The sequence below is a fragment of the Haemaphysalis longicornis genome, unplaced genomic scaffold (genome assembly GCF_048455015.1).
Source record: "Haemaphysalis longicornis isolate Haplotype H1 unplaced genomic scaffold, Haemaphysalis longicornis Haplotype H1 scaffold_6, whole genome shotgun sequence".
NCBI classification, from domain to species: Eukaryota; Metazoa; Arthropoda; class Arachnida; order Ixodida; family Ixodidae; genus Haemaphysalis; species Haemaphysalis longicornis.
The window spans coordinates 63,252,403-63,313,198 of NW_027526407.1; the positions used below are offsets into that span (position 1 = coordinate 63,252,403).

The following is a 60,796-nucleotide window of genomic DNA, read 5'->3' on the forward strand; positions in this document are numbered from 1 at the left end:
GGGAGAATTGATGACGTACAGGTGTTTAAATGGCGGTGTCCAAAAACACGCAGGAGAGGGTGGGAAAGGGGCGACAAACTCCTCAAGGAAAGTGTGTTTCCGCTGCACGTAAAAAAGCTATAGTTCGCACACACCACGTTGGCCACCCAAACTAACGTCTTCGATTGTTCATTCAGTGTGCTCAAAACTTTGTTCAGGACTTCTTTAAATGCTTTGAGAAATTTCAAACACGTTTTATGTAAACGTGCGTGTAATAACGCCATGCTTTCCAATAAGTTGCTAACTTAACCTTACTTGCAATATCTTGAAAGTTGTTTCATTATGGCTGGTCTTTATTTTCAACGCACGGGTGCACGAAAAAAGAAATGCTCGACAGGTAAACCCGCCCACCAGCACTTCGGTTTAGTAAAGTTTATCTTTTTCCGCGACAATCCACCTCTATAGCACTACCCCGCTTTTCCAGCCGGTGCTCGGGTTCCGGACCAAAAAAGGTAATTACAAACTGACCAAGACCCAAGACCCACATCTATTAATACGGCAGACGTGGCGGGCATCGCTCACACCATTGCACACCGAGCGCTACGCACATCACCATCCTGACTGACTTTTGATCCCCTACGGTTGCTACGCCTTGGCTCGTTTCACCCACTTCCTCCCTTCCATGCTCATCCAACGACCATGCCACATCGTATGGATCCTAAGGCATTCATATCGTTCCTTCAATGAAGTGGCTCATGCCACTGCCCGCGCCTTAACCTACCGGGCATTCCCGCAGGATACGAACTACCCACCACCCGCAGGATCCTATACCCTCCAAACATTACCCCCAACTTACACCGATGTACTCTTCCACTACCGGCCGCCCCGATGGTTCTACCCATCACCTCACCCCTCCCTTCCCATCGTGGAGGAACGGGTCTAGCGCCTCCCACAGACCTACACTTTCTGCAAACCAAACATCTATACCACATATCTTCGACAACCTGCTCCCTAAACTGCAAGCGCGGCCACTATTTATTAACATTCACTTATTATTGCAGTGCCCAGCTAACCCCTCTCTTACCTAGTATCCCACTCCCCCAATTTTGGAATTATATGATTATTATTATTTTTCTCTCCTTCCTCGACAGGTTACATATCCATTAGCATGTACCAAGAAGCTTGAATCGCAAATCGGACAAGCAAAACACTCACCGTTAACTACCATAGCCCAAAACAAGCATAATCGAAGGAATCTGGGTGATGGCACTAGGCGGTCTATTGAGCGAGGCGACATCGTTAGGACCACACGCTTGATGTTAAGCCTATTTCGAAAGCTCGCTTGTCTTATAAGCACGTGTGCTGGGATTCATTAGTTGACGGTCTAGGCTGTCCATATGTCTCACGAGACAAGGTCATGTTTTTGTTTACGGATCGCTTGTAACCTTCTATCTACGCGGTTTGAGTTTAGTTTGAAACGACAGCTGTTGACAGGACTTTTTTTATTGTGAAATGCTGCTGAAAACTAGGAATTCCTCTAACTACTATGTGCTCGCTCTCAAGATCACATAATGTCTTCTAAGTATAGCCTGTTGGTCGTTCTTACGGTTTATCTTCTGGCATCAGTCGGAGAAATTCAGGGAAAAGTAAACAAGTGCCATCAACAAAAGAACTTGAAGACATTTGAAGGCACAAATGTGGTGAAAGGTTCTCAGGTAAATAAATAAAGGCCTATTTATTTTTCACTAGTATTGGCAAACAAGTGAAAATGGCCAGGGGTGAAGAGAAAGCTGCAAACAGGCTGCAAATTGGACGTCAACTGTAAAAAAAGAATTGTTTACCACCATGCCATAAATACCACCGAACAGCACACCACGTGCCGTATGACGCGGAATTTTAAAGGTGCTGCAGCCTCAGCGTTGTGTTATACATGTCACTCAAAGTAATAACATCAATCTGTATTGGTAAAAATAGCTAACCGTTGTGGGCAGTGTGCTGAAATAGCTTGCTCCATTTCCTGTTCTCACGGAAGGTACTTCCTACAGCACTCCCTGTAAGTGTTCATGCACATTCTGGTTTTCTATGAACCGTGGTAGGTTCAACGCTGTGTATGTTCGTAGATGTACAGCTTTTTATGAGTACATTGAGGAAATCTTTGTAGCTCTGATCTTTTTAATAGTTAAAAAATTTTCATCAGTGTGGCCAAATAAGGATCATATTCGATGGGGCTGGGTTTTATTTTTACGGTATAAGCATTGTATGAAGACGAAACGTTTATAGCGGTCTGCCACGTAAGGCTCAGATTTTATAATAAGGTGCTTCAAAAAGAAAAGAAGGAAGAAGGTAAAAATAAGGCAGTACTGTTAGTCATACTACAGGATAACTATACTGCACGTGGAAAATGAAAAGTTGGTAAAAAAGAGACAGCAGAAAAAGAAAGGGGGGGTGAACATAGCAGAGAGATGAGTGCCCAGTGTTAGGGCACTAGACGTTAGAGTGCTGTGATTGCCACTCAATATCTTTCGTACTGAAGTTTCTGGTAAAGGTCCGTAGTTCACAGTTAGCGTAGGAGCACTTTTTCCCTCTTATGAGCAGATCACGGAGAACGCGTGCGACGTAATATCTCCTCAGTGGATTACACCGAGGGCCTAGGTGCCACAATGTTAACTAGAGGTGCTCCATTTTCCATGAAACACGTGAGCACTTTCATGAAAGGTGCCGGAAAGTCTTTATCGTGTGGCAAACTTCACACGCGTAACTTGAAATTACGTCGAAGTGGGAGCAAGGGTTTTAGATGCAGAGCGTCTGATTCACTCGCCTTGTCCCTCCGGCGTAGTTGTCGTCGTCGTCGTCGTCGGCGTTGTCCACCCCTCCCCCATTCTCCTCGCCGCGCCACCTGCGCTCTCCGCCGCTCACCCCCTCTGCTCTCCGATAACGAACACTCTCTCGCGAGGGGCATTGGATTGGATTCGATTGGATTGGCTTGGATTGGATTGGATTGGCTTGGATTGGTTTGGATTGGCTTGGATTGGCTTGGCTTATTTGGATTGGATTGGATTAAAGTGGATTGTGTTGGATTGTGTTGCGTCATAGCCGCGGCACGTTGCGTCATAGCCGCGGCAGACGCGCTGGGGCCGGCGCATGTGCAGTACTCTCTCTTCCGCGGTTTCCTCTCCTTCGGGCGCGCTGCGCATATAACCGGTGTGGCGTTCTCCGGCGAAGCAACATCCACGCTTGGCTCAAACACCTAGAGTCCACGCCGCTTTGCAAGTAGTACGCCAACGTCGTCATCGACTGGGACCGGCTTACGCAGTCCCCTCAACGTTATGCGCGCTATAAAACGCGGTCCCTTCGCCGCTCCGCCTATGCGTCGCATCTACACAGGGGTTCCCGCGAGGGGAGGTGGGAGTTTTTTTTTTATGACACCCTGAGCCTGAGCCTGCGAGAAAGGGTTGCGAGAAGTGGCCGAATTAGTGGAATAGGATTGATGCTTCGCGTCAAACCACTAATGCATGCGTGAAGCGGTAACCACACGCACGCGCCAGCGCGCTCGGTTCCGCACGCGTTCTCGTGTCGACGCGCCCAAGCGCGTTACGACGGTGAAGGCAAGCGCTCACACGCAGGCGACGGAGGCGCGAGCGTGCGCTGCCTTGCGATTGACGGGACCGCCTTGTCGACATGGCCCAGCCGTACAGCGCCCAACACTACTGTCCTCGCAACACACATAGACGTCGGTTTTTCATCTTACACCAGAGCAACATCACCTTTAATGCCAGCCTCGAACTAAAACACAGCTGCATAGCCGCTTCGCTAGGCACACACAACGGCGGAGAGCCATGTTTGCCCCGGGCTGGCGGGCTGACGAAGTTTGATTGCCTGCGTTATTATTCGACGATAGCGTATTTTGCTGGTGTGACACGGAGGAAACGAATGCACCCGAACATCCTTTGCGGCTAACGAAGCAACTACGCCGATTTATCACAACGAGGAGACGGGCAGCGGCAGCGACGTTGTTGTTTGGGGCCACCGGAGGATTCCATAGAGTTTCTTACTAACTCTATGGCGGATTCACCCGCTGCCGCTGCCGCCGCCACCCACCCGGCCTGGGAAATGGAAGTGCGTCGAGCGGCGGCTCTGATTGGTCCCGGCCGGTAGGCGCGCAGGAGAGCGCACCAAAAAATTGTCCGCGTATCTGCTCCTTTCGTTGCAAATGTCGACAAAAGACGATAGTCTTTATCGACTTTTGCCAAGTAAATGCCTTTTGCTTCCTCCTCCTCCTTTTCCGCTCACCTCTCATATTGTTCCTCTTGCGTCGCGCTCCTCCCAAGGTAAAGACGCCAGAGGTCTGCTCAAATCATTTTAAATTGACCGCGTTCCACTGCTGCAGGCCGGGTGTCTCGAAGGCGCCCTACTTCAACGTTGGTAGAACCACGTTGCCCTACTACACGTGCGTTCGAAGCAGAACGAGGAACCTATCTAGTGGAACCTTTCGTAACTGTTCTGGGTTGATTTCTTAAAATGGCGGCAGAAGCTATAGTGGCGCGGGCGATAGCAAGCGACAGCGGAGTGAATTTTTTTCTGCAGTTGTTGAAGTATTTAATTTCGCAAAAATCAAGCATGTATGATTTTTTATAAAGAAACTCTGCAAATATCAATTATCTCGTATTTTTTGTCTTATATTTGCGTAAGGTCTTGTTCTTCTTAAAGAATGTTGACAAGTATGAACATTACACTGGACCTAGACGGGTAGATTTAGTTGTAACTATATAAGACTATTCCGCAGGACTTGTTTTACTTTGGCCGGGTGGCTGAATCGAGAAACAGACAGACAGACAAACAGATATACAGCCAGACCTAAATATCGGGACCAAGAAAGGCTATCGTCTTTATTATCTGCCTATGCCAGACCTTCGAGAATGCGACGCGCTTCGCCTCCCGCGCGGTGTCCCGCCGTCGCGAGCGGGTGCCTGAGAGCGTGGAATCAAGCGCGCAAGCGCGTGCGTGTGGTTACCGCTTTAGGGAATGCCTTGGTAGCTCATTTAGACAGTAGTGTCTACGGGAAAGTGCACGTAAAGCCCTAGGTGCGTTGGTTCGATATGAAAGAATGCGTGTAGTACCAGCCGTGAAATACGGCCGGAAGCTTCCACCTTTATGTTGCCGAGAATGCCACACGAACTCGGAAGCCACTGAAACACAATATCCCACCCCCTTGGTATCCGTTGTTTTAAATCATTCTCGTTTTTGTCAGGAGCTGTGTCATTGAAGTCCACAGCACGGAGTTGACTGAAAGAACTGAAGCGCAGGCTTGCAGTAAGACACAGTATTACCAATCTTCAGCTCCAGCTTTGTTTACTTCTGCAAAAGACACAACGAATTGCCTTAACTTTGGTGGGCGTGTAAGTTGCCGTATGTGAAATATTGAATTAAGAGGAAGCCAAAGCATAACGTACGATATAGTAATTGCAAAAGCATTTCCATCGAATTGCCGGAACTGTGCTTCTTTTCAATGACCATTTCCGCCAGATTCTTCGCCTTGCATCTATTTTTTCGTTTCTCGGTCCCTGTGAGCGGCAAATACCCGCCTTATCATCGCCAACCAAAGGAGATATTTGGCACTAAATAGCTTTGGCGCGGGTCCAGAAGGTACTTCGCTATGTTTCCTGCACACATTACTTAGATAGGCCTCCGTAAATGTCAGCAATATACATTTCAAGCAGAAGGCCACAGCAGATTCCCTAGGCCCACTTTTATTAGCTATATTCGCCGAGCTGTGTCTGTATTGGAATGAGTGCCAGTCACGTACCCTAGAGATTCCTGGTTTGAATCCTCATTTACACCTAAAGATACCTTAACTTCTTCTCGAGCATTCTGCTCATTTCTTGTTCTTGGAGCCGCCGACCATTTTTGTGCTGTCTGTGTGCAAGGGACGAGGGATATTCTACCAATTAGCCTACTATAAGTTTCACACTAAAAGGCAGTTGGAACTTCATATGTAACAGCTATCCCTCACCATCGATGTGAATCCGCTCCTAATGTCACTGCAGGAAACCTCGGCCAAAACACTCATCCTTCCATACCGGCCACCCTGGCTATCTCTACATTTCAATGGCACCTATTGGCGTGGAGAAACCGATTAAATCACTGACTGGGTCCTTTGCTCTACGTTGTGAAGCAATATGCACCATGGTTTTGAATAATACATGTTCCTACTCATCAATTCGGCTAAGAAAATGTTTTCAGCAAACGCTTGGCGAGTGCTCTTAGAGCTCAATTCAAAATAAAAAAGGTGGTTCCAATACATCAGTTTAGTACCAGGCGTTTCCCTTTCAATTGAAGGCCCTTTCATCTACCCGAATTTCAAGCAACGTCCTGGAGCACAACTTTTTTTCCGATCTGAGTAAATTAATGGAGCCAGTTTTTTTCAAAATCTCCTCATGGCTTCCGAAAGACGTACTAACGCAAAACACAGCGAGTTTCCTGCACACACAAATATGACATTATTCTCGACAGCCATACTCATTTCTTGATATTGTTCTGAAGCATTCGATAAAGCTCCCCCCCCCCCCCCAATTACTCCTACAAAAGCTGCGTTTGCTCCATTTGGATCACAAGCTTCTAACGTGGTTAGAACTTTTCCCTATTAACTGGCCCCAACTCGCTTCAGCTAACAATTAGGAATCTGAGCCAAGGGGCATTCGCTATGGTGTTTTACGTGGCTCCATGTTTGGTCCTTTTATCTTCCCAATTTATAGCACGATTTGCGGTTCTCACACAATACTTTATTCCCGTATGATTGTGTAATTTACCGAAAATCAATCCCTGACAACGATGCAACAATAACAAGCATATATAAACTCCACATCACGGTGCAAAATTTGGCGCATAGAAGTCAACCCTAATATGTGCGAATACATGCGTGCATCGCGAACTAATGGAGAGCTACCTTCTTACTCTACTATTAACTCCCATGTGGAAAATATGCCACGTTACAAATATCTTGGTGTTCACCTCTCACGTAATCTTACCTAGAACATTAACACAAATTATGTCATCAATAAGGCCAATTCCATATTCGGATACCTTCAAAGTAATGTTTTAAGAGCACCTTCGTCCCTAAAACTACTACTTTACAAGACACAGGTTCGACCGAAGCTTGAATGTGTAACATACATCTGGAACTCAAGCCTAATAAACTTCACCCACCCACTCAAATTATTGAAAAACAACGTGGCCCGTTACATGCTATCCAAACATAACCACACCACTACAGTCACGTACATACAATCGAGAATCGGGAGGCTCACCTGTTAATTCATGCCATATGACTTAAAACCATCTGGCACCAATTCGAAAAACTTCACAGATCCATGAAAGGGTTCCTAACGGCCTTGTTTGCTTATTTCACGATACATATATCACTTTTGTACTTAAATAAAAATAAACCATATACATATTTTAGTTAGGTGGTTTGCAAAATATGACACTCACACTGACTAGCAAGCGAGAACTTCATCTCTTAAAGGCCAACTGCACTCAAATTTTTCTTTGTTCACATTTGATCCATATAAGTGGTCTAGGCTCTTAAAATCACCATGGCGAAATCCTAAGCTTCCTAAGCACAGAGAACACGAGGTACCGTCATTCAAAGTAACTGCGAGCCGACGACATTTGCACCTGGCGGGGAGTCGCCGAAGAAGTTCCGAGCGGCCTGTGACGGAGGTAAATAAACCTGGCTCGTGGAGCTTGCGCTTCTCCGGCGACTGGCATGTGCATCTGGCATGTGCACATCGACTGTAGCCTATTGCAGACACAAATGTATTTAGTTTCAGCAAGTACTTGCTTCACATAAGCAATTTCTAACGTGCAAAAACGGAAATCAAGGCCGTGAACGTGCCCTGAATCAGCAGCGACAATGGGTAGTCGGCCGAATTGACCTGTGAAAGCTTCCAAAAGACGCCGCTGGCGGACTTCTAGTGGCATCCCCACAGGCAGGAATCATGGCCTAAAAAGGGTTTGTAACGCAAGCGTTGCTTTTGAGGTCACAGCAGCACACCATATGAAAACCGTGTTTAAGGGGCCGTTTAATACCTTGAGTGCGAATTTGAAGGAGTGCGTATGGCCACTCCGTGGACGCGCTGCGCGCGTTGAGCTCTCATGATTGATACGAAGCCACAACGGCTAGTAGCTTCATTCACTGGATGTAGCTACAGGAAGCTGCGGATTAAAAAAAATTTAAAATTGCGGTGAGTCGAGCCTAAGCAGCTACTGCTACAACTGGAGACTGCCCATCTAGACCATTGGAATTTTATGTTAGTGCATTGTTAGAAGTGTTTTCACATAATACCAGGAGTGTTCAACGAGAAGCAGTAGACGGCACTGTGTGTCTGCAGGAAGTGTCGCGCCTATTTTGTACAGATCGTGAAACGGAACGCTACCACCACCATAAACACCCACAAGCACACCCACCTATCGCCGTACCGCTGGTCAGGGTGCTCACTTGCTAACGTTTCAGCACGCCAGTGTGCCGGGGGAATGCAACGGTTTTTTACAATTCGCAACTGCCAACACGGGCTTGAAAGAATCTAGATAGAACCCTGAAGGTTGAACGAATTGTGTCGGAAACTAATGGCCGATCTACTCCTCAGGGGAGTAATCCCGTCTCTCAATAGGAAATGGGACACCAAGGGAAGTGTCGGGCTTCACGGCTCTACGCAACGGGCAACACAAGGCCCCCTGAAGAAGGGGACGCCATGATCAACGAATTGGATCTCCTCAAGGTATCAAAAATGTTTGAACAGGTTGCGAACAGGTGTTCGGTAGCTGTCGCCTTATTTGAATTATCGCAACCGTATTTTGCATTTTGCACATGTTTACCAACAGTGTGTTTTCTAGCCACGACATCATAATGGAGGACCTAAGTGATATTAACTTCCTGTAGTGAATACCCAGAAGTAGCAGACCAGCAGTATTGTATAAACAAAAACGAACATTGTTATTTCGGCTGGTGCCCTCTCTGTGATGTGTTAGAAGACCAGGAACTGAACCGGCCGGATTGGCTTGCAAAACTTTTTGGGCACCTTAATACACGGCTACAGGACACCATTCTTAGGTAAAGGCATAAAATAACCCCAGGGGCGGTTCGAGGATTTCTTCTAAGGGAGGTCGGCTTCTATCAGTGATGATGATGATGCTGTTGGTTATGATGATGAGGAGGAAGAGGAGGAGCAGGAGGAGGGTATGGTAGTATACTTTTTATTCACAGAAATTTCGGAAAACCAAAAAATACAGGAAATACAAAAAATACTCAACTAGAGTTTTTAACGACCTGAAGGCTTTCTGGGGTATAAATTCAAGAATTAAGGGTCAGGACATCCGGCTCCATCTGGATTCGCCAACGAGTACACGTCAACAGAGAAAGTTCATATTACACTTTATTCCCATCATTGGACTTTCATTGGACATGCAGTTTATATAATTTCCGAGCTGTCGGGCTTCTAGCGCAGTAAAATCACGTTATGGTCTTGATGTTGGCGATGCCTGCATTTTTAGTTAATAATAGACATCTTGTAAAATGTCAGAGCGAGGGAATTAACCTACTGAAACGAAGACAAATGCATAGGCTGTTCCACTTTCATGGTCAGCAGTCAGTCACGCAACACATCAATATTTTTCTGCTTCAATGTGCAAACATGCCTGGTGGTCAATTTCAGATGCAAGCACCATTGAAGCACCTCTGAAAAATAAAATTTTCGGTGACAGAAAAATTAGTTGGTGAATAATATGTACAAATTAGGGATAACTAAAGATCACCAGTTGATAAAAAGCCTGTTTAACACCCGGCGTGACACCAATGTTTGGAGAAAAGACGCAAGTAAGGGCAAATGAATTTGACGAAAATAATGATGCAGTTTTAGAAACAGGCAGATACCAGTAAAAATAGCGTCTTATTCAAAGGACAAATACTTGTAACACACTAAATACACGGGAAATTAATCTTCCAATTGTGTATGCCTGGAAAAATACCATCGAGACGTTTGCTCAGACCCACGTGGAACCAATAGATGATTTTACGGGCTTACAATTCTCGTTAAATCGAGTATATTTAATAGAAGTAACGCCATTTCAATTTAAATTTCAAAAACAAGCTGCTTAAGTCAACTTTTGCCAATTTTTATGGAAGCAAAACATTGTGTGACTTTATACACGGACAACCGTGGATTAGCACGTGGCCGTGGATTAGCATGTGGCCAAGAACAATACCCATGAACGCACCTTTGCAGGTGTATGGTGAGTTCTGTATTCATCATGACTACAACAGAAGCTTCGCTTTGAAAAAAAAAACAGTCATTTCCCGGTGTTCAAAAACATTAATAATTCAATCAGTAGAATACACGGGTACCTAAATTTGGCGAAACCCGATGTGTCTAATAAGAGTGAAAATTCCCAGCGAGAAGTACGGTTGGATTAGTAGTATTTGTGAACGTTACTCTGAAAAAAAGACGCTGACACCTAAGCGCCGCTTATTACACAGTGAATGCATAAGCAGTAGTCTTGGACTATGGAACGAGTATGCCGGTATTGTGCGTGCCGGCGTATTTCAGAGCTGCTGTTTATGTAGACGGTTCAAAGTATCGCCGTATAAACCACACCCGTTAATATTCTGAACGTTTTGCACGGAAGAAAGCATGTTCCTGCTATAAACATTAAAGGCCGCCAATCCGCCCTGCGATAGGGGATGTTCAGCGAACCGGTTCTACGCCACTGCAGATATTGATGAGGGGAGGGGGGCGGGTATGCAATGTTCCTCGTCGTCTTGACGGGCTTGTCGCTTGCGCTTGGCATCTCTGGCTGAAAATGCTAACGTTTACCTAGCCTGACGCATACGCTCGCCCATGAATAACCACTTCCGTTCTCGTCAGGAGCTGGAAACCTAACCTTTACCAGCAACACAGGGGGAGGAGGCGGGGTCTAGTTCACAGGCACTTTATTATCCATCAGGCGGTTTCGATGCTTGATCCACCGTGGTCGCTCAGTGGCTAAGGCATTGCGCTGCTGAGCACGAGGACGCGGGTTCGATTCCCGGCCGCAGCGGCCGGTTTTGTGATGGAGGCGAAAAGCGAAAATGCCCGTGTGCGCGAGACTTCGGAGCACGATAAAGATTCCCAGGGGGTCAAAATTAATCCGGAGCCCTCCACTGCGGCGTGCCTCATCGCCTGCGTTGCGTCGGTGAGTTAAACCCTAGAATCAATCAATCAATCAATCAATCAATCAATCAATCAATCAATCAATCAATCAATCAATCAATCAATCAATCAATCAATCAATCAATCAATCAAATCATCGATGCTTCTTCGGTGTTTCTTTTTTTCCAAAAAAACTGAGCTCTATGCTGTACGCGTGATTAGCCTGGCGCATGTGCTCGGCGTCTTCGGCGAGGACGGCTGGGTCATGCCTGGGTTTTTAGATGCGACCGCATCTCATTCACTCGCCTTGTCCCTGCATCCGGCGTCGTCGTCGGCGTCCGCCCATCCCCCATTCTTCTCGCCGCGCCAGCTGCGCTCTCCGCCGCTCACCCCCTCTCCTCTCCGATAGCGAACACTCTCTCGCTAGGGGCATTGGATTGGATTGGATTGGATTGGCTTGGCTTGGCTTGGCTTGGCTTGGATTTGGATTTGGATTGGATTGGATTAAAGTGGATTGTGTTGGATTGTGTTGCGTCATAGCCGCGGCAGACGCACTGGCGCCGGCGCGTCCCCTCACCGTTATGCGCGCTATAAAACGCGGTGCCTGCGCCGCTCCGCTCCATCGTTCCAGCGCCGTTCCTCCGCTGTCCAACGCTGCAACGTGAACCCCCTATGCGTCGCATCTACAGAGGGGTTCCCGCGAGGGGAGGTGGGAGTTTTTTGCTTATAACGACAAAAAAATTTCCGACCAACCAGAGGCTAACAGCTTGGCTTTAATATGGAGCCCGCAGTGGCAAGTGTCCAGATGTGCGGATGTGTTCCTTAGCATAATCATTCTTTCCTCTTTGCGAACTTTTCTTACTGTTTCGGACAGTGCGACTCAGAGGCAGCCGCCGCGGTGGCTCAGTGGCTAAGCGTTATGCTGCTGAGCACAAGGAGGCGGGTTCGATTTTTGACCGCGGCGGCCGCTTTTCTGATGGAGGCGAAAAGCGAAAACGCCCGTGTGTGCGAGATTTCGGCGCACGATAAAGATCCCCAGATGAGGCGAGCCCTCCATTATGGCTCGCCTCATCGCCTGCGTTGTGTAGGCGCTTTTAACCCTACAATCAATCAGTGACTCACAGGCTTAGTCAAGTGGCCTTATTAGCCACCATATACGCTATACACAGAACCGTAATTTCCTTCTCACCTAACGGCGACTTGTGTAATTACCATGCCCGAATTCCTTCTGTATAACTGAGTACATAAAAAGAAGTTTCCAGTCAAAACCTACAACCCATTTGCTAGGTTCACTTTTTGTCTCCTAGAGTCATAGACTGTAGTGGTCCAGGGGTTATGTTTTCGCTTGGCATTCTAAAGGACCCTGTTGGCATTCCTCCAGTACAAAAAAAATTATGCAACTCTCTGTCTAACGACATGGTTGAACGCGAAGCTTTCTTGTGAGTGATTTCTTTGTTATTGTCCCAGTTTAGACTTTTATTCACAGATGGTTTGGACTTTCACTCATTGAGCTTTGACTTTGACTAGCACGCATTCTGGACTTTTGATCGCAGCGGCTATGACTTTGACCCTTCGGCATTTTATTTCGCAGGAAGCAAGGTTCGCGTTCAACCATCGTCGTAGTTAGACGAAGCGGTGGATGATTTTTCTGTTTAATTTTTCCCGTCCATGCAATCTGTTCCATCAATCTCTTTATTTGACATCCACACACTTACAGATGTCCGAAGCACGGACAAAAAGACAATAAAGCGGCTTGACAGGGCCCGTGCCCCTTAATATACAGGTCACGTAAAAAGTATACATACAAACTGTAGTGCATACTGCGCATGCATAAAATTCGCATTTTTGCAGTAAAATGAACTATCAATACCGCAGCACCACCGTATTTAGGGGCATACAATAGGGGAATGCATCCCTCTCTAAATACAAACTGCTTCAACCCTGTCAGAATGGGACAATCGGATAGGTGTCAGCTTCTTAACGCGACGAATCCAGGTTTGATTCCGACGACGGTGAGATATTTTTAGATGCCACGCATCTCATTCACCCGCCTTGTCCCTCCATCCGGCGTCGGCGTCGTTGTTGTCGGCGTCCGCCCCTCCCCCATCCTCCTCGCCGCGCCAGCTTTGCTCTCCACCGCTCACCCCCTCTCCTCTCCGATAGCGAACTCTCCCTCGCGAGGGGCATTGGATTGGATTCGATTGGACTGGCTTGGATTAGATTGGCTTGGCTTGGCTTGGCTTGGCTTGGCTTGGATTGAATTGGATTAGATTGGATTTGGATTGGATTGGATTAAAGTGGATTGTGTTGGATTGTGTTGCGTCATAGCCGCGGCAGACGCACTGGCGCCGGCGCGTCCCCTCACCGTTATGCGCGCTATAAAACGCGGTGCCTGCGCCGCTCCGCTCCATCGTTCCAGCGCCGTTCCTCCGCTGTCCAACGCTGCAACGTGAACCCCCTTTGCGTCGCATCTACACAGGGGTTCCCGCGAGGGTAGGTGGGAGTTTTTCTTTCACTTCACGCACGCACAAATTCTCTCTGGAGGCCCTCAGCGCCGTCGCCTTTGGTATCAGAACACCCCTCGTCTTGAGCCGTGCAAGAAAGCCGCTGGGCACACGACACGCACCGGTACGGCTGGGCCGTGGCCGCGCTGCCTTCGCCTTTACGTGAGGCCTGATGCGGAGTACCGCGCGTAAAAATGCTGTGAGAAATGCAGCCGAAATCGTTTCACCGGCCTGTACCCATCGCATATAACGAGCTTTCGCCGCTAAATCCAAATTCTTCGGTTTGTCGATGACCGTGGCTCCGAAACGTGTGACGCAGACGAAACAAACACGAACCACGCCACATAGGTCCAGTTTGGAGATCCACAACAGATAACCGCTCAAACACGCATAAAAAATGCTAGACACCGAGCGCCCTCCAGAAACCGAGGTTTAACTTCCTCTTTTATTACCTTTCGCACCCAATCACTGCCCGCGTTCTCGCTGCCCTGCGTATATTGCTGCGTATATATCATCTTTGTTTTGCTCTCGCTTGACTTGCAAACACTTTACTCTGAAGTTGAAAAAACCACGCACTTGGCACACAAGTCCAAGAGCTATTGTTTTCTAGCAAACACTTTGTCTGCCCTGGATTGATTGATTGAATAAACTTTATTCAAGACAGCAAGCTCGATGTTAGGGCGACCGCCCGGTGAGATGTTAGGGCGACCGCCCTCAGTCCAGGATGCCTTGGAGGTGACCCGCTCGCGTTGCCCTCTCTACCAGCATGCGCTGGGTAGAGGGGTCGGAGCTGGACATTAACTCCACCCACTTCTCTGTGGTAATGCTGGGGAGTGGCGGTTGGGTAGGAGTGTTGGAGCGTTCTACGCTAATGTGGTAGATAGATCCCATGTTTGGACAAAACTGACATGTGGCTGGATATTGGGTAGGGAACATGGCGTGGTAGAGTGTATTGGGGGGGAAGGTGTTGGTCTCTGCCTTGCGCAGCGTAACTGCGTCGGTCCTGGAGACAGTGTGGTGAGGAGGTGGGTATTTCCGTCGCTGTAGCCTAAAGTGGGAGAGGATGTCGGCGTATGTCAAGAGAGGCGTGGGCAGGGTTGGGGGCGGGGTGAAGGGTAGGGAGTCACTAGGGCCGTCGGCAACGGCCCGGAGTACATGTTCGGGGGTTTTATACAAGTTCCAGGGTTTTATATTCTCAGAGAAAGCAGATTGCTTATGTCGCGTAACTGCTGCAATAATTTTGTACGCACAGAACGAATCTCTTTCTTGGAGCTACCACTTTTGCTGCGCATATATTTTTAATTCTGTACTGCAAGTACGTTTGCACATGGATGAAGTTATCGAAACTAGCACCGATAACTAGTAAGCCTTCTTTGCACGCTCAATTGCCAGGGAGTCCGCCTTTGTATTAACAACAAAAAGTTTATTTCAGATGCCTCGACGTCCTCATAAAAGACGATATTTTGGAATAAAATTTATTCATAAAAATCACCATGAAGTCGCGTGAGTATAACTCTGGGTTACATATTTTCATATTACATATTTTCACAAGCTTCGTATGAAGCTTGTTAATAGGCACCTGTTTTTTTATGAACGTTTATTTTGCCTGTTTGCTTATGCGGTATATTTGCTGCTCTTTGTACAAAACAGTAGGGCTTAGCTGTGACCTTATACCAGAATAGGAAGATTTGAAGAATTCCTACTTCACTTGTTGAACCCCTCTTAGGGCTTGCATAACTTGCAGTCGGTGACGGAGCACGTGGGCATTTGTACAGACAGAAATGTACGACCTTCTTTCATGCACGTTAGGTGTATTTTTACTCCAGCCTCACCAATTATTTCACCTAGAAGGGCCCATTGAATGATGAATGAAGCAGTAACTGTACGCCCCGTGAGAATACGCAACAAATGTCAAAACTGGCTTCTGGCCACTAGTTATATATGGGGGAAACATTTCAAAGTTCTTACTTTCCATGGACCACAGAGCATACCGTCTAACGCATCGTGTGAGATTGCATGTTTGTATGCACCGAAGTGGTATTCACACTTCAACTTGCAGTTTGTATCTGCTGTCATCTGTAATAAATGATGTTATGCTCTGCGTCAGGAGCGTCGTTCTCCCATTGAAGCCTCAGAGAAGGAAAGAGGGAAGAACTCACAGTGTAAGTGGAAGCCAGTCGTAGGTGTGGTTGCGATTTCAGGCAAAATTTGTAGGGAGACAACCAGTGCCCCGGTAGAAATGCGTTGTTTCGGACCCACTGCGTCACGTTGAAGGTATTCATGATGCACACATCAGATACAATGCTGCAAAGAGTTTCACAAGGCAAAATATTATTTGGAGCACACAGATTTTATGAGGGACTTTCTTTTTAGAAAGCGTGAATATTGCACAAAAAACATCAAAAACCTTATTATGTACAGTTCAGCGCAAAAATAGACTGGGTCTAGAAAAGACAACACAAGAGCGCTCAATTACGTTAAAAGGCAAGAGCACAATTACGTTACTGTATCAGAAACTTGGCCATGAAACGTATTTCCTCAGTACGAGTAGTTACGACTTTCGAGTAAACAACAACATTATGAGAAAAGCTGACGGTGTGGGAAGCAGAACAGGGTTATATAGACATGCGGTGTTAATAGACGTTTTGTTTGCTTGCTGCCCCAGCAGCTGTAGAGAAACCGGCCAAGGCGGAGGCCAGGCAAGCGCTACAGAAGAGGGTGCTAAGAATCTCTGGGTCCGGACAGGCCGGCTTTGGAACTCGACCATAGCAACGTTCAACGCACGAACTCTGTCTAGCGAGGGAAGCTTAGCTGTACCACTAGAGGAGCTCTCTGACGTTACGTGGGATTTAATAAGGTTAAGAGAGGTTAGAAGAACATCAGATGGCTTCATGGAGCTGACTAATGGGCATATTCTTTGCTACAGTGGACTCCAAAACTAGAAGAACGCGAACTGGGATTTTTAATCCACAGAGAAATAGTAGGGAACATGGAAGCAATTTCCCCCATTTAAGTAAGAGTCGGAGCCGTTGAGATCAAGCTAAATGAGCGATACAGGTTAAAGATAGTACAGCCTACGCACCAACAACTGACTACGATGAGAAAGCCGTAGACATTTCTACGAGGACCTGTAATCAGCTATGAAGAAGGGAATAATACAGTTCAGGATTGTGATGGGAGAGTTTAATGCAAAAGTCTGTGAAAAGCAAATGAGAGAATGGACATTGGGAAACATTGGAGTAGACAATCGCCACGGGCGAGGAGATACCCCGGTGGGATTTGCGGAGAGAAATACCCGTAGTGGGGGAACACATTCTTCAACAAAAGAAATAATTGGGCATGGACATGGAAAACTCGCGGTGGTATATCAAAGAACGAAATTGATTCCATTTTAAGTGACAACCCAGGTACTGTTAAAGATATAGAGGGGCTAAGTAAGCGATCATAGCAATAATGGGATGATTAGAAGAAATGTTAAGCTGGATCTCAAAAGAGAACGAATGAAACTCGTGAAAAGTAAGAAACTCCGCATGGAGTCAGTCAGAGCCAGGGCGCAGGAGTTTAAAATACTCTTCAAAACAAATTTGCGCTTCTAAACGAGGAGAACGAGGATAGTTCAGACATGGTAAATGACGATCTAACAACGTCAATCCCAGAATTTGCCACAGCTGTAGGAGAAGGAGAATGCGGAAACCAAACTGGAAAACTAACTAAAAACAGGAAGAAAGTAGTTGCGAAACGTAAGAACATGAAAGTGTCAAGTACGGTGGATCAAATTGAACTAGCAGAGCTGACTTAATTGGTTAACAGAAGCAGAAGCCCAAGAAACGACATCAGCGCATATAACGTGGCAGTCATCGAGAAAATGCCGCAAATAGAAAACAAAAGTTGCGAAGCAACTAAAAGGAAGGTAGCGGTCGGCACAGAAGGAATGTTCGCACTCAGGGACGAGCAGGGTAAGAGTACGCACAACATAGACAAAACAATAAAGGTAGCAGAACGGTTCTACACCAGACTTTGTGACAGCTACGCTAGATAAGGAGAAACTACCGAGAGTATAAGCTTAACTAACCATGTCCCACTAGTCACTAAAGAGATAGTAGAAAAAGGCTCTTAGGATGGAAAGAGATAAAGCTGCAGGTGGGGACGGTATAATCGTAAACATTTTGAGGGAGGGAGGATATATTGTACTGGAAAAGCTAGCTGTGCAATTTTAGGAATGTTTAGAGAGTCAAAAAGTGCCCATGTTCTGGAAAAACGTCGACATTATACTGTTTTATAAACAGGGAGATACCAAGGACCTTAAGAATCTGCAGACCCATCAGTCTACTCTCCGTTGTTCACAAACTGTTTACCAAAGTTATAGTTGGCCGCATAGTTGACAGCGTGGATTCACAATAACCCAGAGAGCAGGCTGGGTTGAGAAAATGGTACTCAACCATTGACAACATCATGTTGTCGATTAAGTAATATCAAAATCCGCGGAATACACTAAACTCTTTACATGGCATTTATAGACTATGAAAAAGCGTTTGACTCAGTACACACCACAGCCTTGCTAAAAGCATTACAAACCAGAGAATAGAAGATATAAGACTTCCAGACGGCATATATAAGGGATGTAAGGGCAGGATAACACTTCACAAGCAAAGCGGCAATTTTCCTATCTGAAAGGGAGGAAGACAGGGAGATCATATCTCGTCAAAACTGCTCACTGCATCATTGGAGGAGGGTATTGAGAAAGATAGACTGGGAAAACACAGCATTAAGTATTTACGGAGAACACGTGAGTCATCTGAAACTTGCAGACGAAATTATTCTAGCTGAGTGAGACTGCAGAACACCGGTAACAAAGGCTTGAGGAACTACAATGAGAAAGCGCGGCCATGGGGATAAAAATAAATATGAACAAACTTAAAGTATTAAGGAATAAGCATACCGAAAGCGCCCTCCTAAACTTAGGGAACCAAATGCTAAAGGAAGTAAAGTAGTATAAGTACCTCGGAGAGATGGTTACTGCTGACACCAACTACGAGAGAGACAAATTCGGCACAGAATAGGTATGGGCTGGGGAGCGCTCGTCGAGCATTCCCTAATAATGAAAAGTAAGCTACCTTTATCACTCAAACGAAAAATACATAGCTAGTGCATACTGCCGGTTATGACATTCGAAGCTGAAACTTGGCGCCTTACTAAATAACTGAAACTAAGCTTAGATCTCCTCAATAGGCCACCGAAGGAATAATGGTAGAAGTAACACTTAGGGACAGGAATCGAGCTTCCTGGATCAGGGAATGAAATTTAGTAGAAAATGTCATAGTTAAAGTAAGGTGAAACGGACTTGGGCTGGCCATGTAGTGAGACGAACGAGACAACCTTCGGGCAAGTAGCGTAACGAAAGGGATACCAAGAGATGCGTCTAGAAGAAAGGGAAGGCCAATTAGACGATGGAGGGATGAAATAGGTGAAGTCTGTGGCCAACGGTCGACTCAAGCGGCGCAGGACACGAGTGGTTGGAAGTCAGTGGGTGAGGCCTTCTCCCTGCAGTAGACTTAAGTAGGCTGTTGACGATGACGATATGTGTTTTTAATTGACGTAAAATTTAGGGTTACCTTTTGTTGGAGTAATTTTGGGTTCGCTTAAGGGCATCATTGGGTGACATGGCATTGCTTTCACCACTACATAATAAAAATACTTTGTGGTAAGGAAAATGTTTCTGCACATTTGATATGCAAAAAAGAAAACTGCGTGCCGTGTGCATAACCACTTTTAAAGGTTGTTCCTACTAAGTTTCCTCTACAGGAACATCATAATTCGTAACCCCAGGAAGCAACTTTCGAAGACAGAGTATACAAGAAATTTCACACCATTGTGCAGAATTGCGCGAACAAATGTTTGAAGTTTCGGCCGCTTCGGTGTTCCTCAAGTGCTGTTTTTCTCAATAATAGCCCTGCGCCTTTACAGCCAGACGCCCCTTTGCTCAAAACGTTGCCAAATCCTCCACATACTAGGCTGGGTCGTCTGTCATCTCCTGACATGCATGTTTACCTATCTTCATGAGAGCGGAGGCTTGTTTTTTCTGTTAACAAGTATGCATTGAAGCGCAAAAAGCACACTCACCGCAGAAAAAGCTTTATCTGAGCTTGACAGCAAGGGGAAAACTTGAAGCGGTTAGGCTTGTCTTCGTTGTGGTAGCTCATAATGTATCCGTGTCGCGCTGCACATTCATCGGTCATCGATCCCTTATGGCCCGGAATACTTGGTGGGGCTTTTTCTCCATCGTGCACACATCCCAGTCTAAAATACGCACGTGACCAGAAAACATTGCACACTCCATGAAATTCTCCCCGGCACATAAGAACTAAGCGCAACCTAAACCATGCACCTACTTGTGAGCCTAGTGTTTTTTGTTGCGTCTGATATAACACTTCACTGTTCTGTGTCGTAGTCACGAGCTCAGAAAGAAAGGAGAAAAACATTACCGTGGTTGGTGTAAAGCCACAGCACTATTTTATTCCTGAAGAAGTCAATAGAGTAAAACATTGCCGTTAAAATTTGGTGCTCATATTATTAAACAATATTTCGAAACGTTAAATGAAAATGGCTTGCTGGCATAGGCGGAACGTGTAAAAATTGAAATGGTTTCTTGCCAACGTTGTGACATTTTGCGAGCAAAGCTACCGCAATATTGCTGTTATAAAGTACAAGACTTTTTACCGCAACGTACCGTATCTACATGGTAAAAATTGGTGCTCACGGGGGTGTTTTTAATGCGGAAAATGATACGTATCAAAGTGTTAATTTGACTGCTTGATTTTAAATCGACGAAGTTTATCTGAAGTACGTGTCCGCCGTATATCAGTCCTCACTCATGGTCATGAATGCAGTAAACCCAGATCACCTGCGAATCTTTGGGGTACTGCAGCTTGCAATCAACGTCAGAAGCACTAGCCTTTTAGTATTTGAAATCTACATAAAATTTACTCGCTAGAAAAAAGTTCCTCCTATGGCAAAAGTTAAGCTGCCTTTACTTTGGTACTGTCACAAAGAGTATCCAGCGTTTGTATTTAAATCGATTTTCTTTCATTGTGATTAAATTTTCAGGATTTGTTTATCTTGAGATACTGTTTAAATACAAAATATTTTTTAAGTGATTCTTGTATCAGCTCAGTATCATCCTGATTAAATTTTTTTAACTAGAGGGTTGCGAGCACTTGTTTAGAATTCATTACAAAGGTCGCTGTGTGTACTGTATCTTTGGGATGTTGCGGTAGCCTGCAAGATTAATGAATTCCTTGTATCCATACCCACCATGGCTGGGTCGCACCCAAAGCGTACAAGTGTGCAAAAGAGACGGTACTGTGATTAGGAGGCTTTGAGACACGAGTTTGGGGTGACAGTTCAAAATATAATGGTGAATGAATACGGAGTTTTCTTCTTGCCAGTAAAAAGATAGATATTCCCACTGTTAATTATTGTCACATGGGGTTTCGCCTATGCTTAATTAGGGTCTGGTGATGGTGACGAATGTTGAAAAATGTTACTGCGCCACCGGGAGATTTTAAAATAGGGACAAATAATCGGGAAGGTTATCAACATCGTTGACAGCATTGATAGGATGCTGTTTGATGTTATGCCAAAATTTATGTACATTCCTGAGTCACAAACAGCGCAGGAACGAGACGATAGGAAGATCACACAAACACGGCGCCGTGTTTGTGTGATCTTCCTATCGTCTCATTCCTGCGCTGTTTGTGACTCAGTTATGTACCAACTGGCCCGCCTACAATCTGCGTTGTTTATGTACATTCCCACAGCAGTGTTAACACACCTAAGAACATTGATTACTGAGTCATCTAAGTGGGTGGTTAGAGGAAATGTTAGCGAGAGTGAGTGATTGGGTTGGTGAGTGAGTGGCTAAGTAAGTGTGCGATTGAGCGGTGGCTTTGGTGAATGGGACCTGTCGGTTAACTTTTCTTCCACGTTAGCTGGAGTAGGTTTAAGAAAATTCTCAGCGCTTTCTATCTTTGCCAGTGTCACAGACAATAAATACCACGTATGTACCTGAGCGCTTCGCCCACATTCCTCTGCCATACAACTTTGTTCAGCAACGTCAAGAACGCCTGTCATTTGCTACATGAGCAATTACATGCTAACGTGCTTTCAGAGATGAAAGAACATGTACCTCAGCACGAGTGCCTTCAGAACACTTGCAAAGCTGAAATAGCCATTACTGTTATAGAACCACGGTTCCGCACCACCATAAAATTGTGCGAATTATTTCAATACAAATGCTGCGTTGAAACAAAAACAAGTGTAACTCACTTCGTCGTGCACCATAAAACCTAACAGGAAACAGCAAGAATGAAGGTTTCGACTTGATGCTTCTTTTTGTTGTCCCTCGTCCAAAAACATGCACCCCTTCATCTAATAACAACGGTTGATCGCGAAGATTTCTCGGGATGGGTTTCTTGGTTGGCCAATCTCATTCTGCGAGTATGTGCTACTCTGGGGATATACATTAATTTTCTAGAATAACCGCAGAAACTGTCGTGGATGCACTCAGGAGGCCTAACGCTGGGGTTTGGGTGTGCGGCGTGAATCGGTAGCTGCTACATGGCGTACAGTGAGTACTTTTTTGAGTGGGTTCCGGTTCAACGTGTTAAACCTCAAAATGTGACATTCGGCCTAACGTCATAAACATCAAAATGTGACGTTAGGTCTCGCGTCTTGGGGTAACAGCCATGCAGAACAGCGACATTCTCATCGTACGTCGAGCTGTGGGTAACGGCTGTCGACGTTCACCTCAGAACGTGAAGTTAGGCCTATAATGCCGGCGCCTTCGGACGCCTACTTCCCCTTCTCTCTCTTCCGCACATCAACATTGATCGAAGGTGACATAACGGAGCCGTCGTCAAGCTTCTTAGGGGAGCGTTTTAAGTTTCCCTCACTTCACCCACGATCATCGTTATTGTCCGAGAAAGTTGGCTTTCCTGCAGCGCGTTTTCGCGAATGGACATCATCAGTGAGGGCTGACAGCTCCGCTTTAAAATAGCGTCATACCATGTCCCCATTTATCACACCTCTACATTTTTATATTTTCTGTTGAGAAAAGGCAATGAAAATATCTTACGAGTGAGCAAGTTCATGAGCCATAATGTTGACTCCAGCGTACATCCCGGGTCTGTCTTCTCCGATGGCGACGCCGTCAAGGGAGCAAAGACCTCCCACATAGGCGAGACCTGAATGGTAAAATTAACAATTCAGGCTGTAATAAATAGCACCATTGAAGATATGTAGTATATGGGCTTTCCCAAAATAATATAAATTGAAACGATATATAGAATTGTGTTTCGAGTTGAAAGTGTAATGTGTTAGCCTCAAAATAGGCGGGCATGGTATAGCTGTATCACCACGCTACAATGATCCGAGAGACTAGTCAGAGTTGTGGAATTTGGGTCTCATCACTGCCGTTGCCTTTACGGTCCCTACACAATGCGCCATGGTGCCGATATTCATATTGTGTAGACTACGGGTCACGCATCCCTGCCAAGGAACTAGGCAGCTAATGCGTCTGCCCGTGCGCTCTTTCTCCGGACATCATTGGGAGCTGCCGGCTCGGGCGACCATACAAAACGTCAGTGATCCAAGACATCTCGGTACCACCCCATCCTTGCTCAACATGCATTCTTCTCCACTCTAATCTAAAGCTACGAAATAATTAGGAAAGTGTGATTCGGAAAATTCAGACAAATACTTTTCCGTACGGGACTCGACTGCATGAGATTTATCCCTCCCTGCTCTACTCAATATACAAATTCTGTCCATGTTTGAGCATTCTATATCATGTGCTATGGAAGTGCTCTCACACCCTAACTTAGCTTTCTCTTCCTAACCTTTTTCAAGAGCAGTGTGAGGGCGAGCTGATCAGCTTCCACCTGGATTATCACCTACAGCTGATCTCCCAGGCGCAGATGCCTGCACGTGCCCAGGATATCATCGTCTGAGGACGTCCTGCGCACGAGTGAAGGGCTGCAACATCCTCCATTTTTCTCACAATAAACGTTCACTGCTCCCTCCCTCCTCCCAACATTTCTCAGAATACTACGCTCACGCTTGGCATCTGCTGAAAACAGCTCGTGACCTTGCTGTTTTAATGCATTTTTCCGAAAAAATGTTACTTTTTTGTTAGCACCTGATTTTTAAAACGTTCGGAGCAAGCGATTTACCTGCTATGAAACGGTCCATTCTTCCAGCGTAGGGCGCTGTTAAGTCACGGCTAGAAAAACACATGTTACGCAAATATTTTAGCAATGTAAAGAGTCCGTAAGTAGATAAGTACATGTTGCTCGGAAAAGCCTAAGTAAGTGTGGGACTCTGTGCCGAAGCCCCAGACGTACCCTGTTATCAGGTACCTGATATCGGCTCCCTGCAATCCCAAGTTGTAGGTGAACATCATCATCCTCAGAAGAGTAGGCTGACCATCCATGTAGTTCCCATGCATCATCATGAAGTCCTCTTCAAGCTGTGAAAATATTGACGCACAACCTGTCCTTGGTGCCAGTTGTTACGCGAAAATGATCATTTGGAGATGTACCAACCTTGGCGTCAAGCCGCAGAAGGCCCACAAATAGAAATTTTATTACGTATCCATGGATCGACTGAAACCGGAGGTTGACCTGGATAGAAAAAAAGGCCTTGATGAAACGCCTAAAACGAAGTCGATATTCCAGAAGTTTTAAGTGCGAATGCACTTCTTAAGCGAGACTGAATCGTCCGCCGCCGTCGTCCGCATAGCAACAACTGCGGGTGCGCGCGCTCCTTGTCTTCCCTAGCAACGGGGTGAGATGGGCGCGCGCTACTCTCCTCCTCCGCTCTCCGCTCTCTCCGCTCTCAGCGTAGCGGGCGCTCCGCATTCCGACGCGTGAGGGCGCTCGTGTAGCGGCCGCGTGGCGCGGGAGGGTATTAGTCGAGCGCGTGCCGTCGTGGAGAGCGGTCGCTGGTCCTGCATCTCGATAACGATGATGGCGGACCGGGCAACGGTACCAGCAATAACGAGGGAAATATCTTTCTTTGTAGTTGTGTGCGTGTGTGTAATCTCTCGACTACTCATTAAGATCACGATATCCACCGTATTCGCGCAATCAACAACCGTGCAGTCGCACTTACACGCTCTCCCCCTCGGGGAAGTGCGAGGGAATTTTTTCAACGTGGCAATGGTTGTTTATTTTCCAGTGCTTTACTTTGTTCGAAGTTATCAAATAGCGGTGTGAATGTGACGAGCGAAAGGATTCAGATAATACAAAGCACCATCAGAAAACAAGAAATATAACCTGAAACAAGATATTTTATCCGTAGGTAATGTATGGTTATCACGGGCTGCCTATGAGCTTCAGCCATATTCTGCATCTCCTCGTATTGGTTTACTGTCTCCCACTGCGACTTTACTTTTTAAGCCATAATGCTGAAATCTATTAACTGTGATCGAATTTTCAGACTTCATCATATATCACGTAGTTACGCACATTCAGCACTGTCCAAGTTACGTCTTGGCACTGCTCTGCGAAGGATTAAGGCGCCCTGTGTATTAGTGTCTTAGGCGCAGTGGTTGAGGTATATTTGAGGGCTGCTTTATATGAGAATGGGTTAGGATGCGTCAGGAGGACGCTTAAGAATGCGAGCCAAGGCTCCTGCTAGAAGCTGTGTGATCATGCTTCAGAAGGGTCGATATGCTAGACAGTGCAGTTGGGGGCAAAGGGTCATAATAGCCCTCTTTTAAGCTAAAGCACTCCTTGTTTAGCCAATTACGAACGTTTCGTCTCCAGGCACTCTCTCGTGCTGAACCATACTTTGGGATGATAATTACCGGTCACCTTAAGGTAGGTTCGAATGCCTGAGGAAGAGCGAAGAATGGTCGAATAATTTTCGGCACCTTTAAAGTGCAGACCTAAACATCCCGTACTACCAGGACGGGCGAGGCATAGTCAGTAGTTTGATGGATCGACCAATTTCGGTTTTAATATAAATTATTGGTCTTCGTGTTACGCTAATCAGAGCATATGACTTTAGAAAAATGGCGTTGCTATGTACAACAGCATTACTCCACTGAGGATTGTAATTTACTTCTTTAATACTTTTCATTGTTAAAGCACGTTGGCTAAGACACCGCCAATAAATGTTCACTTTAGTATAATTCTTGTCATCTCATTCGACAATGGGATATCACAAACCATTGTTAGCTTCAGATCACAGCACTCAACACTTGCTAGAATCTTTTGGACAGTATATTTTGGTAGCATCATTACTTCCGATATACCCTGGACAGAACAAATTCATGTGGTTTTTACGAAAACAATAACAATTTAGTGTGCTCGCTTGGTAAGCCACACGCTTGCGCTGACTTTGCACCCCATGTTCGTCAGCACTCGATGAGATAGTATGGTGAGGGGTGCCTTAAGAGCATTGTGATGTGGAAAACTGGGGCATGTTAAATGAAATTTGTTTGTTTTACTTATACACAAGAATGTCTGGTATTCTACGATCTGAACGTAAGGCTTCAGCATATGTGTTCTTAAGCGAAATGTTTGAAAAAATGAGTGAGTAGGCGCGCGAAAAATTGCATAATTAAAAATTGTTCAGGGGTATATTTATTTGGAAGAACTTTGGTTGCCTTTGACAGAGAAATAACAAAGAGAAAGACGCATTAGCAATTTGATGAAAGGGGGAGGGTCGTGGTACAATTACAGAAGATGCCTTCTTACTAGCGCCATCATCCTTGTCTCCTCATTTATCCTGTTTGTTAGGATGACTGGGCTTTTTGGCCAACCACAATTGTTACGCTTATGCGTAGGCCCAAATGTACGATGACGTAGCGCTGATTCTTGTCACATGCCAAGGAACGTCACTCTCATTGTACATCGATTTGCGAGCATCGGCTGACAACTTCACAGCTCAAAGCGCAACTTGACGCCTTCTAAGAGGCAGGATCATACCTGTGTTTGCTTTGCTCACGCGTCATCTTTCGCAGGTGGTAACATTATGTTTATTTACGGAGGGGTACAAAGGCAAAATCTTAAGCCTTGGCAAAGTTTTTGCCTAGGAAAGGGAAAATATAAGGGAGACTGGGGAATATAATAAATTTTTAATGATCCGAATGGGGTAAGGATTTTAAAGGAAGGGGTCGAGGCCTGACGTCTTCAAAGTGTCGGGGGTTTTGCGCCGTTGCCACGGGCGCTGCGGTTGCTAGACCGGAAAAAGGTACGCGATTAAAGATATGAAAAACAATAAAGTGACGCATTAATTACGACGAATTAATAATAACTCAATTCAGTTTCTTCTTATAAGCCTTTTTAGGGGCTGAGGTAATTTTGGTATCAACGCAAGGATGATATCTAAAATTATTAAAAAAAAAATGCTACGGCCCCTGTGCGGGAGCGTAGGAGCAACACCGCCTGTATCAGGCAATGTTATACAGGTGACGTCCATTACTAAATGTAATAAAATTGCACAAACAGCATAAAAACAAGGTACTCACAAGAATAACACAAGGGAAACAGCGGCGAATCACTGCTACGCACTTCCGGCAGCTTTCGCGTTGAGCGGAACTGCTTTATTCTTTTTATGCCAGCCCAGTTGCTTCTTCTGCTATTCGCATGGTCAGATTACTTTTGGAGGCTTACTACTCGTATATAACATACTTTCTGAAGGCGAAGGCCATAACAGAGCGAGGATGTTTATATTTAGTGACCTAAAGCCATATCGACTTTGGCGATGTGTGCTAGAAAGGTATTTTGAAGTCTTGGTTTTCATCCGCATACAGTCCGTCTCAAATTTACCTAATCGTTTTGTTAACTCGGTGGTTTTTCTTTTCCTTCTGCGCGGTCGGCAGTTTCGTCTGACATTTCTCGCTTACCATGACGTCTGATTTTTGACCTACCGAGTCAGCTAATGCTTTATAGCAAAAGTGGGTAGCTAATGCTTTATAGCAAAACACCCGGAAGTCACTCCCTCTGGCTTACGTGCCCTCTTGCTGCGTGGACTCTAATGCAGTGGACAATCTTGCACTGACTAGCCATCTGTCTCATTTTAAAACCCATTAGCTGGCTCGTTCGGCCGTAATATTACGTTAGGTTTAACGCAATGTTGTTTTGATGTTTAACGACTATTGGCCCTGCGCGGACATTTAACCAGATACGTGACGCAGTAGCTATACATTTTGCGTCCGTACCTTAACTTTAACTGACGTGATTAACTAATAGACAGCCGTGTGACCGCTTCGTGACGGCTTTTGTTCTGGTCAATTTTTGAACAATAAAGCTTACAGACGATCAGTGAAATGTGCAATACCTACAACGATACCTGCTAACTTACTGCCACATGCTTATGATGATCCAGGGACGATACATGTTGAGGCACGTTCTAAAGTTGCAGATGTATTTAAAATGAGACAACACCTTAAGCGACAGCATGCAGCGCGAGTGCAGATGTGGGCATAGAAATAGTGCAGATAAGCCTCCGGTTATACCAGCAAAGAACTGGCCGAATCATTTTCCTTTCCTTCCTCCCGTGGACACGTTTTAAGTCCACTTCTTGTGTCAACAACGCTATAATGCGAATTTCTCTTGCACTCAGGCATCTGCGACGTTGCTTTCATGCATGGAAAAGAGGGCACGAAGTTGTCTCACGTTTGTCTTGTTGAAGTTGGACGACATATGGCGGGACAGTTACGCATCCTACCAACACAACCTTACCTCAAAACAAGGAACACAAAAATCTTAACAATTTTTGTAAACATACTTATATTAAGTTAGTGCTAATGGTTGAAGAAAGTGTTCGGGTGTATTGTAAGATATGTATATATAGGGTGACCGGTTGACTTCAATAAAGTGCTTTATAGCATCTTAGAAAATGTTTTTTTTTCGCTTTAAATGTGCGAATTCGAGGTAAAGTGAAAGTACAATTTCAACGATGTTAAGAGGCAGGCGGAGTCCGATTTTAAACCTACGTTGAGGAAAGCACGCTAAAGGGGTCCAAATGTCAGTTTTGACGTTGAGGTTGGCAGGAGGTCTCAAGGGAGCTCATTCGTTATTCCCAGTCACTGCAGTTGTTCGACTACACCCTCAGTTAAAATCCATCGGGCGTTTGTAAACATTGCACTTACTCATAAATCTCAAGTTTAAACAACATACTAGGCATCTTGAAAGGGTTGTAGAGTCTAGCAAATAGAAGCTGGTACAAGACATTATTTGGTGTGGTTGCCTATGCTTGTGTTTGACATGTCTAGAGGAAGCAACGCCCACCATTTTCAAATGTATATTCGTAAGTGTTAAGAACATACCGCAGCTAGCATCACTGCCAAATATGTGATCATGTCTCTGTCATTGTTGAACGTTTTTGAAAACGCCGTGTCACACAAGAAGTAAACTTCGGGGGTGGCAGCGTTAGAATATCTTTGAAATTTGTTACGTGGGCTGGCTGGAAAACAGAAAAAAACGAAATACATTGTACTAAAGGGAAAGTGAGATCCTTGACGGTAACATCAGTTCTTTAGAAAAATGCTCGTAAACTGTGTTCTGTAATATTGAACGTAGGTAAAACTCAGCACATAAGTGCGGATATAAAAGCAGACGTAGGGTGGACCCCTATCACTGATTCCCTAAGGAAGAGTAGGATGCAAGACAGTTTGTGTTTATGAAACAAATGCACATGCCAGGCCTGGCTCTACGTGAAGGTTTAGAAGAAAAATGTTATTTCGGCAGTTATACAAAAGCCGGGGAACTTTTATAATTCTCAAAGAACCCCACTGGCAGGGTTTATGCGAGCGTTATGTAGTTTTCAAGAAATTGTATTTCACTATTCTCAGAACGTTTTGTATCCACCAGCATGCAAATATGTGTTCATGCCCCGTCGCGACGTACACTCGCGAAAGTCATCGCCAAGCGGCGATTGCTCGTTGCTTAACTTGTTGCCAAATAGCTGATGGAGCAATTGCTAAAATGACCCCATCTTGGACGAACAAAAAAGGTTGCTGATATAGTCCGCGCTCGTTTTCGCTCTTCATATATTTTTTGGTGCCCTTCAATTTTTCAGCTTCAAGTGATGTTGCATTCAAATGCCCTACACCACCCAAAATGTCGCAGAAATGGCGCACATCTTATCTTATTTTCTTAAGTACAACATTCGCCCTTTAAATGCCTAGTTTGAATACAGGAGCATAATTTGCACATGGTTTCAGAAGTAGGACAGCTGTCCTTAACTTCTGAGTTCGGATTCGAAGAACACTTTGCATTGAAACCTGTACGCTATAAAAAGTAGAAATTAAATGCTGGATCTCCGACATGTATTCCCACTAAGCTGCGAAGATACTAGAGGGGTAATAACATACTTACTGTTTCCAAAAGATCTTGCAGTCACTGAAATGCAAAACAAAAAAATGCGAGTTCAGTAGCCGATTTAATTAGACGTTTGACCATAATGCAGAATGCTGACCTCCCGCGTGGCTTCCGCCAAAGATATTTTCTCGGCGAAATAGTCGGTGAGGTATTTTACCGGCCGTATTGTGTTCTGAAACCGCAAGTGGTTGTATGCCGAAAGAGTCATTTATTATTCCGTTCTGAAAAAAAGGGGCGGACATTATCAGAAACCAGCGAATAGTCAGTGTCCCTATTTACACCGTGTTTGGTACCTGTCGGCCAGAGGCAAATTCTGCAAAATTGGACAGGAAAATGCGTCAAGGAGACTATTTAACTATTGTATGTTCACTCTTAGATTGAAGAACACACAAAAAATATTTCTTACTATTTTGAGGGCTCCATTGACATCCTGCATAGAAACAGCTGTCATGCTGTATTCATCGTGGTAAATGTGTTTTGCGATATTTGAAGGGTCAAACTGGCGGGAAAAAGAGCAAATTGTGCATAAAGAGTCGCATAGAAGGCCAAAATGGGTCACGACTGGAAACCTACTTCTTCGTGAAAGAGATTCTTATTTGTAGAGGTTGAAAGAACGAATCTCCTCGAGAATACTTTTGATGGTGCCAGATTTAGTGTGATTTCTTCATTGATTTTAACTGTTGTGGTACCCTCACCGGATCTTTCCTCAAGCACCACCGGGTAGACAACAGAAGAATGCGTGGCACGACCTATGATGAAGGAAGAAAAGAGAAAACATTCCTTATATTTGGCTGTCTTATTTGTATTTTCTCAATTCTGTCTAATTCATTCTGCATTAGACACTAACAATACAGGGAATATATAGAGTGTTCGCAAAAAGTTTGCGTAACTTTCGTATTTACACCTTACAAAGTATGTCTTTGTTAACTGAGGTGGGGGAGTAGCACTAACCGATCACACGCTTTGTAGTTTTCTTCTAATCCCAGTGCACGTTTCAGTAAGTTACCAAATTGTGCAAATAATCACGGTTCAAGCCAAATACCACTCGAACAAATTGAGATTTCAATTTCTTCTTAATAATGCACCTAGCGTGGGGTGCGCGGTCTGTTTAGCTAGCTGGTACAAGGCTGCTATAAAATATTGCATTGTAGCCAAGAATACTTTTGCATTTTATCGCGTTAGTACAACATATTATAACATTGTAAAGTGTGTTTATGTGGAAGATAATTTCATGTAGCACAGTACAGCCTAGTAAACCAGAAGATGATATAAAGCCGGAGGTCTGTGCCCTTGCTGCATTCTGTCGCTGCATGCACATGTTTGTAATGACGATATCTGTCTATTCAAAACATGTTTGATTTCAATGGACAGAGATTATAAATGGCAGCTGTTTATAGTTTATGTCAAGGGTAATGACATCAGGTGTCATAGCGGGAGCTCAAGATCATGAAGCCGTCTTCCTTGAGGGGAAAAACAGTGCAACAACTAAGACGCTGCATGCAGCCGGCAACTATAGCTATAACGCCACCTACAAAAGTATGAAACTAGCCGAAAGGAGCAGGTCACATGTTAGCTGCCGGGTACCGCTTACGAGGAACCGTGAAGGTTGGATTCGTTAGAGGTGAAGCAAAGGGATGACGGCTAAAATAGTTCAGTCGAGAAACGAAGTGTAAGAAGGAAACTATTAATAATGCAATGACGTTGGAAGTTCGATGGACTTAAACACCCACCTTCCCTGGAAAGGAGAGATGGGCGGTGTCAACGTCGACACACCGAATGTCACAAGAAAGCGTGTCTTTGATGATAGATGTAAGAAATACACAAAGACTTGGTAAAAAATGGGAACACGCCATGCCATAGTGAGTGTCGGACACAACGGTACTGATTTGGATGAACGAGTACAGAGCACTGAAACAGATGAGAATGTGTTTCCGTTTCTACAGCTTTGTTTAAAAGGATGCATCTTATTGATACTTGCATTATATTGAATCTACGGATCCACAAAGCCAGAAAATAAAAAAAAATCTCCTTTTGACGATCAGATGTGCCGCGGCAAGTAAACATTGAGCGAATAGAAAAAAACAAACGGCTCAGGCCTTACTCTTCCAAACCAATTTATCACAAGCGAAAGAAAACACGATGCACACAGTGTTTCATGAAGGTTTGCATTTGCTGACATTTCGCAGCCTGCCGTCGAGCTATATTAATGGGATGATCACATTCATGATGTCACTTGTGCTTAAGAGCACGCACGGCCAGCTCAACCGGTGCGCCATCAAAAGTCGACACTGTGGAACCATGCGTCGGCAAAGAAAGCCGCCAGCAAAGCATCGGTTTCTGGTCCGTGAATCGCGTATTTATGTAGTTTTATTCCTGGAACAACATTGAGTGCAGTGGTTGGGTGTATCACTCGTTAAACTCTTGCCTAGTCACGTGGTTCGCGTGCGCTGAAGCGCACAAGCAGTCGGCCCAGCTACCGCTGGGCGATAGGGGCGAGCAAAGCAGTGGTTTCACGCTCGCGTAGTCACGTGGTATCGCAGCGGGAATATCTGACCAAGCGAATCGGCAAGAAAGAAAGAAAGAAGGGAAGGAATAAAGGTGTAACATAGGAGAGATTTCGCTCCAAAAATTCCCATTTATTGACATTTACCTTCTCAACTACACATGAACAAGCTGAGGTGTTGGGCGCGTTATTTTCAATTTTGTCTTCATTTGAGGCATGTTTCTTGCAACATTGTAAAGTTTTATGTTCCTGCAGGCATTTTATACTTAAATCACAGTATCTTGATTGTTATTTTTGTTGTAGTTAGTACAAGTTTTTCCCGTAAGCGAGCGACCAGGCAAATTTAAACAAAAACCGCTGAAGAGGTGCGGGGTTCAGTAGAACGCATAAAGAATGCAGAAGATCAGAGATATAAACGGCTCACCGCTTGCCACCATTCCACATAACAGGCTGAATCGAAGAAGCCTGAGTGTGGGCATTGTATTCTTATTTAAGAAAGTTGAAATAAGTGTAGGCATACGCTTAACGTAAAGCGTATTTTAAAAATCCGCTTGTTCTTTTAAGCACATCTGTCTGGAGTTTTCAGGTGATGGTTTCGAACGTCCGCGCACAGTAACTTTAACCGAACTGGAACATGTTCCTTTGTTGGAGAATTCATAACCTTCCTTCTAGGCAGCTGTTGTTTGCTTTTTGAAAATGTTTAGAAGCCGACTTTTTACTGTAACATGTTTTCTTGTGCTCTTCTTCAAACTAGAATTTTCTAAGGCTATTTTACGTTCACTCATAAGAGCATATAATGTCTCTTGAAGTGACGCTTAATGTCGGTGTTTCTTGATCTAGATCTGCATCAGTCGCTGAACTACTGAGTTTACGACCGAGATTTGTGCCATAAAGCCGGTGATCCTGCTTTAAAAAACTCAACTTCTAGTATGATCCGGAAAAAACAGCAGCTCATAGGTGAAGGAGATTTAGATTATACAATTACGGTGAAAGGTTGCAAGTGAACGAATAACTGCAAAATCAATCCAAACTTATTTTGTCTCACTCGTAATAGTGACCTACAAAAATGGGGAGCTTAGGAGGTGATAAAGATGCAAATATAAAAAAATGGATGTATACTCGGCGGAAAGGAGCATTATGGAACGCCGTATTATCTATCACGTTTGAGTCTTCTACCACATACAAGTAAAGAAGCCCCGCAGTCCGGCGCAAGTTTGCTGCAGACATGTGACTGAATGTGCAACATCAATTTATTTTTCATGAAAAAGCTTCAAATTGTAAGCAATGTGTGTTGACTTTTTATCACCTGCTGTTACCTGGGGGTGCTTTCTCCAGCAAAACCGGTGGGTGTTCCTATAGCGTTTTTTTTGGAAGTGCGCTATAGTTGATACTTAGGAATTAGGAACTTAGTAATTACCACTCATAGCTCACCTTCTTTATGTAATGGGTCGAACAAATATTACCAACAACAAGAACACGCGTTTTTCAATGCGAAATCATTATTTGCTCCACCCAGTCCGTACGAACTACGGAAAACAGTCGGTTAAATTCAATATGATAAGATTGTGGAACAACCTGCCCCTCCCACGGAAAAGTCGAAAGCCAACATCGTCTTTTAAGAAATCACTCAAACATTTCCTTAGTGCTTCATTCACTCTCACCCTATAAACCCCCCCAAAAATTTATAAAAACCGGGAAGCTGTGTGGATTGAGTTGACGGTTGTTTCTTTGTGTGTTGCGATTTTATTTTTTCTGATCCACTTCAGTGAAAGCACGTTGCTTGATTGATCCCCGTCGTGCCTTTATTTTATAATATGAATTGACGAATTCATGTATGCTTTGTTTGCTTTATGAAAGTTTAACAAATCAGCCTAGGCTATTTTGCCCCAACTAAACTCTTTTTGTTCTATACTTCGATATTGTTGATGTCCAGTGACGCGTGTTGTTTTTTTAACCACCGCTCTGAATTTTCAGCCTAATCACTAATGAACGATCACCATCGCACTTTTTCTATTGTCTATGCCCAATTGATTCGCGTATAAATCGACATTATATTTATGCTTATTTGTTCTGACTGATCATGTTTAACCGGTTTTTATGAGCTGTTTAACAAGAGACCCCCCCCCCACACACAAACACACAGTGATAAACTACGGGAGCTCTTTCTGTATGCTTTACCACTTTATGCACTGTATTATTTAGAAACTTCCTAATAAATTTCGACTTAAACTTCAAGTACGTAGGTTTGCAGATGTATTCATGGCATAACTACAGCGCGCAGGACACGATACAAACCGAAGATATAAAAAATACGCGCTTATGTTGTTCATCTTCCTTTTGTGTCTTGCTTTTCGTGCGGCAATTATACCGTGAACCCCAACTAACCACCCTTTTTTATATCTAGTGCTTTTCACATGACCACTTACAGTTTTAGGATATTTTCTTGGTGCGAGAAGCGCAAGCAAAAATTTCCATCGCCATGACTTCCTTTTTGCATGCGTAAGATTTCTTTGGCCACCCAACGCGAAAACCTCTGTCGCATAGAACTCCTTGTCAATATTTTGTAGCGTGAGCTACACTGGCCGAGGTTGAGCAGTTTTGCGTGGCTCCTGGAGAGCCGTGCTGCGCATGCACGAGGAGCAGTGCCGTCTCACGGCGCGCAGCTGGCGGGCCGGAGCCGCTACCACCGCCGCGATTGGATTATATTCGATTGGATTGGAAATTATTTTAGGAGCAGTAAGCATGGTAATCCAGGAAACGTAAGAATAACCAAGTGAACCTTAGCTCACGCTACGTATATCGTGGCATAGCCGAGTTAAGCCACTGCTAATTGTTTGATGAGAAACTACTCAGACAAGAAAGACCCAGCGCCTGCACACTTTCGTATAACCCCGCTTATAAATACTACAAAGAAATGTCTTAACAGCGTAGCTAACGTTAAAAGAAATTTGTGTTTGGCATTCTATAGATATACACAGTATCGTGAGGACACATTGATTAAAGGGACACTCAAGTGAATTCTTCAAGATCTTGTTTATGCTTTCACTACGTGGACTGGCTCGAATAAGCACACTTTTTGTCGTTTATCCGGACGATAAGGCAGCATTTATTTATAAAGCCGGCAAGAAGAAAAACTACCATGAGCGATTTGCGGTGGCCGAACCAACTAACAGCAGTGGCGTCAGTGCAAGTAGCTACGTGACTGGACGATGCCCAAGATTAGATTTCAAATCAGTTTTGGTTTCGGTTCTGTGAACATGCCTGGCCTCTGATGTTATCGTTTCCTTGGCATTCCCGATATGTCAGTAATCAGTAAACCGCGCTTCTGCCATGTTGTCGGCTTTAACATGCGTCAGATAAGCCTACCAGCACGGCTTGGAATAGAAACAATCACTAGCCCAGGCATTCGGAGTGGATGAACGCCCACCGTGTCACTGCAGACGCTCAATTTTTCTGGGAGAGAGACTGGCCTACGGCATACAAAAACTAGCAGTGCCTTAGCTCGGCTATGCCAGGATATGCGTAGCGTGAGATAACGTTCAGGTGGTTATTCTTAGGTTTTCTGGTTGTCTAGGATTAGCTAATTATCATGCTTATTTCTGCTAAAACTATTTTCAATTCGATCCAATCTAGTCCAGTCCAGTCCAGTCCGGTCCAGTCCAGTCTAGTCTAGTCACTGCTCCTCATGTCCTGTTAAAATATCAGGGCAACTTCAGTGAAATGCAATACTAAATGCGTAGTGGCATTACGTTCAAACATTATCGGTTGTGTAAAAACTTCAGGTTATGAGAGACATTTAAAAAATACTCACAACATAGACACTTGAAAACGTCGCCACGTGTCTATTTTTATTTATATTTTTATAGAGATATTTATTGAGAGGCAACGATTTTGTGTAAAAAAAACACATCTTTTCCAACTGAAAAAAAAATCACGATAGCAGAAGAGTTCTAGGCCAGAGTGTGATTTGTGAACATTCCCTTTGTCTACTGAACACAACTTTAAACGTAATCGCGAGAGCTGCTTCGAATAATAAACAGGTTTCAAACTTGCAAATGCAACCTCTAGTTATTTTTTATACTAATATCTTTTTTTCGTAACTAATCAAGGCTGTTAACTGCGAAATGTTTTTCACAGCAAGCATAACGAGCTATTGGACGATGCTGTACATAAATGCTGTGTTGAAAAATAAAGATTAAAAACTGTTCGTTGTGCTGTTGCATACATGACAAATAAAGAACTCAGGCAGCTGAATTAAATATTATTGCAGTTTTGAAGTACCCAAGGAAAGATCTCTGTATAATAAAAAAACTATCAGCACCGTAACTTGGCAATTAAAGAGAAAGTGATTTCGGGGAATTTATATTGAAAGGAAATTCATATTCTTGTGATTGTAATTAAATATAGTATTTGCATATATATTGCCTTGGAACTACGTGAATCGTTATTTAAATATAGAATTTGCATATATATTCCCTTGGAACTGCGTGAATAAATTGTGTATATCAGTAACTGGACTCATATCTGGCTGCATTTCATGTAATACATAAATCTGCAGGTGTCATATAGGCGTTCATGCCATATAAAGAAGCATCTAGCGCCATATATGGTGGGAAAAGGCGCCATATATGGGTTGACCGGGCCATATACGGCTGTACTTGGCGCCATATGTGGGTTAGCTGGGCCATATGTTGCTGTAATTGGAGCCATATATGGGTTGGAAGCGTCATATATGGCTCTATATGGGACCATATATGGCCAAATTTGACGCCAATAATAGGTTGACCATGCCATATATGGCCATATTTGCCGCCATATATTGCAAGTGATAGCCATATATGAACACATATATAACTATATGTGGCCACATATAATTTATATATGGGCCATATATGGCATTTTCGTAAGGGACCGTCACCTATTTCATTTTCGCGCCCTGACTTGTGGAATATGTATTACAGATCTTCGTGTCATTTGGTGTATTTTGGAAAAACAATGGTAGAGCAAGCCTGGCACTATAGATTCAGTAAAATGCGTTCAGTAAACTTCCCTCAAACTACGCTTTGTGGATGATGCGTTTATTTTTGTTGGAGCGCATAGGCATGCGCGCTTTATGATCCGGTGCTTAAAGGGGGAGCGGCGTTGGTACCTTCTGGTATTAAGCCACGCCTGGCAGCCATGTTTGCTCATGTTTCATTAACACTGTTCATCATGTCATTGGATGTTCTTGGAAGGGACTTCCTTATAGGCATTGAAAAATGATCTTGCATTTTTTCTGCAGTGATAACCAAACATCCACCGTTTCTGGTTAATATGTAACTGCATTTCCCTTGTTACGTTTTACGGGCCGTGGTGCCTCAGCGGCTAAGACTCTGTGCTGCTGAGCCCAAAGACTCGGGTTCGATTCCCCGCACGGGTGGCTGCTTTTATCATAGATGCGAAAAGAGAACACGCCCATGAGTGGAGATTTAAGCGCCCGTTAAGACTAGGCGGACGAAATTGAACCGGAAGAACCCCCCGTTGCGGCGAGCCTCCTAGCCTATGGGTAGCTTCGGCACATTAAAACCTCAATATTTAAAACTCCAGTTTTTCGTTGATTTTTACTAAGAATTTAGGTTTTTTGAATTGCTCGCCTATGTTATGCCAATTTTTTTGTGATTGCTAACAGGAGGTCCCTTTCAGCTCTTGGCTCTAGGACCTCATTCTGTTTTACCTCATGTGTACATTTTGTAAATGCAGAAATGAGGCCTTCCTTTGACTGCGCTCCAAGATAAATGCACGGAGATAAAACAGAATGACATTTTATTCGCCGTACTTCAAGTTACCATAGTTCCGACTGCTTTGTCGACCTGTGTTCTCGTTTATAGCTCATAGCGAAACCCAAGTTTGCTCCAATAAACTTTAGTAAATGCAAAAAAAAACTTGCGTCGTTCGCGACTGTGTGACAATATTTAACCGACATTTTGTCAAGTTAACTTGCCGGCTGTCTGGACCGCAGCTATTACTAATTTACAGCGACGCTGTTAGCCTCTAGGTGACTGGTATAATTTTGTGTCTATATCCTCACTGCAAAACGTAGACGAACGCACTTTTCTTTTATTGGTTTTTATTTCTTTATAACGCATGCACTATGAAACGCGTAGGATACAATACGAATCAAACACGCGCCGAGTGTTTTTGTTTCTATTGACGCGTTGCAGACGATGGGCATGGATGGTGCGGCACCTAGAATTAGTTGTTTTGTGGACGCTTTTTGTGGATACCAGGTTGCGCGCAGCGCGGTGCGCAAGTAACGCAATGCTAAGATTCTAGGGAGGCAGCGTGATTGTAACTAGTAGTTAAAAGAAAAGAAACGGCCATACAATCACACGGGGATTGCTGCTAAAGTAAGTGCGCCTTGTTTCCAGAGGCTTGGTGCAAGCCCACACTCAGGCCAGGCCTAAATGTTCTGGCTTAAAAAGCTCAGAGTAAGATAAAGCTCCACTGGATGTTGTTGCGGAACCCATCATGGTCTAGCATAGCATACACAATGGGATTATTGATTGATTGATTTTTGTACGGTTTAACGCGCCGACGCAACGCATGCAATGAGGCGCGCCGTAGTGGAGGGCTCCGGATTGATTTTGACCACCTGGGGATCTTTAACGTGCGCCGAAATCTCGTACACACGGGCGTTTTTGCTTTTCGCCAGCATCAGAAAAGCGGCCGCCGCGGCCGGGAATCAAACCCGCGACCTCGTGCTCAGCAGCACAACGCCTTTGCCATAGGCACCACGGTGGGTCACAAAGCGATTACCCTTACCATTACTGTAAAAAAATAAATCAATTTGTAGCCCCATCAGCAGGTGTATTACTTCTGCAGCAGCTTGGCCGGACATCCACTTTTGTGGGGCCGGGATGGTTAGTCAATCTTTAAAAGTTTGATTATCATTTGCATGTTGCCCGGAGTTGTGGTGGGTAGTCGAAAGTTCAGGTTTAGTAGGAAGTTCAAGCAGCGGGAAGTTTCAGGAATGTTGCTAGTGTCGCACTTATATGTGAAGTAATCAATATGTTCGCCTCCAAGCTCTGTGCTATTATAATAAATTGAGCCATCTTGTAAATGGGCTGGTTTTTAGCTAAGCTGCCATGAGCTAGGTTCTGAGCACAAGTGCGTGCGTCTACCGGGTCACGTCAATAAAGTGTAGCACCCGGCAGCTCCAGAGCCACGTGCCTGCTCCAGAGCAAGTGTAAAATGATCTGTAGCTCTCAATAAATTGCCGGGACCTTCGACAGAGAATACTGAAATTGACCACTAAGACAACTTCATCACTATGCCGGGTTTTATTTAGTAGTCAAGGTTTGCTCACAGTGAAGTTTCAAACGTTAAAGAATTCCTGTGTGCTGTCAACAGTCGACTGTCTACGGACGGTGCATGGTTACAGAAGACAGCTTTAACTCTTGTAAGATCACCCCACCGACGTTCATATCTCATCACACCGGTCATGAACTTCAAGTTTCAGGTAACCATGCACACTCGGACCACCACCTTTGCTTCTTCCTTCTTTCCACGCGCTGCTGAAGACTGGAACGGCCTTCCCCACCATATCGCCGCCGCCATCCCCAACCCCTATTTATTCACTGCCGAAGTAACGACTTGTTTGTCCTGTTAATCCTTGTTTTGAGGCTACAAAATCGGTTTCCTGTGCCCCCACCAATATTTGGTGGTCTTTAATGAAAATAAAATGAAATGAAATGAATTTACCAAAACTATCCGGGAAATGTGTATGAAACAAGTGATAATTTTTTAAGAAAGTTGTGTTAACGTATCTTTTTTTGATCAAATAGTAAGGCTATAAACATAACTCAGTACAGTTATCCACCAATACAGCTTCGCTAGTCTCACATCTCCACAGTAGTTCAAGGGCTCTGAATTTTCTCTATTCGTTACTTCAATGATTATCCACACAACGTGGCTCTTCAAAGTCAATTTTTGTCAAGAATGGGGTCATAGTAGTATTTCGTTGCTTTCCCAATTTTCTCCGTTAAGATAATACTGACTGATTTAAATATTGCCGCTGTATATGCGTGTTTTAACGGATGAATAAAAATTATTCTTCCAAAGGAGTAGCTCTGTAACACATTCGGTCATCGGTGACTTGTTCCATTTTGGAGAAATTAATTATGCGGTTCGGGAAATTAATTGAAACTTTTGTTTGAATACTATTGCGAAGTTATCATATAGTGTGCATGCGTCGACAGATGAAAGAACATTGCGCCGTGCATCTGTAAATAGTGTCTTCACTGGATCCCTTAGGCATTACGCAAGCTGCTTTGATTACAAAGAACATAAGGTACGTGCTAATTCGAGAAAGATATGCTTCGAGAAAAATACTTAATTACAGAACTCTGTTACATTAACTCAACAACAACGACAGCATTTGGCTCACCATTGGGAACCTACCCGACGTCGCATGGTGTAGCCTTTGCACTAACTCATCTTCTGCGCACAGCACCTCGAGATCGGCAACCGTTAGACGACGCCTTGTGACAACAGTTCACGTTCTCTGCAAACAAACGACGGCCTCAGCACGCGCGCGGAGGTAATTGATGAGGCGGGATGGGTTCTCTCCGCCGTTCTGCTTGTTCACCTGCGTGCGAACGCTTGCACATGGTTGTTGCTACGGCGACTTTGATTGGCACCTGTGGAGCTTCAGGTCTACCTCTGTGACAACTATGACGACCATTCGTTTTCCTTCCGCCTTAAGGGGTGCCTGCACTGTAAATATTAGCTCCACCACCGCACGGCCTGCGCCCGCTTGTCGCGAGAAAAGGACACGTGTAAGCTTCTGGCGGATTTCGTCCGAAAAAGGAGCTGTTGTGTTGAGCCTAACTGCCCCTTAAACGTTCTTGCTTGGTTATTATGACAAGACGAAGAGCCAACAACTTACTGTCACAAAGTTTTGTAATTTGGGGTGAAATTCCGGCTGTATAAGATGGTATCTCAGCTTTCACTATTTCAGGGACACCTGCGGAAGCCGAACGGTGAGCAAAACGACTTTGTACAGAAATTCTAGCCAAACAAAAACTTGTTTCCACTAAGGACGAGTGTCTGAATGGACGTAAGTATAGCAGCCTCGGTGATATTTGATAGAGAGCCAGAAGGTTTCAGCCTCAATGATATTTTGCAGGGAGCCCGACGGTTTCACCGCAAAAGCCACCGAACGGCCGAAGCATGAGCGCTTTTTTGTCCTGCAGACTGAAATTACTAACTCCCATTGGTTGCTGACTTCCGGCAAATCTACTCAAATTGGTCTCAAACAGCTTTTGTTTCTATGTTGGATGAGTTTAAAGTAACTTCAGAGGCGCACGTGCCGAGGAACGTTTCATTTGCTCAGTAAGTTTTGACCCCAATGTCTCCTGAAGTTGCAAGCCAGGGACTCTTTTGCGAGAGTGCGAGCAGCCTGACGGCTCAGAACAAGGCTCGCTACCCTGGCACTATTTACGCCTAGTACAGCCCATACAAGCATTCACGTTGTTAAATTCTATGCGACGACACTGACACTGAATTGCTGTGCCTTAGGCGTCATCTTTAGGGAAGTACAGAGTTTCCCCATACACTGTGTTTACCCCCAAAACAACGCCACCCCAAACATTACTTGAAATATCCGCCGTACTTCAAACACAAAAGAAAGTATGCATTTATGACATGTTTTAATTCGCGGCGGCTGCTGTTCTGATGGAGGCGAAAAGCAAAAACTCTCGTGTGTACGAGATTTTGGCACACGTTGAAAATGCCCAGGTGGTCAAAATTAATCCGGAAACCTCAACTACGGTGCGCCTCATCGTCCACGTTACGTTGGCGTGTTAAATCCTACAATCAATCAATCAAATCCTGTTTTAATTCAAGAACAAGGCAACCTATGGGATTCTATATAGATAGAGAAAACGCATGAAGTACTCTGTAAAGTTTCTTTATACTTGTGGTCGTTACCGAATCTTTCTGACATCGGGAGGGGCTCGGAAAAGCTAGTCATTCGTGCTGTAGTTCAGCCTCGTCTAACTTGCCGGTCACAAGTATACTCTAATCACGAGCTGGGTTGACTTGTCTTGACATCATCAATAGATAAACAGTAAGAACCATTAGTTTTATTCTCTATTTTATACCTTTTTCTATGGTAACGGATGAATCGGGCCAATACTACCTGCGGCGACTAGCACGTTCTTTAAAAGCCAGGGTACACTCTACCGCGGCCTGTTCAAGGTGGTATTATGGCGTGCACATGACACACCTCCAGCTGAGTCTTCATAGCGAGCTCCTAAAACCCGATACGCCTGATTTATTATTATACCACGGCAGGGTGGTTGGAAATGTATGGCTAAAAAAGATGCCGGGGCAATGCGTCTTTAAACTGTGATAGTATTAACATGGGAACGTCTACTTTCGCAGAAGCGTTTGTCGATGGTTATTCTACCCGATAAGTTGAAGGGAACTTGAGTTTGCTTAAAACTAAATTTGCAGAGCTCATCAACAAATTTGGACCCGCCATAACAATTTAATGCTCTAACACAGTCCACTGGTTCCTTATGCAGCCTAGCCGACTTAATAATAACCACAAGCGCCTTTACAGGCAAGCTAATGAAGCTAAAAATTCTGCGTCCTGGTATAGGTACAAATTATGTGACAGTCAGTACCAGTCGCTGGTAAAATAAAGCCACCGGAACTTTTCACCCACGATCTCCGCTCAGTTGTTTACCAATAACCCAAGAAAGTTCTGGTGCACAATAAGCCGTTGTAATCATCCCCATATCGCCCTTTCATATGCCGTCGGTGACGCAATTCCCGAGATCCAGTGCGCGAAGGTGCTGAATAATACCTTTTCTTCAGTGTTTACCCGAGAGGACGTCACTCCATGGCGAAATTTTAACCCTTCTTCCGTTATCTCCATGCCCTATATAGCTATTAGTGAGGGCGGTATATTTTCTTTTCTGAGCAAACTCAGAACGACTTCAGCGTCTGATCACCATGTAATCGATAAGAGGATACTAAAAAGGTGTCTCTCAGGGTGTTCATCGCATCTTATCTGCTCTTTTTTGTCAATGGACCCTGAAGACTGACGAATACTGAAGTATACCAATCTTTAAATACCCATATTTAATACCCATTTCACCATTTGCAAATTACGCGAACACGTCATCCACTCGCTGGTGATTAACTACCTAGAAGAGCAAAACACCACTTTAAAGTACGAGCACGGCTATACAAAGGACTACTCATGCGACACTCAACTTGCGGCGTTCATTCATGATTTACGTTCTTCCATTAACGCTGGTATCCAAACTGGCGCAGTTTTTCTTGGCTTTTCCAAAGCCTTTTACGGGGTCTTTATCACAGGTTGGTAACCAAATTAACACAGCTGAATATTTACCGGATTTTATTAGCATGGATTAAGGATTTTCTTTCAAGAAGAGGTAAGTTCACATCCATCAATAACAGTTTTTCTTTTTCGGGAAGGGCAACGTGCTGGGCCCCTCGCTTGTTAAAATTTTTGTTAATGATTTGGCTAATACCGTTTCATCCCAGATCAGACTCTTCGCTGTTGATTGCGCAATCTATCGCAAGATTTCTTTTTGCAAAGAGAATGAATAGGCGCTCCACACGAACTTCGACTGTGTATCCTTTTGGCGGTCACCATGGTTAATCGCCTAAATAATTCGAAAACAAAGGTTATGTCCTTCACTAATCGCGCATCTCGCATTCCAACATTGTACTATTTGAATAAAATTACAGTTGAGCTTATTACAAATTACAAGTACATTGGAGTTTGCTGAAGCATGCCCCGTCGCACCTGCGCAAACATGCTTACATCACACTACCCGCCGCGGTGGCTCAGTGGCTAAGGCGTTGCGCTGCTGAGCACGAGGTCGCGGGTGCGATTCCCGGCCGCGGCGGTCGCTTTTCTGATAGAGGCGAACAGCAAAAACGCCCGTGTGTACGAGATTTCGGCGCACGTTAAAGATCCCCAGGTGGTCAAAATTAATCCGGAGCCCTCCACTGCGGCGCGCCTCATCGCCTGCGTTGCGTCGGCGCATTAAACCCAACAATCAATCAATTAAGCTTACATCACACTCATGCGGCCGAAAATTGAATATGCATTAGCCACTTCGGGGTGGTATCAACCATGCCGAATGAACAACATCGAATCACTTCAAAACCGCGCACTTCGCTTAATCTTTTTCGGACTACACCGGTCATTCCATTTTCCAGCATTAAAAGTTCGTGAAGAACATCTCGACTTGTCGCAACGACACAAAGCGTCAGAGTTTTCCTTTTTGCATAAGCTTTTTTAAGGGACTCAGGCTTTATCATCAGCCATCGCTTCACGACGACTTCTTTCGTTCACCATCTGCCACCCTTCCTGGGCACAACCTTAATTTCAAAGTGAAGCGTTTAGTTTGTCATACTTTGAAATATTCACGGTCATTCATTCCACACACCTAATCGTCGCGGAAGTTGTAAATTCAAATAATATACTATCACGTTTAATTGTATATAACGTCCGAAACGTTGTTCTTTCTGTTTTTTACAGCAGTTTGTTTGTTGTTTATTTATTGTTTATTTTTGCGCATTATTTGAAGGTAATATTACCTTGTCATTTGTATCCGGGCATGTGCTGTTCTTTGCGTGTTTTCTTTATCGCAGTGAATATCCTTTTTTGCTCTATAACCCTGGCGTCCGTGGCATGGGGACCTCCCACACGTGAAGTCGGCGTTGCCTTGATAGCTTGGCGATTGGTAGGGGTAGGGCGACGGTGAACCGTTGAAGCACGCTGGATCTCGGTTTGGTATTGGACAGGTATTCTCCGATCTCAGTAGGGCGCTGGCCGGGACGGGGGTGTGGTTCGTCGACGGAAACCCCTTGCAAACCAAGCCTCTTGTAGGGGCAGCGGCGGTAGATATGGTTGGCCTGTCCACAGTGGTAGAACAGCAGACGATTATCGGGCGTTCGCCACACGTCGGTCTTCCTTGGGGCGGGGGGTTGCACCGCAGGTGGTCGGGCTGGCGGCAGGGGACGACTGTACGGAGCCGCGTGACGATAGGGCACATGTGGGTGAGATCGACAGACAGCAGCCGCGAAAGCAATGGCTTGCGGCTCGCGGGGTGCTTCTAGAGTCGTTGAAGTTTGCAGCGCTTGCTGCACTTCTTCCACAGTGACGTCGGTAAGGGAAGTGATTTGAGGTTGCGGCGGCGTTGCGAGAAGTTTCCACAGTTCCTCCCTCACTACTGCGGGGATAGCCTCGCGTAGGCTGTCTCCCAGAATCCGCATGCTGTCGACGAAATTCGCATTGGCCGCGCCAACAACGTTGCGGTCACACTGCGTAGCAGGCATTTCAAGAGCCTTCTCAATTGTGCTGACTTCGGTCACAAGTTCGGCAACGGTTTTGGGCGGATTGCGGACAAGGCCAGCAAACAGTTCCTCCTTCACACCGCGCATTAAGAAGCGTAACTTCTTTTCTTCCGCCATGCAAGGGTCAGCACGCCTGAAAAGCCTCTCAATCTCTTCGACGAACACAACAATGCTTTCGTTAGGTTGTTGTGTCCGTGCCCCTAGCAAGCCTTCGGTCCGCCGCTCTTTTCGCACAACCCTGGGGAACGTCGTCAGTCGTCAAAAATTGCGTTCTGAATTTGTTCCAAGACTCAAGGGAGCTCTCATCGTTTTCGAACTAGATTTGTGATTAATCTTCAAGGTAGAAGAACACTTGCTTAAGTGACCCGTTCGACTTGCTCGAACAACTCTTCGGGATCCCCCGAAGGTGACCCATGGAATGATGGTAACTCCCTCGGTTGCTTAAGAACGAAGGAAGGGTCGGAAGCGCTGGTGTGCGCTGGTGCCTGCGTTTATCCTGGTGAATTTCACGACGTCTTCATACTTCACCATATCTGGAAGCAGTCCGAGCTCTGGCTGAAGACTTTGCTGTCGGCGGTTGAAACGAGTTGTGCTTGCTTGTCGGCTTTACGAGGGCTTAGGGTGCATGTACCACGCACCTTCATCAGATGTAACGTAGCCCAAGACGACGCAGCTGTCTTGAAGGAAATAAAGTTTATTGGAGTAAACTTGTGCTCCCCCAACAACTCAGAGGATGCACAGGCGGCGAAGCAGAAGTCAACAAAGGGATGTGCGCAGGCGAGTGTCGGCGAATCGAATACCACGGGATCTGCTCTGCGGGGATTGATCTTTCGGTGCGAGTGTTTCTCGAACCTTCGAATTACATCGAGAGAGAAGACGGTAGATTAAAGAAGAATCTTCTTGGCTAGTGGTGTTAGGCTGAAACATTCTCCCTGTCAAATGAGATATTCCGTGCGGCATAAGAATTAAAGAAGGGAACATGCGCTTCACTCCGGACACAGATAGCGCAGCCCTGCGCAGCCGGCGGTAGAAGCAAAAACATAAATAAACAAATCGAATGCATGGTTCGAGGCAATATAAATATGTCGGCAAGGGTATGTGCTTGGAACATAAGAGAATCATGTGCAGTTAAGCCTGGATGTAACGAAATTGACAACAGTTCGCGATTTTTCGTTACATGCAGGTTTTCGTTACAAACAGGTTTCGAGGAAAGGATCGCGGGAATAAAGCACACACGAATCCAGAATGCTAGCAAACATTGAAGGTGAACTGACCGTTAAAAGATTCATTTCACACTGAAAAACTGCATGAGTTGCGCCTTCTGCTTTCGCACGAGCTTAGGCTCTGCACGGCGCTACGAAGAAGCAAGGTCACTTACCATTGAATTCGCAAACGTAACCTCTGTATCACTTATGCCTTTGGAGGCTTTTCGGCGCCTTAACGCGTTTTAAGAACCAAATGAGTGCGAAAAAGCCGCCTTTTCGTGAAGTTGATGTTGTTTTCAGCACTCAAAATTGTTGACAGGGTGCTACCAGGGGTACTCTATATAGCGGGCGGCAACATCCTTCTTTCTCGCCGGCGGAGACCGCACTGAAAATTGGGAGCCTGTCTTGGAAAAGCAAAACTTTTTGTGTTCTGCGCGCAGTACTCATTGCCCACGAATCGATACCACAGATAGCAGTGGAGACGCGTGACTACACGCCGACAGGCAAACCTAGCACCTCAAAACTTAAGTCTCGCACCGACATTGCAATCACACGTGAAACGCACGATAGTTTGCTGTCAGGGCGAAAAAAAGTGAAGAGTAGTTGCTCTTGCTACCTGCGGTGTGGTGTAACGCTACACAAGCAATACCAGAAGCGACTGCTACGCTCGTTTCTGGCTCGCCAGAAAACGTCGCTTATCACGAGGAAGTGGCCTGACCGGTTAGCCAACACGGGGGCGCAACTTCTGGCTTAGGGAGAGAACGAAAGGAACGGCAGGCGGCAGCACTCTTCATCCGAGCATTCATAGATACTTTTTAGCAATAAATATACCTACAAGCGTTGAGTTCACCCTAGACAAGTACGACACTCGGCGTACTGAAATACGTTTATTTTACTTTTTCTGGGATAAATGCGCACAAAAAAACCATGCGGCCGTGTGGCCTGCTGGGTGCCGAGTGGCAATATTGAAATCGCGTTTCTCTATCACTCGCGTTGCCGCTTTGCCTCGGCGAGCAACGGGGAGGAGCGACTTCGGATCCCCGTCGCGTTGACCACAATAACCGCTACCTTACTGCTTAAGAGGGCAACTGACTCTTGACTGATACAAGAAATGTGTGAACGTTTGATAAAGGACGCCTCAGTGATCTCGCCCACGGGCTGCTTCTTCGTGTTTGAGCATCTCACTTGTGTGCAAAAACCGCGGTACACAACCACAACTTCCACAATGACTAGATAATTGCGTGTAAGGGTTACCTTTTAACGGACTGTTGGGAATTTTTACCGTTAGGTTGAGACATCTGCCCCTGCGGTCTGTAGAAACGTGGTCGCGAGGTAGTAGGATACAGTACACCATACGAACGGAGCAAAAGGTACGCATGACTGCTTATGATTTACATTGTGATGTGCCCTTTCGTGCACGAGGGTTTCTGGAGACTTCCTCTCAATATTTATTGTCGAGAGTTTCTTTCTCACAAACTTATTTCTGGCAGATAAAACTACTGGTGCATATTTTGTCTCGGTACTCTTTAGTTTATGAGACAAGGACAGGAAATAGGCAATCACCATACTGAAACTATCCGCCATTTCCACTCCGGCCTTTTGTGCCACCTGAAACCCCCGTATCCGTTTTTCCGCGGTGGATGCAATGAGCGGCTCTGGATAAGCTAAATGCCTGAGCCAATCCAATTGTACGGGAAGCTGCTACGTATTAGTTCTTTGGAGGACTTCGGAAGTGGCGACTTCAAGCAGACAAAAACTGCCGCTTTAAATGGGTTTGTATGGGCAGAATTATAGTTCAAAAGGGGCTTTTTGACCTAGTCGGGTAGGTCCAACATACGTGTCGCGGATGACACCTCAGGCTTAGTCGAGGGACTGTGTGCTATCGCTTTCTGGAGAGTCGCAAGTAAGCTTCAGGCCAAGAGCTCTTTCCTTGAACGCCCGTATGTACTACAGCCTGCGCACTATGAGTTTGGTTCCCGTTATCAACTATTATCAGGTAATTATCAACGTACTCAAATATCAACGTAATTATCAATGCGACTCCATTTAGGACTTCGTTACGAGAACTGTCAACGTTAGCTAGAAACATGTCGCCTAGTACAGGAGCGACTCGGAACCCTATGCGGATCACAGACTTGCACATACAAGTTTTCACTCCACCCAATCAAACTGAACGTGAGATAGAGCAACAGAAAGCCGCGCCTGCTAACAAAGGCCTGTTCGTCATTGACGTCGGAAATGCACTCTCTGACGCTCTCCATGAATCCGTTGCAGGGTAAGGAATATTATAAATGTCCTACATAAATGCTGACAGGCGAAGAGTGCATGGGGTTGTCCTGCACAAGGTATTCAACAACTTTTTGTGGCCCAGGGACGCAGAACGGGGTGCAAGGTGGGTCGGTCAAACCTCAGCGCTTGCGGCCCATTGTGTACTTTATCCCGGAGAATCAATTACGCCTTGTTGTGCCAGACAAAGAAGGAGCATTTGTTGTGTTACAGAAGGACATTTTTTCGGAAAAAGTTTTGTCCGCCGTGCAAACAGTGTTTAAACTTTGCAAATATTTAAAAGACGTTCATTTATTTATTTAACACCTTGCAGCTCATAGCATGCCTCGCGAGCCCTTTCTGTATTGCGTAGAATGCCGAGAATTGCACAATATTCGAAGAGGCCAACGACAGTTTCCTAGCAATGCTATGGATCTGGTTCAATGTCCCTAAATGTATTTCTCCTATACAAACGGTCAATTTGAATTGACCGGAAGCTTATTTAAGCAACGATGGCAATGTCTGTGCCTTTATTCTCAACTCAAAATTAAATTCAAAGCAAGGCCTTTCGTATGGCAGATTTGATTGGGAAAGTATATCTGTGCATCGGGATTTCTTTATCTAATAATCTCGGAGTACCTTTCAATTGAAAACCCGTACACAAAGCCGCTGTTACATTTCCTTACCCTAAAACACGGGGTTGCCGTTATTTACAGTATGTAAAACACATTGGTTCAACGACATCTACTTACCTGTGGGCAGATAAAAACGACCCCCGCAGAAGTCGGAAAAGTCACGAAAGCCAGCTTTGCAAGCATCTCAGTGCTCGCTGCATAAATTACCCCAAAATACAAACAGAAAGGAATGAACTCTTTCTGGACGTTGAACGCTTTGTAGAAACAAAAGGGTGCAATGGAGCGTGTCCTCACAGATATTACAAATTTCAGACAACAGCGCAGCCGTGCGTGTAGAATTTTGTGTGAGCCTAGACAAAGTAAAAACAAGGGTCATCAATTTTGAAAAAAGGAAATTAAACACGTAGTTTCTCGCGTGCAACCGCACCGTAAATGGTCACAAAAATTACCATTTCTGATATTTAAGTTTAGGAATAGGCGAAAAAGTGTTTAAGGTCATAAACGCCGCAAATTTAGTTTTCTCCGCACAAGTCGTTTTATTATGCTGCCCATTTCGGGAGTTTTTTTCCCGTCACACTATCTTCTTACTGTTAAAATTCTCCTTTGCTCTCTAACCACATAGGTGAAAATGCTCGAGGTGCCTTTGCAATATACAAAATATTTGCTTGTTAGTCATGCCTTCTCGAATATTGCAGTGTTTTTTGTGTAGTTGCAAAAAAAGCGCGAGCACGGGAAACTTGTTCGTTTCCTTTCAGGATCGCTCACTTGGACAAAAGATTCATTCTAAGCTTTTGGGCCATCAATCAAACAGTCAAGGTAATCATATTAAGCTTCCGCTCCCTGAGCTGCCGTAAGACCTCCGAGCAGCCACGCAACTTATGACCTCTCCGCAATTCGCGGCAGCGTGTTCTTTGCTTAACTGCGGACAAAGTTAGGCTCACCCTGTTGCTTGCACGCGCCCTTGTCTTCGCAAACAAGCAAGCTGGCACGATTAGCGCATGGTCGCTCAAAGTATGGTGTATATCTAAAGCATTAACAATGTGTTATCTGCGACATAACCGACATCACTGACGTAACGCTGGCGATGAAGATGAGAATAGGGAATTGGAAATGAGGTGCAGTTAGATGTTCAGAATTCGGTGACACTCCGTGGACATGTGCGCATGATCAACGCGCCTTCATTGCGCCCGGGTATTTTCAAGAAGAATAGCAAGTGAGCGCACCTCCTCGCTTCGACAGGAACGCCGTTATCCACTTGAGGTAACTAGAAATTTCCAGTACACCAGAGGGACCAACACACATTTGACAAATAAAACTGAGCACCAGAACCATTTCCACGCCTTAATACATGCACGAAAACAATGATTCAGCCACGTTAATAAGGTAGGCGCAGAAAGTCGCTTCCACGGGACCTATATATGAACCGCATTAACCGCCTCTAAGGCAAGTCCAGATGCCAAGTCCGGGGCGAGCAGCCACATTTCAACACCCCTACTAGAAATGCGCAAGGCACTCATACTTGTGTTCTACCTAATTAATTCCTCCACCGCTACGTTTTCCTATCAGGGTTTCTTCTTTTCACCCATGCATCAGAGAAACGGTTAAAAACATCAACCAGCACATAAAAGCACTTCCGGAGGCCATATATATAAAATATAGATAAAAATCATGCACCCCACCATGTAACTACGACGGTTGTTGAACGCCGAGCTTTATCAGGAAGGATTCCATGGTTTTCACCTGAGTTTGCAGTTTGTCTCACACGCACTTTTGATCGCAGCCGCTTTCACTTTGACCTTTCGTCTTTTTATTTCGCACGAAGAAAGCTTCGCGTTAAACCATCGTCTTCGTCAAACTGAAGAGCACATATTTTTTTTTGTCAAATATTGCACGCCAATGTACTCTTCTCCAAATCCAAACTGCTTCGGCCGTGCCGGAACGGTGCAAACGGCTAGACGTCGGCTGCGTCGGCTTCATAACGCGAGTGACGTAGCATGGATTCCGATCACGGGAAACATTTTTTTTTCACTTTACTCACGATAATCATCATCGTGAGGAATAGTTAGCATTCTGCAGTGCTTTTTGGGGTGCGCACGAACTTCGTCAGTAACACATAGGAGGCTTCGTTTTAATAAAGTCCATTTACCTGTACCTGCAAAAACTGGGGTAAACTTTGGTTTCCCATCAATTTAGCTCTGTGTTTTTAAATCCGCTGCTTTCATGCCCTGCATTGAATGTAGCATACTTGGGTTCTCAGCCAAGTGTGACTTAAGTGAACAGAAGCTCAGCGAGCCGACAGCTCATTATTCCGATTGAGTCAGTATGAATGACAGGTATAGCTTCTTGCGTCTTCTCGGCTTGGTTGTTGCCTATGGTGCAACATCAGGCTCCTCTGATCCGCAGAACACTCTTGCTTGGACAAACACTCTACAATTATTTTTTTTCCGCCGAAACACATGGCGTCTCCTCATCTGTGCAAATTACTTGTATTACTGCACCTGAATTTGTAATTCGCATTAGCCAGGGTTCTAGCAATTTTGCAGCTGAACACAATAGCTGTTGTGGTCGATGTGTCTTGCGATTTTAAGGGACCCTGCAACACCCTTTTCAACTTTTTTTTCCAATCCTAAATGCTTGCAGAACGCATTTAACCAACTCATCCAGTACTTCTATTAGGGGGGTCGCAAAGTACACCAGCCAGAAATTTGGTTTGCTTCGACTACTTATGGTGAGAAGGAAGTACTGTATACTAAAGCCAGCAAGTACTGTATACTAAAGGCGATCTACACCAAGAAATGTAAGTGCGGACCGAGTCTTGCTTCCGAAATTCTTAATTTATGGCAAAACGCATCGTTCGCGTAACATCATTGAGGCCCTCATTATTTTCTAGCGAAATACTTCATAAGGTTACCATAGAGTGGGTGTCTTCACCAGAGATATTCAATGTTTTAACGACAGTGCTATAAGTCATTATTTTTCTGTTGCCTTTGCGTTTGTGCTCATATGCCTGTTATTGGCACATTTCCGCAACTGTAAGAATAATTCCCCATTTCTCAGTCAGCATTGCATAGTTCAAGTACCTTCTTTCGTGCTCTTGATAGCACGGATTGATTAGAAGAGAATTAACGATCTCGCCACGTTGACCCCCATAACTAGTTAGAGTAAACCATCTTTGTAACAAGGCTATTTCAGGTTAAGGCACGTCAGCTCAGTGTGCCTGTAAAGATAGAAGGTCACTTAAAATTCAACTACTCTGTTACCGAAACGTTCAGTTATACGGAATATAGTGCACTACGTTTGCTTCTTCATACAGGGTATAGTGCACTAGGGAGTAACTCAAGGATATATTACAGTATTTCGTAAAAAGAATTGAAATAAGATGATTTTTAGAAGAAGAACGTTTTGGCACAATTTTTGCTTTTCTATCTTCAAAAGAGGGCGAAATCAATCTCGGTATATTTATCGTTTAGTCTGTATATACGAAATTCCTACGGAAAAATGGTATTGTCAACGTCGCCGAGGACAACACAAGTTTCTTCCTACAACAAAGCTTATAGGAGCGAACTTGTGCTCTGCTAATACCTCAAAGAATACACAAGCGGCGGATGAGCTGTAAACAAAGTAACGGGCGCAGGCGAGTGTCGGCGGATCTAATGCCTTGGTGTTTTCCCGGCGAGAATTTATCTTTCCGCGTCATTCCTTCTTGAACACTCCAACGTCCAAAGCACTGGTGATGAATGCAGAATACTGTACCCTGGTGACGATAGGGCGATGCACCGGCCTTATCAAATAAGATCGCCTGCGTGGCAGACAAAACAAAGACAAGGTAACACGCTCTTGGTTTCGAACTCAGATAACGCCGGCGGGGGCATCTAGAGGCTGAAAACAACATGCATAAGTAAACAAAGCAGAAGGCATGCCTCGCGGCATTATTACCCCCCCCCCCCCCCAAGGAGTGCACCAACAGGATGCTAAAATAAAACGTCCGTCCATAGAATAAAATGTTCGTCATCTGCCGTAGTAAGGCTTCAGGCGTGTACATGAACGATTCCGGGTCTCGTGCGACGTCGTGACTTGGCGGAGTCCCCGCAGGGGACAACCTCATAGCTAAAGGGACACTGAAGACAAAATCGAAGTTGGCTAGATAGATAGCTTGGCGTCCACAGAAAATGAATATACCAGTCTCCGCGGTAGTGCCTTTAAAACAATTTTGCAAATAATCCAAAAATGAAGCTATCAGTCGCCCAGCAGAGATTACCTAAACAGCGACTGAGCGGGTGTGCGAATAGTCACGTGACGAATAGCAGAATGAGAACTGCGCACACAAGCTCTCAAAGAAACACGCAATACCTTTCTTTGCGGGTTCACTTTCATAGGTGATGAACAGTTATAAATGTACAAGCATAATTCCAGCCGACATTCGCAAGCTGACAAGTCGCGGTGCCGCTGGCGGTTGCGATGGTTACCGCAGGTCCGGCGTAGTCCCAGGCCTCTCACGACTAACTCTACGTATTCCATGTGGTGCGCTTCGTAAGCCTATCGGTCGAGACGTAAATTTGAAGGTAGTTTTCGAGCTGGTGAAGAAAGTGCACGCGCACACCTGCATAGTAATAACACGCAAATGCATGTGCACCGCCATTCAGGTGTTTCTACACCACCGCCCTTTCTTCACTAAGCATTGGATGCTGTTACGAGTGGATCTAACAGATGGCGCTACGTAGTCAAGCCGAATGCTTAAAGTGGCGTTGCAGCAGGTCAACCGACAATATAAAAGCTGGTGCGCTGTCCGTTATACGTTTTGTAGATAAAGTAAAAAGCCGCGCGTCACATTCATGTTGTTTAACCAATATCTCACGTCCCGTGCGACACCAAGACTGGCGCACAAAGACGTGTCTGGCGGTCAAATTTTGTCGTATGGGCCGAGAGCGTTAACAGTGGCTCCCGCGGCTGCGATGGCTCACTTGGTAAATTTTAGTTTTCTTGCTAGACCACACCGCTGCCTCACTACCTCCAGTGTCCATTTGAGCCACGTAAAACGTCATTGGCCCGAGATGTGAAATGCGTTTCTCAGTTGTTAAGTTCTCGGCAATTAAAGCATCTTTCACCGCCGAATAAACGATGAGAGGGATTCGGGGCAGTCGCACTTTCGTCTGTGCCCAACGTGCTATTTGCCTTAAAGTCCCTTTAAGCATTCTGAACTTGCCGTGGGGCCAACTTTTGATAGTAGATACCCCCGCACCGACAGGCATCAGCAGGTTAATATAAATACGCTCGCACTGTGTCTTTTCTTGGGTGGGACGGGTGTTGTACGAACGGGGCCAGTCGGCAGCGCGATGGCGACTCACGTGTACGCAGGCACAATGCGCGTACATCAGGTGGGCACAGGACAAATTATTCGAGAGCGGTTATTCAATTGCTACCATTAGGAAATACTAGCTTGGTCCTCACGCGATCCTGAAACACGAGCAACGTTCTCACGTTTACAGGTAGTACATAGAACATTATGAACTCCACAAAATAGGCGCTTTATCCCAGACTCCTCTTTCGGATGCGGCAAACGGCTGCAGCAGCAGCAGAGCCGGCTACTACCGCAAGATGAAAAAATATTTTTTTAGAAAACATCTAGCATTTCATTATCTTTTTTAACTTTCAATCAAACACCAAATAATATTTCTTATTACACTGCACAAGGTAACTACAACAGCTATTATAATGATGTAACTATGACGTAACTATGTAACTATGATGTAACTATGTAACTAGGAGCCACTGCGGGGGGGAAGAAATCTGTCTTGAGCCCTGCGTGGGCACGACACGCTGCAAAATGAAAACACGTCGGTGGCGCCATCTACTGAGTAGAGTTGGAATCAAGGTAAACTAGAACTTCCGCCCGCGCTAAATATTTCCGCAAGAAATGAGTAAATATGTTGTAGGAATTACTGAATAACTCAATAACCTGCGCCATCTTGCCCAGCATAATTTTGTAGACATAAAATTGCTTTGCGAGATAAGAAGCTTATGTGAACTATTTGAGGCGGGCGAGGCTTAGAACGAGTAGGGGCGGCCATTTTGCTCGCCCATCCGAGCAAAATATTCCCTTGTCATACTGGTGAGCCTCATTTAACAAGGAAAACGCGACAAACAACATCAACTAAGACTACTTTATCGGCTGCACGAAGCATCCACTGCTGAGTGAGCTGCATTTGCTGTAATCAAGACGCGAGGGTACAGGTCGCCTGCACAGAAAGCTCTTTGGCGACGGTAAAACCTACGCCTCTTAGTTAATGCATGTTTACAGTACCTCTCTCACAAGCCCAGTCGACTTCGACAATCATGATATACCATAAAGTAAGCACAGTGACGCAATTCTAAGCTCCCTATCGATATCAATGCAAAAACTATAATTTTGAAATTGCTGCAACAATGAAGGTTACGAGATATTATGACCAGTGATCATCACCACTGTGGCAAATTATTGCATTTGAGTTTTCTAAACAAATAATTAAAAAAAGTTCATCTTCGTATACGTTTCTGTCCTTAACATTGCTTTTAATTTTTTCTGCAGGTTGGTTTTGTGGAAAAATGACGTAGAAAATATTCTAACCACGGAGTGAGAAATTGAAAATAACCAACACAAGTGAAAAATATGAAGACGAATGCAGATCGAAATACCGCACCATAATAGCGAATGACCCGACCAAAAAGAGGCAGTACCCTATCCACCAACTAAGCTCAGGTTGAGAACACTAACCCCGGCTTTTTAACAATTTTGACGTCATTAGTTTTAAACAAGAGATGACGCTAAGAATTACTTCGTAGTCGCTGTAGTGTTTTTTATGTTTGATAACAAAAGGTCACTACAAGGTGCTCTCACATTTGACCATTTGTTTCTTTTCATTTAAACAGGTATGTTCATTATATGGTTCAGTTTCAGCACAAATGTAGGTAAAGGAGGCCTCTAGAGGCCCGCTTTAAATGCCACACCATTGTACTGTGCCGTTTGCTGAGGTTCAGAAACAAAAGCAAGTAATGAGACACTAACGAACTTTCACCTGGATAAAATGAGGCTTGGAAAGGGCTGTGAACCTGGGTCACTGTACAGGTTATTTGTTGTTTGTTATTGAACAACCGGTCACATCAGCTCTCTTTATGCAGGGGTCACTTTCTTCAGGGAGCTATTTAAGCAGGATCGAAAGGAGCTCCTGCCGCACTTTCCGCTCAGATCAAAAATTATGGCCCGCAAAATTGCCTCCTTCGTTTTCTTGGCTTTCGTGTGCGCAAAAGCAGTGGTTGATGATGATGATTATTCCACTGAGCTGCTGGGTAAGTACTTTTAAAATAGACGTTTCTGTTCTTGTATAGATTCGGGCGACCCAAATTATGTCTTCCGTAACGTTTACACGATTTACATGCGGCGTTGAATGTGGCTCACGCGGTGTCTTCCCAACGCTAGCGAAATTATTTCTATGACGCCTTTGTCTTTTACCTAATTCGCCCACTAACAGGTGCTCTTCCAGGATTTATACAGGCTTTAAATAGATTAATAGTTTAACTTAAGTAGAGAATTAACTATACAAGTAATACATTATAATTACAAAAAGTAGAAGCAAATTTATTTCATACTGAAAGTTCGAACATTCAGGATGAAGTCATCTCATTTTGTTCAAAGAGACTGCAACGCCTCAAAATGAATGAGCTGGCAGTGCGGAAAATTGTCATCATCTGCCCCGCAAAAGAGTTGGCGCTTGTGAGAACAGGCTGTCCTCCGGCCGTGGTGGCCGCGTTTCTGATGGAGGCGAAAAGCGAAAACACCCGTGTGTTCGATATTTTGGCGCACGTTTGAGGCTCCCATTGTGGTCAAAATTAATCCGCAGCCGTCCACTACGGCACGCCTCATCGCCGGCGCTGCGTCCGCACGTTAAACCTAATAACCAATCATCAGAACAGTTAGTATGATTAATGTTTTTGAGGAATAGGCCCGTAAGTTGTAAGAACACCTCACATTAAGGCAAGCAGTCGGTCCCTGATGACGTAGAGTTGCGATACAGGCGGACGTACAGTTGCGGTATTGACCCTTCGCAAATAACAAGCTGGTTCTTAGTAACGCGAGAAGACGTCTTCTTAGACGGGCAATAAATGCAGTACAAGGCCATGTGACTATATCTAAGCATCTCTGCATATTGGAACGCCGACGGGTATGCAGACTTCAGCTGAGGTTATTGTGTGCTTTGTTGTGATGGGTTACTTTGACCGTGCATAAAATATACGTGTTCATAACTATCACCCGCAATTGTTGTGAAATGAGATTTAAAAAAAAATACCAACGATAAACCAATGCAGGGATGCATTTTTGTCTTCCACGCAATCTTCGTCTTACACGCAAGAAAATACAGATCATTCGCCGAATTACCAAAATGAGCCTTAATTTATAATTTCGCCGTTTGTTTTTCAGAATGCGGCGAATATCCTGGCAAGAACTGCAAGTTCCCTGATAGTAAGTCGTTTCATCTCGCCTATTCATAATTTTCGTATTTACTAGTTGGAGAATAAAAAGGGAGAAGACCATCTATTCGATTTATATTTTAAGAAATACAGTCAGCAAAGCTTACTGAAGGGCATCGTAATAAGGTCGTTTACTACTTCTGTTAAGTGTTTGTTCCAGGCAATTAGCACTGTTAAAACTGCTTAAAATTGCTTTCGGTGTTATGTTTACAGCGTAATGAACTTTTAATAAAATTGAAATGTGTCAGTGCAATTAAACGTGATTGCGATGCAATGGAAACGCGAGGACAAAAGTTAAAGCCGTCTTTAGACTTGCTCCTGTTCAAAATATAGAAGTTGAAGCGATATGGGTTAGTTTAAGATGCTGCTCTTTGGAGTCATTTTGTGTCCACCCTCCTCCTGTTACTAGCCAGTATATCGTCACCAGGACGATCTCCGACGCCGCTTGCGAAAAAATGTTTGCTCCAATCCACGCTGTGAAGGTGGTTGGAAACCAAAGCTTTAAACGGCCACCACAATAATTGCCCGTGTGACGTCTCTTGAATTCACACACGTGGCTCTACAAAGAACGAAATCAGAGATTCTGCCAGCCGTTACCTGGGATTCGCGGGGACGGCCTCCCGAACGCAGCAGCCACGCTGTATCCCGGTCGGGCAGTGGTAGAAAGAAAACGGAGAGGAGCGTCTTTCGAAGGGTGAGACTGCGGATTCTAGCCACACGGAAACAATTCGGCATGTGAGCTCAGCGATTTCCATTTATACCGATTTAAACTAGTTAGTTTTGTAAGTTTAGGAATTGCGAGAAAGCTGAGGAACATTTATAATCGTTATTTATCAAAACCAGTTTCTCCTTTCGCCGTTTGTAATACCTCTTGAAACACAAGTCAACTGGTATTCATCAATTTAAAAAACGGAGTCCCATTCATGGCAAGCAATCCGCAAAAGGTAGTATTTCTCTAGCGGCCGAATGTGTGTGTGTGGTCTCTAGATTTTCTTTTCCCGCCCTGCAAACGAATCCTTAACGTATCTCTGCCGTACGACAACGTGATTTTGTCAGGTCCGGGTTATCCAGGAGATGCTGTAAAACAAGTTAATCAAGCCTTGCAAAGGAAGCGCACAACGGACACGAAGCTGCGCCAAAACCGGCCCAAAACAACCGTCCCGAAAGTGAAAGACGAGGCCGTACCGCCGGTCTGAGCAGGCACCCGTGGCGGGGAACTCTAGGTAACCATACGCCGCGGCATCCACACTGCGCTCCGTGATTGAAAACTGCCCTCCCCCTTCCCAGCTGCGTTGGGAGTTTCTTGTTCCGCACGCCACGAAGGAACCCTTGGCTGGTAGTGGTACAAAGCTTTGCTTTAAAAATATTCAAAACCATAGCCATATCAGCAAAAAGTAACAGGAGTTCCTTTCTAGACACGAAGGGGGAGGGTGTAGGGAGTGAGGCAGATGGAGGATCAGTCGAGTAGAACTAATTGAGAGGCGAGTGACGTCAGAAAACGGGATCCAAAGTGCCGCGAGTGAAGAGGGGGTGTGGCGTCTTGCTATCATGGCTGCAGTCATGTAAGTTAGCCGTCACCCGAGAAGCTTGAGCTGTAGCCCCTCTAGAATATTTAAAAGCGTAGCGTAGCGCTTGTAGGGACGGATTTGCAGTGGTAAAATAAAGTTTGAAGCGATTGCTGGGCCAAGTAGGCGGAAAAACAGGAGGGAATGGAAAGCGCAATGTAATCTTGACAATGCTGAACAGCATAATGAGTGGTAAGCAGCCAATTGTGTTGCTAAGTAGCAACGGTAGCCACTCTAAAGAAGGAAGGGCGCAAAGCATGGTTGTCACTGGGCGAGGATGCTCGTAAGAAATCATGCACTCCTCCGTCTGACGGCAACTATGGCTGTACGCAAAACTTTCTCCTGATGGATTCTGTGGTTGGTCAATCCCACACTGTGAGTATGTCTTACTCTGGAGGTGTATACACATCACTTTTCTAGAATATTAACAGCACCTCTCGGGTGTGCACTCAGTAGGCCTAACGTTTAGCTTTTGGGTGTACGGCGTGGATCGGTACCTGCTGCTTGGCGTTCAGTGAGCAAATTTTGAGTGGGTGCTGGTTTGAGGTGTTAAACGTTAAGATGTGGCATTAGACATAACACCCTGAACCTAAAAATGGAAAGTTCGGCCTAATTTCTTCGGCTGAACTCGAGGGATTTCCGACGCCTTGACGACTATAGAGCTGCTGAGGCCAGACTAAT

General features: G+C 44.9%; 1 protein-coding gene across 1 annotated transcript; it reads right to left on the minus strand.

Annotated features, from left to right (window-relative positions):
* Nucleotides 1-9,472: 9,472 nt before the first annotated feature.
* Nucleotides 9,473-33,077, minus strand: LOC144141596 (venom metalloproteinase BumaMPs1-like). The gene is made up of 14 exons (XM_077673138.1): nucleotides 32,985-33,077; nucleotides 30,631-30,806; nucleotides 30,464-30,556; nucleotides 30,155-30,278; nucleotides 30,055-30,078; nucleotides 29,004-29,140; nucleotides 24,268-24,345; nucleotides 24,067-24,191; nucleotides 23,896-23,945; nucleotides 22,800-22,908; nucleotides 19,787-19,963; nucleotides 15,826-15,970; nucleotides 15,635-15,742; nucleotides 9,473-9,712 (listed from the first exon to the last, which is right to left on the minus strand). The coding sequence occupies exons 1-14, from the start codon at nucleotides 33,037-33,039 to the stop codon at nucleotides 9,686-9,688; spliced, it is 1,428 nt and encodes a 475-aa protein (XP_077529264.1). The 5' UTR covers nucleotides 33,040-33,077; the 3' UTR covers nucleotides 9,473-9,685.
* Nucleotides 33,078-60,796: the final 27,719 nt, after the last annotated feature.

Bases quoted from the DNA above. Each gene is read 5' to 3' on its own strand.
- LOC144141596 (XM_077673138.1), bottom strand. From the start codon at position 33,039: ATGCCCACACTCAGGCTTCTTCGATTCAGCCTGTTATGTGGAATGGTG. The intron at 30,807-32,984 runs GTGAGCCGTTTA...CCTTCATCATAG, and splicing joins ATGTGGAATGGTGGCAAGCG to GTCGTGCCACGCATTCTTCT. The intron at 22,909-23,895 runs GTAAATCGCTTG...TTTACCATTCAG, and splicing joins AATGGACCGTTTCATAGCAG to GTCTCGCCTATGTGGGAGGT.